This window comes from Triturus cristatus, chromosome 11 (genome assembly GCF_964204655.1).
Source record: "Triturus cristatus chromosome 11, aTriCri1.1, whole genome shotgun sequence".
In the NCBI taxonomy this organism is placed as follows: domain Eukaryota; kingdom Metazoa; phylum Chordata; class Amphibia; order Caudata; family Salamandridae; genus Triturus; species Triturus cristatus.
In genome coordinates this window covers 895034944-895107032 of record NC_140594.1, presented here as the reverse complement: position 1 = coordinate 895107032, position 72089 = coordinate 895034944, and positions in this window count along the sequence as shown.

The window sequence follows — 72089 nt, the reverse complement described above, 5'->3', positions numbered from 1 at the left end:
GACTCTAAACACACTTGTTTTAGTCCCAAGAGTTCTAATTCACATGCAATAGTCATTTACAGTCCAAAATTTAAACTTTAAAAAATTACCATTTTTGACCATCTGGAAAAAGTTTGACAGGTCACGAGTCATCGTTTTTCATCAGAAAATAGATTTTTTGGACTGTAGAAAAATTGATTCAAAATGTCATTTGGATTGAGCCTCATGTTGAATACCTATTTTTTAAAGCCTGAACGTGACCAAAATTGCCATTTTTACAGACCTTTTCTCCTACTCAGAAGCTTCTATTTCGACCTATTTCAGGCATTAAAATGACTCTAAACACACTTATTTTAGTTCCAAGAGTTCTAATTCACATGCAATAGTCATTTACTGTCCAAAAATTAAACTTAAAAAAATTACCATTTTTGACCATCTGGAAAAAGTTCGACAGGTCACGGGTCATCGTTTTTCATCAGAAAATTGTTTTTTTGGGCAGTAAAAAAATTGATTCAAAATGTCATTTGGATTGAGCCTTGTGTTGAATAACTACTTTTTGAAGCCTCAATGTGACCAAAATTTCAATTTTTACAGACTTTTTCTCCTACTCAGAAGCTTCTATTTCGACCTATTTCAGGCATTAAAATGACTCTAAACACACTTATTTTAGTTCCAAGATTTCTAATTCACATGCAATAGTCATTTACAGTCCAAAAATTTAACTTTAAAAAATTACCATTTTGACCATCTGGAAAAAGTTCGACAGGTCACGGGTCATCATTTTTCATCAGAAAATTGATTTTTTGGACTGTAGAAAAATTGATTCAAAATGTCATTTTGATTGAGCCTCGTGTTGAATAACTACTTTTTAAAGCCTCAATGTGACCAAAATTGCCAATTTTACAGACATTTTCTCCTACTCAGAAGCTTCTATTTCGACCTATTTCAGGCATTAAAAAGACTCTAAACACACCTATTTTAGTTCCAAAAGTGATAATTCATATGCAATAGTCATTTATAGTCAAAAAATGTAACTTAAAGAAATTACCATTTTTGACCATCTGGAAAAAGTTCGACAGGTCACGGGTCATCGTTTTTCATCAGAAAATTGATTTTTTGGATTGTAGAAAAATTGATTCAAAATGTCATTTGGATTGAGCCTCATGTTGAAGAACTACTTTTTAAAGCCCCAATGTGACCAAAAATGCCATTTTTACAGACATTTTCTCCTACTCAGAAGCTTCTATTTCGACCTATATCAGGCATTAAAATGACTCTAAACACACTTATTTTAGTTCCAAGAGTTCTAATTCACATGCAATAGTCATTTACAGTCCAAAAATTTAACTTTAAAAAATTACCATTTTTGACCATCTGGAAAAAGTTTGACAGGTCACGGGTCATCGTTTTTCATCAGAAAATTGATTTTTTGGACTGTAGAAAAATTGATTCAAAATGTCATTTGGATTGAGCCTCATGTTGAATAACTACTTTTTAAAGCCTCAATGTGACCAAAATTTCAATTTTTACAGACTTTTTCTCCTACTCAGAAGCTTCTATTTCGACCTATTTCAGGCATTAAAATGACTCTAAACACACTTGTTTTAGTTCCAAGAGTTCTAATTCACATGCAATAGTCATTTACAGTCCAAAATTTAAACTTTAAAAAATTACCATTTTTGACCATCTGGAAAAAGTTCGACAGGTCACGGGTCATCGATTTTCATCAGAAAATTGATTTTTTGGATTGTAGAAAAATTGATTCAAAATGTCATTTGGATTGAGCCTCATGTTGAATACCTATTTTTTAAAGCCTGAATGTGACCAAAATTGCCATTTTTACAGACCTTTTCTCCTACTCAGAAGCTTCTATTTCGACCTATTTCAGGCATTAAAATGACTCTAAACACACTTATTTTAGTTCCAAGAGTTCTAATTCACATGCAATAGTCATTTACTGTCCAAAAATTAAACTTTAAAAAATTACCATTTTTGACCATCTGGAAAAAGTTCGACAGGGTCATCGATTTTCATCAGAAAATTGAATTTTTGCACTGTAGAAAAATTGATTCAAAATGTCATTTGGATTGAGCCTCATGTTGAATAACTACTTTTTAAAGCCTCAATGTGACCAAAATTTCAATTTTTACAGACTTTTTCTCCTACTCAGAAGCTTCTATTTCGACCTATTTCAGGCATTAAAATGACTCTAAACACACTTATTTTAGTTCCAAGAGTTCTAATTCACATGCAATAGTCATTTACTGTCCAAAAATTAAACTTTAAAAAATTACCATTTTTGACCATCTGGAAAAAGTTCGACAGGTCACGGGTCATCGTTTTTCATCAGAAAATTGTTTTTTTGGGCAGTAAAAAAATTGATTCAAAATGTCATTTGGATTGAGCCTCGTGTTGAATAACTACTTTTTGAAGCCTCAATGTGACCAAAATTTCAATTTTTACAGACTTTTTCTCCTACTCAGAAGCTTCTATTTCGACCTATTTCAGGCATTAAAATGACTCTAAACACACTTATTTTAGTTCCAAGAGTTCTAATTCACATGCAATAGTCATTTACAGTCCAAAAATTTAACTTTAAAAAATTACCATTTTGACCATCTGGAAAAAGTTCGACAGGTCACGGGTCATCATTTTTCATCAGAAAATTGATTTTTTGGACTGTAGAAAAATTGATTCAAAATGTCATTTGGATTGAGCCTCATGTTGAATAACTACTTTTTAAAGCCTCAATGTGACCAAAATTTCAATTTTTACAGACTTTTTCTCCTACTCAGAAGCTTCTATTTCGACCTATTTCAGGCATTAAAATGACTCTAAACACACTTATTTTAGTTCCAAGATTTCTAATTCACATGCAATAGTCATTTACAGTCCAAAAATTTAACTTTAAAAAATTACCATTTTGACCATCTGGAAAAAGTTCGACAGGTCACGGGTCATCATTTTTCATCAGAAAATTGATTTTTTGGACTGTAGAAAAATTGATTCAAAATGTCATTTTGATTGAGCCTCGTGTTGAATAACTACTTTTTAAAGCCTCAATGTGACCAAAATTGCCAATTATACAGATATTTTCTCCTACTCAAAAGCTTCTATTTCGACCTATTTCAGGCATTAAAAGGACTCTAAACACACCTATTTTAGTTCCAAAAGTGATAATTCATATGCAATAGTCATTTATAGTCAAAAAATGTAACTTAAAGCAATTACCATTTTTACCATCTGGAAAAAGTTCGACAGGTCACGGGTCATCGTTTTTCATCAGAAAATTGATTTTTTGGACTGTAGAAAAATTGATTCAAAATGTCATTTGGATTGAGCCTCATGTTGAATAACTACTTTTTAAAGCCTCAATGTGACCAAAATTTCAATTTTTACAGACTTTTTCTCCTACTCAGAAGCTTCTATTTCGACCTATTTCAGGCATTAAAATGACTCTAAACACACTTGTTTTAGTTCCAAGAGTTCTAATTCACATGCAATAGTCATTTACAGTCCAAAATTTAAACTTTAAAAAATTACCATTTTTGACCATCTGGAAAAAGTTCGACAGGTCACGGGTCATCGATTTTCATCAGAAAATTGATTTTTTGGATTGTAGAAAAATTGATTCAAAATGTCATTTGGATTGAGCCTCATGTTGAATACCTATTTTTTAAAGCCTGAATGTGACCAAAATTGCCATTTTTACAGACCTTTTCTCCTACTCAGAAGCTTCTATTTCGACCTATTTCAGGCATTAAAATGACTCTAAACACACTTATTTTAGTTCCAAGAGTTCTAATTCACATTCAATAGTCATTTACTGTCCAAAAATGAAACTTAAAAAAATTACCATTTTTGACCATCTGGAAAAAGTTCGACAGGTCACGGGTCATCGTTTTTCATCAGAAAATTGTTTTTTTGGGCAGTAAAAAAATTGATTCAAAATATCATTTGGATTGAGCCTCGTGTTGAATAACTACTTTTTGAAGCCTCAATGTGACCAAAATTTCAATTTTTACAGACTTTTTCTCCTACTCAGAAGCTTCTATTTCGACCTATTTCAGGCATTAAAATGACTCTAAACACACTTATTTTAGTTCCAAGAGTTCTAATTCACATGCAATAGTCATTTACAGTCCAAAAATTTAACTTTAAAAAATTACCATTTTGACCATCTGGAAAAAGTTCGACAGGTCACGGGTCATCATTTTTCATCAGAAAATTGATTTGTTGGACTGTAGAAAAATTGATTCAAAATGTCATTTTGATTGAGCCTCGTGTTGAATAAATACTTTTTAAAGCCTCAATGTGACCAAAATTGCCAATTTTACAGACATTTTCTCCTACTCAGAAGCTTCTATTTCGACCTATTTCAGGCATTAAAAGGACTCTAAACACACCTATTTTAGTTCCAAAATTGATAATTCATATGCAATAGTCATTTATAGTCAAAAAATGTAACTTAAAGAAATTACCATTTTTGACCATCTGGAAAAAGTTCGACAGGTCACGGGTCATCGTTTTTCATCAGAAAATTGATTTTTTGGATTGTAGAAAAATTGATTCAAAATGTCATTTGGATTGAGCCTCATGTTGAATAACTACTTTTTAAAGCCTCAATGTGACCAAAAATGCCATTTTTACAGACATTTTCTCCTACTCAGAAGCTTCTATTTCGACCTATATCAGGCATTAAAATGACTCTAAACACACTTATTTTAGTTCCAAGAGTTCTAATTCACATGCAATAGTCATTTACAGTCCAAAAATTTAACTTTAAAAAATTACCATTTTTGACCATCTGGAAAAAGTTTGACAGGTCACGGGTCATCGTTTTTCATCAGAAAATTGATTTTTTGGACTGTAGAAAAATTGATTCAAAATGTCATTTGGATTGAGCCTCATGTTGAATAACTACTTTTTAAAGCCTCAATGTGACCAAAATTTCAATTTTTACAGACTTTTTCTCCTACTCAGAAGCTTCTATTTCGACCTATTTCAGGCATTAAAATGACTCTAAACACACTTGTTTTAGTTCCAAGAGTTCTAATTCACATGCAATAGTCATTTACAGTCCAAAATTTAAACTTTAAAAAATTACCATTTTTGACCATCTGGAAAAAGTTCGACAGGTCACGGGTCATCGATTTTCATCAGAAAATTGATTTTTTGGATTGTAGAAAAATTGATTCAAAATGTCATTTGGATTGAGCCTCATGTTGAATACCTATTTTTTAAAGCCTCAATGTGACCAAAAATGCCATTTTTACAGACATTTTCTCCTACTCAGAAGCTTCTATTTCGACCTATATCAGGCATTAAAATGACTCTAAACACACTTGTTTTAGTTCCAAGAGTTCTAATTCACATGCAATAGTCATTTACAGTCCAAAATTTAAACTTTAAAAAATTACCATTTTTGACCATCTGGAAAAAGTTCGACAGGTCACGGGTCATCGATTTTCATCAGAAAATTGATTTTTTGGATTGTAGAAAAATTGATTCAAAATGTCATTTGGATTGAGCCTCATGTTGAATACCTATTTTTTAAAGCCTGAATGTGACCAAAATTGCCATTTTTACAGACCTTTTCTCCTACTCAGAAGCTTCTATTTCGACCTATTTCAGGCATTAAAATGACTCTAAACACACTTATTTTAGTTCCAAGAGTTCTAATTCACATGCAATAGTCATTTACGGTCCAAAAATTAAACTTTAAAAAATTACCATTTTTGACCATCTGGAAAAAGTTCGACAGGGTCATCGATTTTCATCAGAAAATTGAATTTTTGCACTGTAGAAAAATTGATTCAAAATGTCATTTGGATTGAGCCTCATGTTGAATAACTACTTTTTAAAGCCTCAATGTGACCAAAATTTCAATTTTTACAGACTTTTTCTCCTACTCAGAAGCTTCTATTTCGACCTATTTCAGGCATTAAAATGACTCTAAACACACTTATTTTAGTTCCAAGAGTTCTAATTCACATGCAATAGTCATTTACTGTCCAAAAATTAAACTTTAAAAAATTACCATTTTTGACCATCTGGAAAAAGTTCGACAGGTCACGGGTCATCGTTTTTCATCAGAAAATTGTTTTTTTGGGCAGTAAAAAAATTGATTCAAAATGTCATTTGGATTGAGCCTCGTGTTGAATAACTACTTTTTGAAGCCTCAATGTGACCAAAATTTCAATTTTTACAGACTTTTTCTCCTACTCAGAAGCTTCTATTTCGACCTATTTCAGGCATTAAAATGACTCTAAACACACTTATATTAGTTCCAAGATTTCTAATTCACATGCAATAGTCATTTACAGTCCAAAAATTTAACTTTAAAAAATTACCATTTTGACCATCTGGAAAAAGTTCGACAGGTCACGGGTCATCATTTTTCATCAGAAAATTGATTTTTTGGACTGTAGAAAAATTGATTCAAAATGTCATTTTGATTGAGCCTCGTGTTGAATACCTACTTTTTAAAGCCTCAATGTGACCAAAATTGCCAATTTTACAGATATTTTCTCCTACTCAGAAGCTTCTATTTCGACCTATTTCAGGCATTAAAAGGACTCTAAACACACCTATTTTAGTTCCAAAAGTGATAATTCATATGCAATAGTCATTTATAGTCAAAAAATGTAACTTAAAGAAATTACCATTTTTGACCATCTGGAAAAAGTTCGACAGGTCACGGGTCATCGTTTTTCATCAGAAAATTGATTTTTTGGATTGTAGAAAAATTGATTCAAAATGTCATTTGGATTGAGCCTCATGTTGAAGAACTACTTTTTAAAGCCTCAATGTGACCAAAAATGCCATTTTTACAGACATTTTCTCCTACTCAGAAGCTTCTATTTCGACCTATATCAGGCATTAAAATGACTCTAAACACACTTATTTTAGTTCCAAGAGTTCTAATTCACATGCAATAGTCATTTACAGTCCAAAAATTTAACTTTAAAAAATTACCATTTTTGACCATCTGGAAAAAGTTTGACAGGTCACGGGTCATCGTTTTTCATCAGAAAATTGATTTTTAGGACTGTAGAAAAATTGATTCAAAATGTCATTTGGATTGAGCCTCATGTTGAATAACTACTTTTTAAAGCCTCAATGTGACCAAAATTTCAATTTTTACAGACTTTTTCTCCTACTCAGAAGCTTCTATTTCGACCTATTTCAGGCATTAAAATGACTCTAAACACACTTGTTTTAGTTCCAAGAGTTCTAATTCACATGCAATAATCATTTACAGTCCAAAATTTAAACTTAAAAAAATTACCATTTTTGACCATCTGGAAAAAGTTCGACAGGTCACGGGTCATCGATTTTCATCAGAAAATTGATTTTTTGGATTGTAGAAAAATTGATTCAAAATGTCATTTGGATTGAGCCTCATGTTGAATACCTATTTTTTAAAGCCTAAATGTGACCAAAATTGCCATTTTTACAGACCTTTTCTCCTACTCAGAAGCTTCTATTTCGACCTATTTCAGGCATTAAAATGACTCTAAACACACTTATTTTAGTTCCAAGAGTTCTAATTCACATGCAATAGTCATTTACTGTCCAAAAATTAAACTTTAAAAAATTACCATTTTTGACCATCTGGAAAAAGTTCGACAGGGTCATCGATTTTCATCAGAAAATTGAATTTTTGCACTGTAGAAAAATTGATTCAAAATGTCATTTGGATTGAGCCTCATGTTGAATAACTACTTTTTAAAGCCTCAATGTGACCAAAATTTCAATTTTTACAGACTTTTTCTCCTACTCAGAAGCTTCTATTTCGACCTATTTCAGGCATTAAAATGACTCTAAACACACCTATTTTAGTTCCAAAAGTGATAATTCACATGCAATAGTCATTTACAGACAAAAAATTAAACTTCAAGAAATTTCCAATTTTGACCATCTGGAGAAAGTTCGACAGGTCACGGGTCATCGTTTTTCATCAGAAAATTGATTTATTGGGCAGTAAAAAAATTGATTCAAAATGTCATTTGGATTGAGCCTCATGTTGAATACCTATTTTTTAAAGCCTGAATGTGACCAAAATTGCCATTTTTACAGACCTTTTCTCCTACTCAGAAGCTTCTATTTCGACCTATTTCAGGCATTAAAATGACTCTAAACACACTTATTTTAGTTCCAAGAGTTCAAATTCACATGCAATAGTCATTTACAGTCCAACAATTACACTTTAAAAAATTACCATTTTTGACCTTCTGGAGAAAGTTCGACAGGTCATCGTTTTTCATCAGAAAATTGAATTTTTGCACTGTAGAAAAATTGATTCAAAATGTCATTTGGATTGAGCCTCATGTTGAATAACTACTTTTTAAAGCCTCAATGTGACCAAAATTTCAATTTTTACAGACTTTTTCTCCTACTCAGAAGCTTCCATTTCGACCTATTTCAGGCATTAAAATGACTCTAAACACACTTATCTTAGTTCCAAGATTTCAAATTCACATGCAATAGTCATTTACAGTCCAAAAAATTAAACTTTAAAAAATTACCATTTTTGACCATCTGGAAAAAGTTCGACAGGTCACGGGTCATCGTTTTTCATCAGAAAATTGATTTTTTGGACTGTAGAAAAATTGATTCAAAATGTCATTTGGATTGAGCCTCATGTTGAATAACTACTTTTTAAAGCCTCAATAAGACCAAAATTTCAATTTTTACAGACTTTTTCTCCTACTCAGAAGCTTCTATTTCAACCTATTTCAGGCATTAAAATGACTCTAAACACACCTAATTTAGTTCCAAGAGTTCTTATTCACATGCAATAGTCATTTACAGTCCAAAAATTAAACTTTAAAAAATTACCCTTTTTGACCATCTGGAAAAAGTTCGACAGGTCACGGGTCATCGATTTTCATCAGAAAATTTAGTTTTTTGGATTGTAGAAAAATTGATTCAAAATGTCATTTGGATTGAGCCTCATGTTGAATAACTACTTTTGAAAGCCTCAATGTGACCAAAATTTCAATTTTTACAGACTTTTTCTCCTACTCAGAAGCTTCTATTTCGACATATTTCAGGCATTAAAATGACTCTAAACACACTTATTTTAGTTCCAAGAGTTCTAATTCACATGCAATAGTCATTTACAGTCCAAAAATTAAACTTTAAAAAATTACCATTTTTGACCATCTGGAAAAAGTTTGACAGGTCACGGGTCATCGTTATTCATCAGAAAATTGATTTTTTGGACTGTAGAAAAATTGATTCAAAATGTCATTTGGATTGAGCCTCATGTTGAATAACTACTTTTTAAAGCCTCAATGTGACCAAAATTTCAATTTTTACAGACTTTTTCTCCTACTCAGAAGCTTCTATTTCGACCTATTTCAGGCATTAAAATGACTCTAAACACAATTATTTTAGTTCCAAGAGTTCTAATTCACATGCAATAGTCATTTACAGTCCAAAAATTAAACTTTAAAAAATTACCATTTTTGACCATCTGGAAAAAGTTCGACAGGTCACGGGTCATCGTTTTTCATCAGAAAATTGATTTTTTGGATTGTAGAAAAATTGATTCAAAATGTCATTTGGATTGAGCCTCATGTTGAAGAACTACTTTTTAAAGCCTCAATGTGACCAAAAATGCCATTTTTACAGACATTTTCTCCTACTCAGAAGCTTCTATTTCGACCTATATCAGGCATTAAAATGACTCTAAACACACTTATTTTAGTTCCAAGAGTTCTAATTCACATGCAATAGTCATTTACAGTCCAAAAATTTAACTTTAAAAAATTACCATTTTTGACCATCTGGAAAAAGTTTGACAGGTCACGGGTCATCGTTTTTCATCAGAAAATTGATTCTTTGGACTGTAGAAAAATTGATTCAAAATGTCATTTGGATTGAGCCTCATGTTGAATAACTACTTTTTAAAGCCTCAATGTGACCAAAATTTCAATTTTTACAGACTTTTTCTCCTACTCAGAAGCTTCTATTTCGACCTATTTCAGGCATTAAAATGACTCTAAACACACTTGTTTTAGTTCCAAGAGTTCTAATTCACATGCAATAGTCATTTACAGTCCAAAATTTAAACTTTAAAAAATTACCATTTTTGACCATCTGGAAAAAGTTCGACAGGTCACGGGTCATCGATTTTCATCAGAAAATTGATTTTTTGGATTGTAGAAAAATTGATTCAAAATGTCATTTGGATTGAGCCTCATGTTGAATACCTATTTTTTAAAGCCTGAATGTGACCAAAATTGCCATTTTTACAGACCTTTTCTCCTACTCAGAAGCTTCTATTTCGACCTATTTCAGGCATTAAAATGACTCTAAACACACTTATTTTAGTTCCAAGAGTTCTAATTCACATGCAATAGTCATTTACTGTCCAAAAATTAAACTTTAAAAAATTACCATTTTTGACCATCTGGAAAAAGTTCGACAGGGTCATCGATTTTCATCAGAAAATTGAATTTTTGCACTGTTGAAAAATTGATTCAAAATGTCATTTGGATTGAGCCTCATGTTGAATAACTACTTTTTAAAGCCTCAATGTGACCAAAATTTCAATTTTTACAGACTTTTTCTCCTACTCAGAAGCTTCTATTTCGACCTATTTCAGGCATTAAAATGACTCTAAACACACTTATTTTAGTTCCAAGAGTTCTAATTCACATGCAATAGTCATTTACTGTCCAAAAATTAAACTTTAAAAAATTACCATTTTTGACCATCTGGAAAAAGTTCGACAGGTCACGGGTCATCGTTTTTCATCAGAAAATTGTTTTTTTGGGCAGTAAAAAAATTGATTCAAAATGTCATTTGGATTGAGCCTCATGTTGAATAACTACTTTTTAAAGCCTCAATGTGACCAAAATTTCAATTTTTACAGACTTTTTCTCCTACTCAGAAGCTTCTATTTCGACCTATATCAGGCATTAAAATGACTCTAAACACACTTATTTTAGTTCCAAGAGTTCTAATTCACATGCAATAGTCATTTACAGTCCAAAAATTTAACTTTAAAAAATTACCATTTTTGACCATCTGGAAAAAGTTTGACAGGTCACGGGTCATCGTTTTTCATCAGAAAATTGATTCTTTGGACTGTAGAAAAATTGATTCAAAATGTCATTTGGATTGAGCCTCATGTTGAATAACTACTTTTTAAAGCCTCAATGTGACCAAAATTTCAATTTTTACAGACTTTTTCTCCTACTCAGAAGCTTCTATTTCGACCTATTTCAGGCATTAAAATGACTCTAAACACACTTGTTTTAGTTCCAAGAGTTCTAATTCACATGCAATAGTCATTTACAGTCCAAAATTTAAACTTTAAAAAATTACCATTTTTGACCATCTGGAAAAAGTTCGACAGGTCACGGGTCATCGATTTTCATCAGAAAATTGATTTTTTGGATTGTAGAAAAATTGATTCAAAATGTCATTTGGATTGAGCCTCATGTTGAATACCTATTTTTTAAAGCCTGAATGTGACCAAAATTGCCATTTTTACAGACCTTTTCTCCTACTCAGAAGCTTCTATTTCGACCTATTTCAGGCATTAAAATGACTCTAAACACACTTATTTTAGTTCCAAGAGTTCTAATTCACATGCAATAGTCATTTACTGTCCAAAAATTAAACTTTAAAAAATTACCATTTTTGACCATCTGGAAAAAGTTCGACAGGGTCATCGATTTTCATCAGAAAATTGAATTTTTGCACTGTTGAAAAATTGATTCAAAATGTCATTTGGATTGAGCCTCATGTTGAATAACTACTTTTTAAAGCCTCAATGTGACCAAAATTTCAATTTTTACAGACTTTTTCTCCTACTCAGAAGCTTCTATTTCGACCTATTTCAGGCATTAAAATGACTCTAAACACACTTATTTTAGTTCCAAGAGTTCTAATTCACATGCAATAGTCATTTACTGTCCAAAAATTAAACTTTAAAAAATTACCATTTTTGACCATCTGGAAAAAGTTCGACAGGTCACGGGTCATCGTTTTTCATCAGAAAATTGTTTTTTTGGGCAGTAAAAAAATTGATTCAAAATGTCATTTGGATTGAGCCTCGTGTTGAATAACTACTTTTTGAAGCCTCAATGTGACCAAAATTTCAATTTTTACAGACTTTTTCTCCTACTTAGAAGCTTCTATTTCGACCTATTTCAGGCATTAAAATGACTCTAAACACACTTATTTTAGTTCCAAGAGTTCTAATTCACATGCAATAGTCATTTACAGTCCAAAAATTTAACTTTAAAAAATTACCATTTTGACCATCTGGAAAAACTTCGACAGGTCACGGGTCATCATTTTTCATCAGAAAATTGATTTTTTGGACTGTAGAAAAATTGATTCAAAATGTCATTTTGATTGAGCCTCGTGTTGAATAACTACTTTTTAAAGCCTCAATGTGACCAAAATTGCCAATTTTACAGACATTTTCTCCTACTCAGAAGCTTCTATTTCGACCTATTTCAGGCATTAAAAGGACTCTAAACACACCTATTTTAGTTCCAAAAGTGATAATTCATATGCAATAGTCATTTATAGTCAAAAAATGTAACTTAAAGAAATTACCATTTTTGACCATCTGGAAAAAGTTCGACAGGTCACGGGTCATCGTTTTTCATCAGAAAATTGATTTTTTGGATTGTAGAAAAATTGATTCAAAATGTCATTTGGATTGAGCCTCATGTTGAATAACTACTTTTTAAAGCCTCAATGTGACCAAAAATGCCATTTTTACAGACATTTTCTCCTACTCAGAAGCTTCTATTTCGACCTATATCAGGCATTAAAATGACTCTAAACACACTTATTTTAGTTCCAAGAGTTCTAATTCACATGCAATAGTCATTTACAGTCCAAAAATTTAACTTTAAAAAATTACCATTTTTGACCATCTGGAAAAAGTTTGACAGGTCACGGGTCATCGTTTTTCATCAGAAAATTGATTTTTTGGACTGTAGAAAAATTGATTCAAAATGTCATTTGGATTGAGCCTCATGTTGAATAACTACTTTTTAAAGCCTCAATGTGACCAAAATTTCAATTTTTACAGACTTTTTCTCCTACTCAGAAGCTTCTATTTCGACCTATTTCAGGCATTAAAATGACTCTAAACACACCTATTTTAGTTCCAAAAGTGATAATTCACATGCAATAGTCATTTACAGACAAAAAATTAAACTTCAAGAAATTTCCAATTTTGACCATCTGGAGAAAGTTCGACAGGTCACGGGTCATCGTTTTTCATCAGAAAATTGATTTTTTGGACTGTAGAAAAATTGATTCAAAATGTCATTTGGATTGAGCCTCATGTTGAATACCTATTTTTTAAAGCCTGAATGTGACCAAAATTGCCATTTTTACAGACCTTTTCTCCTACTCAGAAGCTTCTATTTCGACCTATTTCAGGCATTAAAATGACTCTAAACACACTTATTTTAGTTCCAAGAGTTCAAATTCACATGCAATAGTCATTTACAGTCCAACAATTACACTTTAAAAAATTACCATTTTTGACCTTCTGGAGAAAGTTCGACAGGTCATCGTTTTTCATCAGAAAATTGAATTTTTGCACTGTAGAAAAATTGATTCAAAATGTCATTTGGATTGAGCCTCATGTTGAATAACTACTTTTTAAAGCCTCAATGTGACCAAAATTTCAATTTTTACAGACTTTTTCTCCTACTCAGAAGCTTCTATTTCGACCTATTTCAGGCATTAAAATGACTCTAAACACACTTATCTTAGTTCCAAGATTTCAAATTCACATGCAATAGTCATTTACAGTCCAAAAAATTAAACTTTAAAAAATTACCATTTTTGACCATCTGGAAAAAGTTCGACAGGTCACGGGTCATCGTTTTTCATCAGAAAATTTAGTTTTTTGGATTGTAGAAAAATTGATTCAAAATGTCATTTGGATTGAGCCTCATGTTGAATAACTACTTTTGAAAGCCTCAATGTGACCAAAATTTCAATTTTTACAGACTTTTTCTCCTACTCAGAAGCTTCTATTTCGACATATTTCAGGCATTAAAATGACTCTAAACACACTTATTTTAGTTCCAAGAGTTCTAATTCACATGCAATAGTCATTTACAGTCCAAAAATTAAACTTTAAAAAATTACCATTTTTGACCATCTGGAAAAAGTTTGACAGGTCACGGGTCATCGTTATTCATCAGAAAATTGATTTTTTGGACTGTAGAAAAATTGATTCAAAATGTCATTTGGATTGAGCCTCATGTTGAATAACTACTTTTTAAAGCCTCAATGTGACCAAAATTTCAATTTTTACAGACTTTTTCTCCTACTCAGAAGCTTCTATTTCGACCTATTTCAGGCATTAAAATGACTCTAAACACAATTATTTTAGTTCCAAGAGTTCTAATTCACATGCAATAGTCATTTACAGTCCAAAAATTAAACTTTAAAAAATTACCATTTTTGACCATCTGGAAAAAGTTCGACAGGTCACGGGTCATCGTTTTTCATGAGAAAATTGATTTTTTGGACTGTAGAAAAATTGATTCAAAATGTCATTTTGATTGAGCCTCATGTTGAATAACTACTTTTTAAAGCCTCAATGTGACCAAAATTGCCATTTTTACATACATTTTCTCCTACTCAAAAGCTTCTATTTCAACCTATTCCAGGCATTAAAATGACTCTAAACACACTTATTTTAGTTCCAAGAGTTCTAATTCACATGCAATAGTCATTTACAGTCCAAAAATGTAACTTTAAAAAATTACCATTTTTGACCATCTGGAAAAAGTTCGACAGGTCACGGGTCATCGTTTTTCATCAGAAAATTGTTTTTTTGGGCAGTAAATAAATTGATTCAAAATGTCATTTGGATTGAGACTCATGTTGAATACCTACTTTTTAAAGCCTCAATGTGACCAAAATTTCAATTTTTACAGACTTTTTCTCCTACTCAGAAGCTTCTATTTTGACCTATTTCAGGCATTAAAATGACTCTAAACACACTTATTTTAGTTCCAAGAGTTCTAATTCACATGCAATAGTCATTTACAGGCCAAAAATTAAACTTTAAAAAATTACCATTTTTGACCATCTGGAAAAAGTTCGACAGGTCATCGTTTTTCACCAGAAAATTGATTTTTTGGACTGTAGAAAAATTCATTCAAAATGTCATTTTGATTGAGCCTCATGTTGAATAACTACTTTTTAAAGCCTCAATGTGACCAAAATTGCCATTTTTACAGACATTTTCTCCTACTCAAAAGCTTCTATTTCAACCTATTCCAGGCATTAAAATGACTCTAAACACACTTATTTTAGTTCCAAGAGTTCTAATTCACATGCAATAGTCATTTACAGTCCAAAAATGTAACTTTAAAAAATTACCATTTTTGACCATCTGGAAAAAGGTCGACAGGTCACAGGTCATCGTTTTTTATCAGAAAATTGTTTTTTTGGGCAGTAAAAAAATTGATTCAAAATGTCATTTGGATTGAGACTCATGTTGAATAACTACTTTTGAGTGCCTCAATGTGACCAAAATTTCAATTTTCACAGACTTTTTCTCCTACTCAGAAGCTTCTATTTCGACCTATTTCAGGCATTAAAATGACTCTAAACACACTTATCTTAGTTCCAAGAGTTCTAATTCACATGCAATAGTCATTTACAGTCCAAAAAATTAAACTTTAAAAAATTACAATTTTTGACCATCTGGAAAAAGTTCGACAGGTCACGGGTCATCGATTTTCATCAGAAAATTGATTTTTTGGATTGTAGAAAAATTGATTCAAAATGTCATTTGGATTGAGCCTCATGTTGAATACCTATTTTTTAAAGCCTGAATGTGACCAAAATTGCCATTTTTACAGACCTTTTCTCCTACTCAGAAGCTTCTATTTCGACCTATTTCAGGCATTAAAATGACTCTAAACACACTTATTTTAGTTCCAAGAGTTCAAATTCACATGCAATAGTCATTTACAGTCCAACAATTAAACTTTAAAAAATTACCATTTTTGACCATCTGGAGAAAGTTCGACAGGTCATCGTTTTTCATCAGAAAATTGAATTTTTGCACTGTAGAAAAATTGATTCAAAATGTCATTTGGATTGAGCCTCATGTTGAATAACTACTTTTTAAAGCCTCAATGTGACCAAAATTTCAATTTTTACAGACTTTTTCTCCTACTCAGAAGCTTCTATTTCGACCTATTTCAGGCATTAAAATGACTCTAAAAACACTTATCTTAGTTCCAAGATTTCAAATTCACATGCAATAGTCATTTACAGTCCAAAAAATTAAACTTTAAAAAATTACCATTTTTGACCATCTGGAAAAAGTTCGACAGGTCACGGGTCATCGTTTTTCATCAGAAAATTGATTTTTTGGACTGTAGAAAAATTGATTCAAAATGTCATTTGGATTGAGCCTCATGTTGAATAACTACTTTTTAAAGCCTCAATAAGACCAAAATTTCAATTTTTACAGACTTTTTCTCCTACTCAGAAGCTTCTATTTCGACTTATTTCAGGCATTAAAATGACTCTAAACACACTTAATTTAGTCCCAAGAGTTCTTATTCACATTCAATAGTCATTTACAGTCCAAAAATTAAACTTTAAAAAATTACCCTTTTTGACCATCTGGAAAAAGTTCGACAGGTCACGGGTCATCGATTTTCATCAGAAAATTTATTTTTTGGATTGTAGAAAAATTGATTCAAAATGTCATTTGGATTGAGCCTCATGTTGAATAACTACTTTTGAAAGCCTCAATGTGACCAAAATTTCAATTTTTACAGACTTTTTCTCCTACTCAGAAGCTTCTATTTCGACATATTTCAGGCATTAAAATGACTCTAAACACACTTATTTTAGTTCCAAGAGTTCTAATTCACATGCAATAGTCATTTACAGTCCAAAAATTAAACTTAAAAAAATTACCATTTTTGACCATCTGGAAAAAGTTTGACAGGTCACGGGTCATCGTTATTCATCAGAAAATTGATTTTTTGGACTGTAGAAAAATTGATTCAAAATGTCATTTGGATTGAGCCTCATGTTGAATAACTACTTTTTAAATCCTCAATGTGACCAAAATTTAAATTTTTATAGACTTTTTCTCCTACTCAGAAGCTTCTATTCGACCTATTTCAGGCATTAAAATGACTCTAAACACACTTATTTTAGTTCCAAGAGTTCTAATTCACATGCAATAGTCATTTACAGTCCAAAAAATTAAACTTTAAAAAATTACAATTTTTGACCATCTGGAAAAAGTTCGACAGGTCACGGGTCATCGTTTTTCATCAGAAAATTGTTTTTTTGGGCAGTAAAAAAATTGATTCAAAATGTCATTTGGTTAGAGACTCATGTTGAATAACTACTTTTGAATGCCTCAATGTGACCAAAATTTCAATTTTTACAGACTTTTTCTCCTACTCAGAAGCTTCTATTTCGACCTATTTCAGGCATTAAAATGACTCTAAACACACTTATTTTAGTTCCAAGAGTTCGAATTCACATGTAATAGTCATTTATATGGCGACCGTGCGACGCAGGTGAGTGTGACCCACTTGTGGGACACCCCCGCGCCACACGGCCACCAGCTGCTGTGTGTGCCCCCTCGCCTTGCCCTCTGCCTCGCTGCCTGCCTCGCTGCCGGCTGACGCCGCTGGCGTCTGTTTTTGCTTGTTTTGTCTAGCATTTGTGCTTGTTTGAACTGCATTTTCCTCCCGTGTTAGCAGCTTTTGTCTGACCTTTGTGCCTGTATTTTTTCTAGTCAGTTTCTGCATTTTCCTCCCGTGTTAGCAGCTTTTGTCTGACCTTTGTGCCTGTATTTTTTCTAGTCAGTTTCTGCATTTTCCTCCCGTGTTAGCAGCTTTTGTCTGACTTTTGTGCCTGTATTTTTTTTCTAGTCAGTTTCAGCCCTTTGCGTTCTCCTGCCTGTCTGCCCGCCTACCTCGCCGCCCTCCGCCCTCCCTCCCCGCTCCCCGCTTCCCGCCACCACCGCTGACCACGCCCCTTTTTCCTTTCTGTTCCCTTCCCGCCTCCCAGCTGCCCCGCCCACCCGCGCACTTCGCCTTATATGGCGACCGTGCGAACGCGCAGCGGTCACGCGCAGCGGGCGTGCCGATTGTGCGCCGAAGGCGCGCCAAAGGTAAGCCCGTCTGCGCCTGTCCGCGACCGGACCGCGCCCAGCGCCAGGACCCCTGGCCAACGAAGATCCCGACCGACCCGCCTGACGTACTCCGCCGCCACCCTCACTGCACTCAACACCGGCCGACTCCCAGAATGCCATCAAGCCACTCCACGACGTACCCACGGACCTTTCAGCTGCCACGCCTGCAAGTTCACCTGCATCCGGACCAGCCTCGCACCAGCACCCACCAAGTCGAACACCAGCAGCAACCACCTCAAGTGCATCCTGCTCAACACCCGCTCCGTCCACAGACACGCCATCGAACTCTGGAACCTTCTAGACGCCACAGCCCCTGACGTCGCCTTCCTCACGGAGACCTGGATGAACGCCTCTTCAGCTCCCGACATCGCCATCGCTATCCCAGAGGGCTACAAGGTCGTCCGGAGGGACCGAAACGCCAACCAGATGGGAGGAGGCATCGCCATCATCCACAGGAACACCATCCGTCTCGCGACCAGCACCGACAACACCCTGACCAGCGCCGAACACCTGCATTTCCAGATCCACACCAACCCGAACACCACCCTCAGAGGCACCCTGATCTACCGACCCCCTGGACCACGCACACAATTCAGCGAGGACATCGCCGACTTCGTCAGCCCGCATGCCCTCCCCTCCGCCGACTACATCCTCCTGGGAGACCTCAACTTCCATCTGGAGAACAACAACGATCGCAACACCAGCACCCTGCTCGACAACCTCGCCAACCTGGGACTCAAGCAACTGGTGTCCACCCCCACCCACCTCGCCGGACACACACTCGACGCAGTCTTCTCATCCAGCACAGACATAGACTTCAGCCACGCCACAGAGCTTCAATGGACGGACCACAGCTGTGTCCACTTCACCTTCAAGAGAACGACGACCCACCAACACCAGCAACAGGCAGCCCGCAGAAGCTGGAACAAGATCACAGCAGACCAGCTCGCCACCTCCCTGAACCAGCACCCTCCTGCCAGCTCAGCGAACCCCAGCCAAGCCGCCGACAACCTCACGAAGTGGATCAGCAACTGCGCGGACGAACTCGCCCCACTGAGGACCCCGCCTAGCAGACCCGGCAGCAAGAAGGCCCCATGGTTCACCGACGAACTCAAGAGCTCCAAGAAGAACTGCCGAGCCCTCGAGAAAGTCTGGAGAAGGGAACCGACACCAGACAACAGGACCTCCTTCAAACTTGCCACCCGGAAACACCACCAGCTGATCCGCGCCGCCAAGAAAACAGCATTCAAAGACCGGTTGGACAACAACGCACACAACTGCAAGGAACTCTTCAACATCGTGAAAGAGCTTTCCAACCCCAGCGCAGGAAACAACGACATCACCCCATCGCAAGACCTCTGCAACTCCCTCGCTTCATACTTCCACAACAAGATCGCGGACATACATAACAGCTTCAACAACCAACCAACGCACACCATGACCGAACAACCACCCCCCACCACCACCCTCCACGCCTGGACCCCGATCAGCACCGAAGACACCATCCGCACGATGAACTCCATCCACTCCGGATCACCGACCGACCCCTGCCCTCACCACGTCTTCAACAAGGCCGACGCTGTCATCGCACCCCACCTGCGAGACATCATCAACACTTCCTTCGACACCACCATCTTCCCTGAGAGCTGGAAGCACGCCGAACTCAGCGCCCTACTTAAGAAACCTACAGCGGACCCCACCGACCTCAAGAATTACCGCCCCATCTCGCTCCTCCCGTTTCCAGCCAAAGTCATCGAGAAGACCGTCAACAAGCAGATGGCCGCCTTCCTCGAGACAAACGGATCCCTCGACCCCTCACAGTCCGGCTTCCGAGCCAATCACAGCACCGAGACCACCCTCATCGCCGCCACCGATGACATCCGAGCCCTGATGGACAATGGAGAAACAGCGGCCCTCATCCTCCTAGACCTCTCTGCGGCATTCGACACGGTCTGCCACCGCACCCTAGTACGGCGCCTCAGCAACATCGGAATCCAGGACAAGGCGCTGGACTGGATCATCTCCTTCCTCGACGGAAGAACACAGAGAGTCCGCCTACCACCGTACAAGTCAGAGGCCTCCGAAGTCACCTGCGGCATCCCTCAAGGATCATCTCTGAGCCCCACCCTCTTCAATGTCTACATGAGCCCCCTCGCGGCCATCGTACGCAAACACAACCTCAGCATAATCTCCTACGCCGACGACACCCAACTGATCCTCTCCCTGACCAACGACCCCGCCGCCGCCAGATCCAACCTGCACGAAGGGATGAAAGAGGTAGCCGAGTGGATGACGACCAGCCGCCTGAAACTGAACTCAGACAAGACGGAGGTCCTCATCCTGGGCTCCTCACCCTCCGCCTGGGACGACTCCTGGTGGCCTCCCGCCCTGGGCACCGCACCCAAACCGACAGACCATGCACGCAACCTGGGCTTCCTCCTGGACTCCTCCCTCTCCATGACCAGGCAAGTCAACAACGTCTCCTCGGCGTGCTTCAACATCCTACGCATGCTACGGAAGATCTTCTGGTGGATCCCCACCGAGACCAGGAAGACCGTCACCCAGGCCCTCGTCACCAGCCGACTGGTCTACGGCAACGCCCTCTACGCCGGTACCACCGCCAAGCTCCAGAAGAGACTCCAGCGGATCCAGAACGCCTCAGCCAGACTCATCCTCGACATCCCACGAACCAGCCACATCTCCGGACATCTGAGAGACCTTCACTGGCTCCCCGTCAACAAAAGAATCACCTTCCGCCTCCTCACCCACGCACACAAAGCCCTACACGACCAAGGCCCGAGCTACCTCAACAGCCGAGTCAACTTCCACGCTCCCAAACGCCACCTCCGATCAGCCAACCACGCCCTCGCCGCCGTCCCCCGCATCCAAAGAGCGACTACAGGAGGAAGGTCCTTCTCCTACCTGGCCGCCAAGACCTGGAACTCCCTCCCTACCGACCTGCGCCTGACCCAAGACCACCTCTCCTTCAGGAAGAAGCTGAAGACCTGGCTGTTCGAGCAGTAGCGGCACCCCCCCTCCCCCCCCCCCCCAGCGCCTTGAGACCCTACGGGTATGTAGCGCGCTTTACAAATGTCACTGATTGATTGATTGATAGTCCAAAAATTAAACTTTGAAAAATAACCATTTTTGACCATCTGGAAAAAGTTCGACAGGTCACGGGTCATCGATTTTCATCAGAAAATTGATTTTTTGGATTGTAGAAAAATTGATTCAAAATGTCATTTGGATTGAGCCTCATGTTGAATACCTATTTTTTAAAGCCTGAATGTGACCAAAATTGCCATTTTTACAGACCTTTTCTCCTACTCAGAAGCTTCTATTTCGACCTATTTCAGGCATTAAAATGACTCTAAACACACTTATTTTAGTTCCAAGAGTTCAAATTCACATGCAATAGTCATTTACAGTCCAACAATTAAACTTTAAAAAATTACCATTTTTGACCATCTGGAGAAAGTTCGACAGGTCATCGTTTTTCATCACAAAATTGAATTTTTGCACTGTAGAAAAATTGATTCAAAATGTCATTTGGATTGAGCCTCATGTTGAATAACTACTTTTTAAAGCCTCAATGTGACCAAAATTTCAATTTTTACAGACTTTTTCTCCTACTCAGAAGCTTCTATTTCGACCTATTTCAGGCATTAAAATGACTCTAAACACACTTATCTTAGTTCCAAGATTTCAAATTCACATGCAATAGTCATTTACAGTCCAAAAAATTAAACTTTAAAAAATTACCATTTTTGACCATCTGGAAAAAGTTCGACAGGTCACGGGTCATCGTTTTTCATCAGAAAATTGATTTTTTGGACTGTAGAAAAATTGATTCAAAATGTCATTTGGATTGAGCCTCATGTTGAATAACTACTTTTTAAAGCCTCAATAAGACCAAAATTTCAATTTTTACAGACTTTTTCTCCTACTCAGAAGCTTCTATTTCGACTTATTTCAGGCATTAAAATGACTCTAAACACACTTAATTTAGTTCCAAGAGTTCTTATTCACATGCAATAGTCATTTACAGTCCAAAAATTAAACTTTAAAAAATTACCCTTTTTGACCATCTGGAAAAAGTTCGACAGGTCACGGGTCATCGATTTTCATCAGAAAATTTATTTTTTGGATTGTAGAAAAATTGATTCAAAATGTCATTTGGATTGAGCCTCATGTTGAATAACTACTTTTGAAAGCCTCAATGTGACCAAAATTTCAATTTTTACAGACTTTTTCTCCTACTCAGAAGCTTCTATTTCGACATATTTCAGGCATTAAAATGACTCTAAACACACTTATTTTAGTTCCAAGAGTTCTAATTCACATGCAATAGTCATTTACAGTCCAAAAATTAAACTTTAAAAAATTACCATTTTTGACCATCTGGAAAAAGTTTGACAGGTCACGGGTCATCGTTATTCATCAGAAAATTGATTTTTTGGACTGTAGAAAAATTGATTCAAAATGTCATTTGGATTGAGCATCATGTTGAATAACTACTTTTTAAAGCCTCAATGTGACCAAAATTTCAATTTTTACAGACATTTTCTCCTACTCAGAAGCTTCTATTTCGACCTTTTTTCAGGCATTAAAATGACTCTAAACACACTTATTTTAGTTCCAAGAGTTCTAATTCACATGCAATAGTCATTTACTGGCCAAAAATTAAACTTTAAAAAATTACCATTTTTGACCATCTGGAAAAAGTTCGACAGGTCATCGTTTTTCATCAGAAAATTGATTTTTTGGACTGTAGAAAAATTAATTCAAAATGTCATTTTGATTGAGCTTCATGTTGAATAACTACTTTTTAAAGCCTCAATGTGACCAAAATTGCCATTTTTACAGACATTTTCCCCTACTCAAAAGCTTCTATTTCAACCTATTTCAGGCATTAAAATGACTCTAAACACACTTATTTTAGTTCCAAGAGTTCTAATTCACATGCAATAGTCATTTACTGTCCAAAAATTTAACTTTAAAAAATTACCATTTTTGACCATCTGGAAAAAGTTCGACAGGTCACGGGTCATCGTTTTTCATCAGAAAATTGTTTTTTTGGGCAGTAAAAAAATTGATTCAAAATGTCATTTGGATTGAGCCTCGTGTTGAATAACATTCTTTTTGAAGCCTCAATGTGACCAAAATTTCAATTTTTACAGACTTTTTCTCCTACTCAGAAGCTTCTATTTCGACCTATTTCAGGCATTAAAATGACTCTAAACACACTTATTTTAGTTCCAAGAGTTCTAATTCACATGCAATAGTCATTTACAGTCCAAAAATTTAACTTTAAAAAATTACCATTTTGACCATCTGGAAAAAGTTCGACAGGTCACGGGTCATCATTTTTCATCAGAAAATTGATTTTTTGGACTGTAGAAAAATTGATTCAAAATGTCATTTTGATTGAGCCTCGTGTTGAATAACTACTTTTTAAAGCCTCAATGTGACCAAAATTGCCAATTTTACAGACATTTTCTCCTACTCAGAAGCTTCTATTTCGACCTATTTCAGGCATTAAAAGGACTCTAAACAGACTTATTTTAGTTCCAAGAGTTCTAATTCACATGCAATAGTCATTTACAGTCCAAAAATTTAACTTTAAAAAATTACCATTTTTGACCATCTGGAAAAAGTTTGACAGGTCACGGGTCATCGTTTTTCATCAGAAAATTGATTTTTTGGACTGTAGAAAAATTGATTCAAAATGTCATTTGGATTGAGCCTCATGTTGAATACCTACTTTTTAATGCCTCAATGTGACCAAAATTTCAATTTTTACAGACTTTTTCTCCTACTCAGAAGCTTCTATTTCGACCTATTTCAGGCATTAAAATGACTCTAAACACACTTATTTTAGTTCCAAGTGTTCTAATTCACATGCAATAGTCATTTACAGTCCAAAAATTAAACTTTAAAAAATTACCATTTTTGACCATCTGGAAAAAGTTCGACAGCTCACGGGTCATCGTTTTTCATCAGAAAATTGATTTTTTGGGCAGTAAAAAAACTTGATTCAAAATGTCATTTGGATTGAGACTCATGTTGAATAACTACTTTTAAAGCCTCAATGTGATCAAAATTTCAATTTATACAGACTATTTCTCCTACTCAGAAGCTTCTATTTCGACCTATTTCAGGCATTAAAATGACTCTAAACACACTTATTTTAGTTCCAAGAGTTCTAATTCACATGCAATAGTCATTTACAGTCCAAAAATTAAACTTTAAAAAATTACCATTTTTGACCATCTGGAAAAAGTTCGACAGGTCACGGGTCATCGTTTTTCATCAGAAAATTGATTTTTTTGGACTGTAGAAAAATTGATTCAAAATGTCATTTTGATTGAGCCTCATGTTGAATAACTACTTTTTAAAGCCTCAATGTGACCAAAATTGCCATTTTTACAGACTTTTTCTCCTACTCAGAAGCTTCTATTTCGACCTATTTCAGGCATTAAAATGACTCTAAACACACTTATTTTAGTTCCAAGACTTCTAATTCACATGCAATAGTCATTTACAGTCCAAAAATTTAACTTTAAAAAATTACCATTTTTGACCATCTGGAAAAAGTTCGACAGGTCACGGGTCATCGTTTTTCATCAGAAAATAGATTTTTTGGATTGTAGAAAAATTGATTCAAAATGTCATTTGGATTAAGCCTCATGTTGAATAACTACTTTTTAAAGCCTCAATGTGACCAAAATTTCAATTTTTACAGACTTTTTCTCCTACTCAGAAGCTTCTATTTCGACCTATTTCAGGCATTAAAATGACTCTAAACACACTTATCTTAGTTCCAAGATTTCAAATTCACATGCAATAGTCATTTACAGTCCAAAAAATTAAACTTTAAAAAATTACCATTTTTGACCATCTGGAAAAAGTTCGACAGGTCACGGGTCATCGTTTTTCATCAGAAAATTGATTTTTTGGACTGTAGAAAAATTGATTCAAAATGTCATTTGGATTGAGCCTCATGTTGAATAACTACTTTTTAAAGCCTCAATAAGACCAAAATTTCAATTTTTACAGACTTTTTCTCCTACTCAGAAGCTTCTATTTCGACTTATTTCAGGCATTAAAATGACTCTAAACACACTTAATTTAGTTCCAAGAGTTCTTATTCACATGCAATAGTCATTTACAGTCCAAAAATTAAACTTTAAAAAATTACCCTTTTTGACCATCTGGAAAAAGTTCGACAGGTCACGGGTCATCGATTTTCATCAGAAAATTTATTTTTGGGATTGTAGAAAAATTGATTCAAAATGTCATTTGGATTGAGCCTCATGTTGAATAACTACTTTTGAAAGCCTCAATGTGACCAAAATTTCAATTTTTACAGACTTTTTCTCCTACTCAGAAGCTTCTATTTCGACATTTTTCAGGCATTAAAATGACTCTAAACACACTTATTTTAGTTCCAAGAGTTCTAATTCACATGCAATAGTCATTTACAGTCCAAAAATTAAACTTTAAAAAATTACCATTTTTGACCATCTGGAAAAAGTTTGACAGGTCACGGGTCATCGTTATTCATCAGAAAATTGATTTTTTGGACTGTAGAAAAATTGATTCAAAATGTCATTTGGATTGAGCCTCATGTTGAATAACTACTTTTTAAAGCCTCAATGTGACCAAAATTTCAATTTTTACAGACTTTTTCTCCCACTCAGAAGCTTCTATTTCGACCTATTTCAGGCATTAAAATGACTCTAAACACAATTATTTTAGTTCCAAGAGTTCTAATTCACATGCAATAGTCATTTACAGTCCAAAAATTAAACTTTAAAAAATTACAATTTTTGACCATCTGGAAAAAGTTCGACAGGTCACGGGTCATCGTTTTTCATCAGAAAATTGATTTTTTGGACTGTAGAAAAATTGATTCAAAATGTCATTTTGATTGAGCCTCATGTTGAATAACTACTTTTTAAAGCCTCAATGCGACCAAAATTGCCATTTTTACATACATTTTCTCCTACTCAAAAGCTTCTATTTCAACCTATTCCAGGCATTAAAATGACTCTAAACACACTTATTTTAGTTCCAAGAGTTCTAATTCACATGCAATAGTCATTTACAGTCCAAAAATGTAACTTTAAAAAATTACCATTTTTGACCATCTGGAAAAAGTTCGACAGGTCACGGGTCATCGTTTTTCATCAGAAAATTGTTTTTTTGGGCAGTAAAAAAATTGATTCAAAATGTCATTTGGATTGAGACTCATGTTGAATACCTACTTTTTAAAGCCTCAATGTGACCAAAATTTCAATTTTTACAGACTTTTTCTCCTACTCAGAAGCTTCTATTTCGACCTATTTCAGGCATTAAAATGACTCTAAACACACTTATTTTAGTTCCAAGAGTTCTAATTCACATGCAATAGTCATTTACAGGCCAAAAATTAAACTTTAAAAAATTACCATTTTTGACCATCTGGAAAAAGTTCGACAGGTCATCGTTTTTCATCAGAAAATTGATTTTTTGGACTGTAGAAAAATTAATTCAAAATGTCATTTTGATTGAGCCTCATGTTGAATAACTACTTTTTAAAGCCTCAATGTGACCAAAATTGCCATTTTTACAGACATTTTCTCCTACTCAAAAGCTTCTATTTCAACCTATTCCAGGCATTAAAATGACTCTAAACACACTTATTTTAGTTCCAAGAGTTCTAATTCACATGCAATAGTCATTTACAGTCCAAAAATGTAACTTTAAAAAATTACCATTTTTGACCATCTGGAAAAAGGTCGACAGGTCACGGGTCATCGTTTTTTATCAGAAAATTGTTTTTTTGGGCAGTAAAAAAATTGATTCAAAATGTCATTTGGATTGAGACTCATGTTGAATAACTACTTTTGAGTGCCTCAATGTGACCAAAATTTCAATTTTTACAGACTTTTTCTCCTACTCAGAAGCTTCTATTTCGACCTATTTCAGGCATTAAAATGACTCTAAACACACTTATTTTAGTTCCAAGAGTTCTAATTCACATGCAATAGTCATTTACAGTCCAAAAATTAAACTTAAAAAAATTACCATTTTTGACCATCTGGAAAAAGTTTGACAGGTCACGGGTCATCGTTTTTCATCAGAAAATTGATTTTTTGGACTGTAGAAAAATTGATTCAAAATGTCATTTGGATTGAGCCTCATGTTGAATAACTACTTTTTAAATCCTCAATGTGACCAAAATTTAAATTTTTATAGACTTTTTCTCCTACTCAGAAGCTTCTATTTCGACCTATTTCAGGCATTAAAATGACTCTAAACACACTTATCTTAGTTCCAAGAGTTCTAATTCACATGCAATAGTCATTTACAGTCCAAAAAATTAAACTTTAAAAAATTACAATTTTTGACCATCTGGAAAAAGTTCGACAGGTCACGGGTCATCGTTTTTCATCAGAAAATTGTTTTTTTGGGCAGTAAAAAAATTGATTCAAAATGTCATTTGGTTAGAGACTCATGTTGAATAACTACTTTTGAATGCCTCAATGTGACCAAAATTTCAATTTTTACAGACTTTTTCTCCTACTCAGAAGCTTCTATTTCGACCTATTTCAGGCATTAAAATGACTCTAAACACACTTATTTTAGTTCCAAGAGTTCGAATTCACATGTAATAGTCATTTATAGTCCAAAAATTAAACTTTAAAAAATTACCATTTTTGACCATCTGGAAAAAGTTCGACAGGTCACGGGTCATCGATTTTCATCAGAAAATTGATTTTTTGGATTGTAGAAAAATTGATTCAAAATGTCATTTGGATTGAGCCACATGTTGAATACCTATTTTTTAAAGCCTGAATGTGACCAAAATTGCCATTTTTACAGACCTTTTCTCCTACTCAGAAGCTTCTATTTCGACCTATTTCAGGCATTAAAATGACTCTAAACACACTTATTTTAGTTCCAAGAGTTCAAATTCACATGCAATAGTCATTTACAGTCCAACAATTACACTTTAAAAAATTACCATTTTTGACCTTCTGGAGAAAGTTCGACAGGTCATCGTTTTTCATCAGAAAATTGAATTTTTGCACTGTAGAAAAATTGATTCAAAATGTCATTTGGATTGAGCCTCATGTTGAATAACTACTTTTTAAAGCCTCAATGTGACCAAAATTTCAATTTTTACAGACTTTTTCTCCTACTCAGAAGCTTCTATTTCGACCTATTTCAGGCATTAAAATGACTCTAAACACACTTATCTTAGTTCCAAGATTTCAAATTCACATGCAATAGTCATTTACAGTCCAAAAAATTAAACTTTAAAAAATTACCATTTTTGACCATCTGGAAAAAGTTCGACAGGTCACGGGTCATCGTTTTTCATCAGAAAATTGATTTTTTGGACTGTAGAAAAATTGATTCAAAATGTCATTTGGATTGAGCCTCATGTTGAATAACTACTTTTTAAAGCCTCAATAAGACCAAAATTTCAATTTTTACAGACTTTTCTCCTACTCAGAAGCTTCTATTTCGACCTATTTCAGGCATTAAAATGACTCTAAACACACTTATTTTAGTTCCAAGAGTTCTTATTCACATGCAATAGTCATTTACAGTCCAAAAATTAAACTTTAAAAAATTACCCTTTTTGACCATCTGGAAAAAGTTCGACAGGTCACGGGTCATCGATTTTCATCAGAAAATTTAGTTTTTTGGATTGTAGAAAAATTGATTCAAAATGTCATTTGGATTGAGCCTCATGTTGAATAACTACTTTTGAAAGCCTCAATGTGACCAAAATTTCAATTTTTACAGACTTTTTCTCCTACTCAGAAGCTTCTATTTCGACATATTTCAGGCATTAAAATGACTCTAAACACACTTATTTTAGTTCCAAGAGTTCTAATTCACATGCAATAGTCATTTACAGTCCAAAAATTAAACTTTAAAAAATTACCATTTTTGACCATCTGGAAAAAGTTTGACAGGTCACGGGTCATCGTTATTCATCAGAAAATTGATTTTTTGGACTGTAGAAAAATTGATTCAAAATGTCATTTGGATTGAGCCTCATGTTGAATAACTACTTTTTAAAGCCTCAATGTGACCAAAATTTCAATTTTTACAGACTTTTTCTCCTACTCAGAAGCTTCTATTTCGACCTATTTCAGGCATTAAAATGACTCTAAACACAATTATTTTAGTTCCAAGAGTTCTAATTCACATGCAATAGTCATTTACAGTCCAAAAATTAAACTTTAAAAAATTACCATTTTTGACCATCTGGAAAAAGTTCGACAGGTCACGGGTCATCGTTTTTCATGAGAAAATTGATTTTTTGGACTGTAGAAAAATTGATTCAAAATGTCATTTTGATTGAGCCTCATGTTGAATAACTACTTTTTAAAGCCTCAATGTGACCAAAATTGCCATTTTTACATACATTTTCTCCTACTCAAAAGCTTCTATTTCAACCTATTCCAGGCATTAAAATGACTCTAAACACACTTATTTTAGTTCCAAGAGTTCTAATTCACATGCAATAGTCATTTACAGTCCAAAAATGTAACTTTAAAAAATTACCATTTTTGACCATCTGGAAAAAGTTCGACAGGTCACGGGTCATCGTTTTTCATCAGAAAATTGTTTTTTTGGGCAGTAAATAAATTGATTCAAAATGTCATTTGGATTGAGACTCATGTTGAATACCTACTTTTTAAAGCCTCAATGTGACCAAAATTTCAATTTTTACAGACTTTTTCTCCTACTCAGAAGCTTCTATTTTGACCTATTTCAGGCATTAAAATGACTCTAAACACACTTATTTTAGTTCCAAGAGTTCTAATTCACATGCAATAGTCATTTACAGGCCAAAAATTAAACTTTAAAAAATTACCATTTTTGACCATCTGGAAAAAGTTCGACAGGTCATCGTTTTTCACCAGAAAATTGATTTTTTGGACTGTAGAAAAATTCATTCAAAATGTCATTTTGATTGAGCCTCATGTTGAATAACTACTTTTTAAAGCCTCAATGTGACCAAAATTGCCATTTTTACAGACATTTTCTCCTACTCAAAAGCTTCTATTTCAACCTATTCCAGGCATTAAAATGACTCTAAACACACTTATTTTAGTTCCAAGAGTTCTAATTCACATGCAATAGTCATTTACAGTCCAAAAATGTAACTTTAAAAAATTACCATTTTTGACCATCTGGAAAAAGGTCGACAGGTCACAGGTCATCGTTTTTTATCAGAAAATTGTTTTTTTGGGCAGTAAAAAAATTGATTCAAAATGTCATTTGGATTGAGACTCATGTTGAATAACTACTTTTGAGTGCCTCAATGTGACCAAAATTTCAATTTTCACAGACTTTTTCTCCTACTCAGAAGCTTCTATTTCGACCTATTTCAGGCATTAAAATGACTCTAAACACACTTATCTTAGTTCCAAGAGTTCTAATTCACATGCAATAGTCATTTACAGTCCAAAAAATTAAACTTTAAAAAATTACAATTTTTGACCATCTGGAAAAAGTTCGACAGGTCACGGGTCATCGATTTTCATCAGAAAATTGATTTTTTGGATTGTAGAAAAATTGATTCAAAATGTCATTTGGATTGAGCCTCATGTTGAATACCTATTTTTTAAAGCCTGAATGTGACCAAAATTGCCATTTTTACAGACCTTTTCTCCTACTCAGAAGCTTCTATTTCGACCTATTTCAGGCATTAAAATGACTCTAAACACACTTATTTTAGTTCCAAGAGTTCAAATTCACATGCAATAGTCATTTACAGTCCAACAATTAAACTTTAAAAAATTACCATTTTTGACCATCTGGAGAAAGTTCGACAGGTCATCGTTTTTCATCAGAAAATTGAATTTTTGCACTGTAGAAAAATTGATTCAAAATGTCATTTGGATTGAGCCTCATGTTGAATAACTACTTTTTAAAGCCTCAATGTGACCAAAATTTCAATTTTTACAGACTTTTTCTCCTACTCAGAAGCTTCTATTTCGACCTATTTCAGGCATTAAAATGACTCTAAAAACACTTATCTTAGTTCCAAGATTTCAAATTCACATGCAATAGTCATTTACAGTCCAAAAAATTAAACTTTAAAAAATTACCATTTTTGACCATCTGGAAAAAGTTCGACAGGTCACGGGTCATCGTTTTTCATCAGAAAATTGATTTTTTGGACTGTAGAAAAATTGATTCAAAATGTCATTTGGATTGAGCCTCATGTTGAATAACTACTTTTTAAAGCCTCAATAAGACCAAAATTTCAATTTTTACAGACTTTTTCTCCTACTCAGAAGCTTCTATTTCGACTTATTTCAGGCATTAAAATGACTCTAAACACACTTAATTTAGTCCCAAGAGTTCTTATTCACATTCAATAGTCATTTACAGTCCAAAAATTAAACTTTAAAAAATTACCCTTTTTGACCATCTGGAAAAAGTTCGACAGGTCACGGGTCATCGATTTTCATCAGAAAATTTATTTTTTGGATTGTAGAAAAATTGATTCAAAATGTCATTTGGATTGAGCCTCATGTTGAATAACTACTTTTGAAAGCCTCAATGTGACCAAAATTTCAATTTTTACAGACTTTTTCTCCTACTCAGAAGCTTCTATTTCGACATATTTCAGGCATTAAAATGACTCTAAACACACTTATTTTAGTTCCAAGAGTTCTAATTCACATGCAATAGTCATTTACAGTCCAAAAATTAAACTTAAAAAAATTACCATTTTTGACCATCTGGAAAAAGTTTGACAGGTCACGGGTCATCGTTATTCATCAGAAAATTGATTTTTTGGACTGTAGAAAAATTGATTCAAAATGTCATTTGGATTGAGCCTCATGTTGAATAACTACTTTTTAAATCCTCAATGTGACCAAAATTTAAATTTTTATAGACTTTTTCTCCTACTCAGAAGCTTCTATTCGACCTATTTCAGGCATTAAAATGACTCTAAACACACTTATTTTAGTTCCAAGAGTTCTAATTCACATGCAATAGTCATTTACAGTCCAAAAAATTAAACTTTAAAAAATTACAATTTTTGACCATCTGGAAAAAGTTCGACAGGTCACGGGTCATCGTTTTTCATCAGAAAATTGTTTTTTTGGGCAGTAAAAAAATTGATTCAAAATGTCATTTGGTTAGAGACTCATGTTGAATAACTACTTTTGAATGCCTCAATGTGACCAAAATTTCAATTTTTACAGACTTTTTCTCCTACTCAGAAGCTTCTATTTCGACCTATTTCAGGCATTAAAATGACTCTAAACACACTTATTTTAGTTCCAAGAGTTCGAATTCACATGTAATAGTCATTTATATGGCGACCGTGCGACGCAGGTGAGTGTGACCCACTTGTGGGACACCCCCGCGCCACACGGCCACCAGCTGCTGTGTGTGCCCCCTCGCCTTGCCCTCTGCCTCGCTGCCTGCCTCGCTGCCGGCTGACGCCGCTGGCGTCTGTTTTTGCTTGTTTTGTCTAGCATTTGTGCTTGTTTGAACTGCATTTTCCTCCCGTGTTAGCAGCTTTTGTCTGACCTTTGTGCCTGTATTTTTTCTAGTCAGTTTCTGCATTTTCCTCCCGTGTTAGCAGCTTTTGTCTGACCTTTGTGCCTGTATTTTTTCTAGTCAGTTTCTGCATTTTCCTCCCGTGTTAGCAGCTTTTGTCTGACTTTTGTGCCTGTATTTTTTTTCTAGTCAGTTTCAGCCCTTTGCGTTCTCCTGCCTGTCTGCCCGCCTACCTCGCCGCCCTCCGCCCTCCCTCCCCGCTCCCCGCTTCCCGCCACCACCGCTGACCACGCCCCTTTTTCCTTTCTGTTCCCTTCCCGCCTCCCAGCTGCCCCGCCCACCCGCGCACTTCGCCTTATATGGCGACCGTGCGAACGCGCAGCGGTCACGCGCAGCGGGCGTGCCGATTGTGCGCCGAAGGCGCGCCAAAGGTAAGCCCGTCTGCGCCTGTCCGCGACCGGACCGCGCCCAGCGCCAGGACCCCTGGCCAACGAAGATCCCGACCGACCCGCCTGACGTACTCCGCCGCCACCCTCACTGCACTCAACACCGGCCGACTCCCAGAATGCCATCAAGCCACTCCACGACGTACCCACGGACCTTTCAGCTGCCACGCCTGCAAGTTCACCTGCATCCGGACCAGCCTCGCACCAGCACCCACCAAGTCGAACACCAGCAGCAACCACCTCAAGTGCATCCTGCTCAACACCCGCTCCGTCCACAGACACGCCATCGAACTCTGGAACCTTCTAGACGCCACAGCCCCTGACGTCGCCTTCCTCACGGAGACCTGGATGAACGCCTCTTCAGCTCCCGACATCGCCATCGCTATCCCAGAGGGCTACAAGGTCGTCCGGAGGGACCGAAACGCCAACCAGATGGGAGGAGGCATCGCCATCATCCACAGGAACACCATCCGTCTCGCGACCAGCACCGACAACACCCTGACCAGCGCCGAACACCTGCATTTCCAGATCCACACCAACCCGAACACCACCCTCAGAGGCACCCTGATCTACCGACCCCCTGGACCACGCACACAATTCAGCGAGGACATCGCCGACTTCGTCAGCCCGCATGCCCTCCCCTCCGCCGACTACATCCTCCTGGGAGACCTCAACTTCCATCTGGAGAACAACAACGATCGCAACACCAGCACCCTGCTCGACAACCTCGCCAACCTGGGACTCAAGCAACTGGTGTCCACCCCCACCCACCTCGCCGGACACACACTCGACGCAGTCTTCTCATCCAGCACAGACATAGACTTCAGCCACGCCACAGAGCTTCAATGGACGGACCACAGCTGTGTCCACTTCACCTTCAAGAGAACGACGACCCACCAACACCAGCAACAGGCAGCCCGCAGAAGCTGGAACAAGATCACAGCAGACCAGCTCGCCACCTCCCTGAACCAGCACCCTCCTGCCAGCTCAGCGAACCCCAGCCAAGCCGCCGACAACCTCACGAAGTGGATCAGCAACTGCGCGGACGAACTCGCCCCACTGAGGACCCCGCCTAGCAGACCCGGCAGCAAGAAGGCCCCATGGTTCACCGACGAACTCAAGAGCTCCAAGAAGAACTGCCGAGCCCTCGAGAAAGTCTGGAGAAGGGAACCGACACCAGACAACAGGACCTCCTTCAAACTTGCCACCCGGAAACACCACCAGCTGATCCGCGCCGCCAAGAAAACAGCATTCAAAGACCGGTTGGACAACAACGCACACAACTGCAAGGAACTCTTCAACATCGTGAAAGAGCTTTCCAACCCCAGCGCAGGAAACAACGACATCACCCCATCGCAAGACCTCTGCAACTCCCTCGCTTCATACTTCCACAACAAGATCGCGGACATACATAACAGCTTCAACAACCAACCAACGCACACCATGACCGAACAACCACCCCCCACCACCACCCTCCACGCCTGGACCCCGATCAGCACCGAAGACACCATCCGCACGATGAACTCCATCCACTCCGGATCACCGACCGACCCCTGCCCTCACCACGTCTTCAACAAGGCCGACGCTGTCATCGCACCCCACCTGCGAGACATCATCAACACTTCCTTCGACACCACCATCTTCCCTGAGAGCTGGAAGCACGCCGAACTCAGCGCCCTACTTAAGAAACCTACAGCGGACCCCACCGACCTCAAGAATTACCGCCCCATCTCGCTCCTCCCGTTTCCAGCCAAAGTCATCGAGAAGACCGTCAACAAGCAGATGGCCGCCTTCCTCGAGACAAACGGATCCCTCGACCCCTCACAGTCCGGCTTCCGAGCCAATCACAGCACCGAGACCACCCTCATCGCCGCCACCGATGACATCCGAGCCCTGATGGACAATGGAGAAACAGCGGCCCTCATCCTCCTAGACCTCTCTGCGGCATTCGACACGGTCTGCCACCGCACCCTAGTACGGCGCCTCAGCAACATCGGAATCCAGGACAAGGCGCTGGACTGGATCATCTCCTTCCTCGACGGAAGAACACAGAGAGTCCGCCTACCACCGTACAAGTCAGAGGCCTCCGAAGTCACCTGCGGCATCCCTCAAGGATCATCTCTGAGCCCCACCCTCTTCAATGTCTACATGAGCCCCCTCGCGGCCATCGTACGCAAACACAACCTCAGCATAATCTCCTACGCCGACGACACCCAACTGATCCTCTCCCTGACCAACGACCCCGCCGCCGCCAGATCCAACCTGCACGAAGGGATGAAAGAGGTAGCCGAGTGGATGACGACCAGCCGCCTGAAACTGAACTCAGACAAGACGGAGGTCCTCATCCTGGGCTCCTCACCCTCCGCCTGGGACGACTCCTGGTGGCCTCCCGCCCTGGGCACCGCACCCAAACCGACAGACCATGCACGCAACCTGGGCTTCCTCCTGGACTCCTCCCTCTCCATGACCAGGCAAGTCAACAACGTCTCCTCGGCGTGCTTCAACATCCTACGCATGCTACGGAAGATCTTCTGGTGGATCCCCACCGAGACCAGGAAGACCGTCACCCAGGCCCTCGTCACCAGCCGACTGGTCTACGGCAACGCCCTCTACGCCGGTACCACCGCCAAGCTCCAGAAGAGACTCCAGCGGATCCAGAACGCCTCAGCCAGACTCATCCTCGACATCCCACGAACCAGCCACATCTCCGGACATCTGAGAGACCTTCACTGGCTCCCCGTCAACAAAAGAATCACCTTCCGCCTCCTCACCCACGCACACAAAGCCCTACACGACCAAGGCCCGAGCTACCTCAACAGCCGAGTCAACTTCCACGCTCCCAAACGCCACCTCCGATCAGCCAACCACGCCCTCGCCGCCGTCCCCCGCATCCAAAGAGCGACTACAGGAGGAAGGTCCTTCTCCTACCTGGCCGCCAAGACCTGGAACTCCCTCCCTACCGACCTGCGCCTGACCCAAGACCACCTCTCCTTCAGGAAGAAGCTGAAGACCTGGCTGTTCGAGCAGTAGCGGCACCCCCCCTCCCCCCCCCCCCAGCGCCTTGAGACCCTACGGGTATGTAGCGCGCTTTACAAATGTCACTGATTGATTGATTGATAGTCCAAAAATTAAACTTTGAAAAATAACCATTTTTGACCATCTGGAAAAAGTTCGACAGGTCACGGGTCATCGATTTTCATCAGAAAATTGATTTTTTGGATTGTAGAAAAATTGATTCAAAATGTCATTTGGATTGAGCCTCATGTTGAATACCTATTTTTTAAAGCCTGAATGTGACCAAAATTGCCATTTTTACAGACCTTTTCTCCTACTCAGAAGCTTCTATTTCGACCTATTTCAGGCATTAAAATGACTCTAAACACACTTATTTTAGTTCCAAGAGTTCAAATTCACATGCAATAGTCATTTACAGTCCAACAATTAAACTTTAAAAAATTACCATTTTTGACCATCTGGAGAAAGTTCGACAGGTCATCGTTTTTCATCACAAAATTGAATTTTTGCACTGTAGAAAAATTGATTCAAAATGTCATTTGGATTGAGCCTCATGTTGAATAACTACTTTTTAAAGCCTCAATGTGACTAAAATTTCAATTTTTACAGACTTTTTCTCCTACTCAGAAGCTTCTATTTCGACCTATTTCAGGCATTAAAATGACTCTAAACACACTTATCTTAGTTCCAAGATTTCAAATTCACATGCAATAGTCATTTACAGTCCAAAAAATTAAACTTTAAAAAATTACCATTTTTGACCATCTGGAAAAAGTTCGACAGGTCACGGGTCATCGTTTTTCATCAGAAAATTGATTTTTTGGACTGTAGAAAAATTGATTCAAAATGTCATTTGGATTGAGCCTCATGTTGAATAACTACTTTTTAAAGCCTCAATAAGACCAAAATTTCAATTTTTACAGACTTTTTCTCCTACTCAGAAGCTTCTATTTCGACTTATTTCAGGCATTAAAATGACTCTAAACACACTTAATTTAGTTCCAAGAGTTCTTATTCACATGCAATAGTCATTTACAGTCCAAAAATTAAACTTTAAAAAATTACCCTTTTTGACCATCTGGAAAAAGTTCGACAGGTCACGGGTCATCGATTTTCATCAGAAAATTTATTTTTTGGATTGTAGAAAAATTGATTCAAAATGTCATTTGGATTGAGCCTCATGTTGAATAACTACTTTTGAAAGCCTCAATGTGACCAAAATTTCAATTTTTACAGACTTTTTCTCCTACTCAGAAGCTTCTATTTCGACATATTTCAGGCATTAAAATGACTCTAAACACACTTATTTTAGTTCCAAGAGTTCTAATTCACATGCAATAGTCATTTACAGTCCAAAAATTAAACTTTAAAAAATTACCATTTTTGACCATCTGGAAAAAGTTTGACAGGTCACGGGTCATCGTTATTCATCAGAAAATTGATTTTTTGGACTGTAGAAAAATTGATTCAAAATGTCATTTGGATTGAGCATCATGTTGAATAACTACTTTTTAAAGCCTCAATGTGACCAAAATTTCAATTTTTACAGACATTTTCTCCTACTCAGAAGCTTCTATTTCGACCTTTTTTCAGGCATTAAAATGACTCTAAACACACTTATTTTAGTTCCAAGAGTTCTAATTCACATGCAATAGTCATTTACTGGCCAAAAATTAAACTTTAAAAAATTACCATTTTTGACCATCTGGAAAAAGTTCGACAGGTCATCGTTTTTCATCAGAAAATTGATTTTTTGGACTGTAGAAAAATTAATTCAAAATGTCATTTTGATTGAGCTTCATGTTGAATAACTACTTTTTAAAGCCTCAATGTGACCAAAATTGCCATTTTTACAGACATTTTCCCCTACTCAAAAGCTTCTATTTCAACCTATTTCAGGCATTAAAATGACTCTAAACACACTTATTTTAGTTCCAAGAGTTCTAATTCACATGCAATAGTCATTTACTGTCCAAAAATTTAACTTTAAAAAATTACCATTTTTGACCATCTGGAAAAAGTTCGACAGGTCACGGGTCATCGTTTTTCATCAGAAAATTGTTTTTTTGGGCAGTAAAAAAATTGATTCAAAATGTCATTTGGATTGAGCCTCGTGTTGAATAACATTCTTTTTGAAGCCTCAATGTGACCAAAATTTCAATTTTTACAGACTTTTTCTCCTACTCAGAAGCTTCTATTTCGACCTATTTCAGGCATTAAAATGACTCTAAACACACTTATTTTAGTTCCAAGAGTTCTAATTCACATGCAATAGTCATTTACAGTCCAAAAATTTAACTTTAAAAAATTACCATTTTGACCATCTGGAAAAAGTTCGACAGGTCACGGGTCATCATTTTTCATCAGAAAATTGATTTTTTGGACTGTAGAAAAATTGATTCAAAATGTCATTTTGATTGAGCCTCGTGTTGAATAACTACTTTTTAAAGCCTCAATGTGACCAAAATTGCCAATTTTACAGACATTTTCTCCTACTCAGAAGCTTCTATTTCGACCTATTTCAGGCATTAAAAGGACTCTAAACAGACTTATTTTAGTTCCAAGAGTTCTAATTCACATGCAATAGTCATTTACAGTCCAAAAATTTAACTTTAAAAAATTACCATTTTTGACCATCTGGAAAAAGTTTGACAGGTCACGGGTCATCGTTTTTCATCAGAAAATTGATTTTTTGGACTGTAGAAAAATTGATTCAAAATGTCATTTGGATTGAGCCTCATGTTGAATACCTACTTTTTAATGCCTCAATGTGACCAAAATTTCAATTTTTACAGACTTTTTCTCCTACTCAGAAGCTTCTATTTCGACCTATTTCAGGCATTAAAATGACTCTAAACACACTTATTTTAGTTCCAAGTGTTCTAATTCACATGCAATAGTCATTTACAGTCCAAAAATTAAACTTTAAAAAATTACCATTTTTGACCATCTGGAAAAAGTTCGACAGCTCACGGGTCATCGTTTTTCATCAGAAAATTGATTTTTTGGGCAGTAAAAAAACTTGATTCAAAATGTCATTTGGATTGAGACTCATGTTGAATAACTACTTTTAAAGCCTCAATGTGATCAAAATTTCAATTTATACAGACTATTTCTCCTACTCAGAAGCTTCTATTTCGACCTATTTCAGGCATTAAAATGACTCTAAACACACTTATTTTAGTTCCAAGAGTTCTAATTCACATGCAATAGTCATTTACAGTCCAAAAATTAAACTTTAAAAAATTACCATTTTTGACCATCTGGAAAAAGTTCGACAGGTCACGGGTCATCGTTTTTCATCAGAAAATTGATTTTTTTGGACTGTAGAAAAATTGATTCAAAATGTCATTTTGATTGAGCCTCATGTTGAATAACTACTTTTTAAAGCCTCAATGTGACCAAAATTGCCATTTTTACAGACTTTTTCTCCTACTCAGAAGCTTCTATTTCGACCTATTTCAGGCATTAAAATGACTCTAAACACACTTATTTTAGTTCCAAGACTTCTAATTCACATGCAATAGTCATTTACAGTCCAAAAATTTAACTTTAAAAAATTACCATTTTTGACCATCTGGAAAAAGTTCGACAGGTCACGGGTCATCGTTTTTCATCAGAAAATAGATTTTTTGGATTGTAGAAAAATTGATTCAAAATGTCATTTGGATTAAGCCTCATGTTGAATAACTACTTTTTAAAGCCTCAATGTGACCAAAATTTCAATTTTTACAGACTTTTTCTCCTACTCAGAAGCTTCTATTTCGACCTATTTCAGGCATTAAAATGACTCTAAACACACTTATCTTAGTTCCAAGATTTCAAATTCACATGCAATAGTCATTTACAGTCCAAAAAATTAAACTTTAAAAAATTACCATTTTTGACCATCTGGAAAAAGTTCGACAGGTCACGGGTCATCGTTTTTCATCAGAAAATTGATTTTTTGGACTGTAGAAAAATTGATTCAAAATGTCATTTGGATTGAGCCTCATGTTGAATAACTACTTTTTAAAGCCTCAATAAGACCAAAATTTCAATTTTTACAGACTTTTTCTCCTACTCAGAAGCTTCTATTTCGACTTATTTCAGGCATTAAAATGACTCTAAACACACTTAATTTAGTTCCAAGAGTTCTTATTCACATGCAATAGTCATTTACAGTCCAAAAATTAAACTTTAAAAAATTACCCTTTTTGACCATCTGGAAAAAGTTCGACAGGTCACGGGTCATCGATTTTCATCAGAAAATTTATTTTTGGGATTGTAGAAAAATTGATTCAAAATGTCATTTGGATTGAGCCTCATGTTGAATAACTACTTTTGAAAGCCTCAATGTGACCAAAATTTCAATTTTTACAGACTTTTTCTCCTACTCAGAAGCTTCTATTTCGACATTTTTCAGGCATTAAAATGACTCTAAACACACTTATTTTAGTTCCAAGAGTTCTAATTCACATGCAATAGTCATTTACAGTCCAAAAATTAAACTTTAAAAAATTACCATTTTTGACCATCTGGAAAAAGTTTGACAGGTCACGGGTCATCGTTATTCATCAGAAAATTGATTTTTTGGACTGTAGAAAAATTGATTCAAAATGTCATTTGGATTGAGCCTCATGTTGAATAACTACTTTTTAAAGCCTCAATGTGACCAAAATTTCAATTTTTACAGACTTTTTCTCCCACTCAGAAGCTTCTATTTCGACCTATTTCAGGCATTAAAATGACTCTAAACACAATTATTTTAGTTCCAAGAGTTCTAATTCACATGCAATAGTCATTTACAGTCCAAAAATTAAACTTTAAAAAATTACAATTTTTGACCATCTGGAAAAAGTTCGACAGGTCACGGGTCATCGTTTTTCATCAGAAAATTGATTTTTTGGACTGTAGAAAAATTGATTCAAAATGTCATTTTGATTGAGCCTCATGTTGAATAACTACTTTTTAAAGCCTCAATGCGACCAAAATTGCCATTTTTACATACATTTTCTCCTACTCAAAAGCTTCTATTTCAACCTATTCCAGGCATTAAAATGACTCTAAACACACTTATTTTAGTTCCAAGAGTTCTAATTCACATGCAATAGTCATTTACAGTCCAAAAATGTAACTTTAAAAAATTACCATTTTTGACCATCTGGAAAAAGTTCGACAGGTCACGGGTCATCGTTTTTCATCAGAAAATTGTTTTTTTGGGCAGTAAAAAAATTGATTCAAAATGTCATTTGGATTGAGACTCATGTTGAATACCTACTTTTTAAAGCCTCAATGTGACCAAAATTTCAATTTTTACAGACTTTTTCTCCTACTCAGAAGCTTCTATTTCGACCTATTTCAGGCATTAAAATGACTCTAAACACACTTATTTTAGTTCCAAGAGTTCTAATTCACATGCAATAGTCATTTACAGGCCAAAAATTAAACTTTAAAAAATTACCATTTTTGACCATCTGGAAAAAGTTCGACAGGTCATCGTTTTTCATCAGAAAATTGATTTTTTGGACTGTAGAAAAATTAATTCAAAATGTCATTTTGATTGAGCCTCATGTTGAATAACTACTTTTTAAAGCCTCAATGTGACCAAAATTGCCATTTTTACAGACATTTTCTCCTACTCAAAAGCTTCTATTTCAACCTATTCCAGGCATTAAAATGACTCTAAACACACTTATTTTAGTTCCAAGAGTTCTAATTCACATGCAATAGTCATTTACAGTCCAAAAATGTAACTTTAAAAAATTACCATTTTTGACCATCTGGAAAAAGGTCGACAGGTCACGGGTCATCGTTTTTTATCAGAAAATTGTTTTTTTGGGCAGTAAAAAAATTGATTCAAAATGTCATTTGGATTGAGACTCATGTTGAATAACTACTTTTGAGTGCCTCAATGTGACCAAAATTTCAATTTTTACAGACTTTTTCTCCTACTCAGAAGCTTCTATTTCGACCTATTTCAGGCATTAAAATGACTCTAAACACACTTATTTTAGTTCCAAGAGTTCTAATTCACATGCAATAGTCATTTACAGTCCAAAAATTAAACTTAAAAAAATTACCATTTTTGACCATCTGGAAAAAGTTTGACAGGTCACGGGTCATCGTTTTTCATCAGAAAATTGATTTTTTGGACTGTAGAAAAATTGATTCAAAATGTCATTTGGATTGAGCCTCATGTTGAATAACTACTTTTTAAATCCTCAATGTGACCAAAATTTAAATTTTTATAGACTTTTTCTCCTACTCAGAAGCTTCTATTTCGACCTATTTCAGGCATTAAAATGACTCTAAACACACTTATCTTAGTTCCAAGAGTTCTAATTCACATGCAATAGTCATTTACAGTCCAAAAAATTAAACTTTAAAAAATTACAATTTTTGACCATCTGGAAAAAGTTCGACAGGTCACGGGTCATCGTTTTTCATCAGAAAATTGTTTTTTTGGGCAGTAAAAAAATTGATTCAAAATGTCATTTGGTTAGAGACTCATGTTGAATAACTACTTTTGAATGCCTCAATGTGACCAAAATTTCAATTTTTACAGACTTTTTCTCCTACTCAGAAGCTTCTATTTCGACCTATTTCAGGCATTAAAATGACTCTAAACACACTTATTTTAGTTCCAAGAGTTCGAATTCACATGTAATAGTCATTTATAGTCCAAAAATTAAACTTTAAAAAATTACCATTTTTGACCATCTGGAAAAAGTTCGACAGGTCACGGGTCATCGATTTTCATCAGAAAATTGATTTTTTGGATTGTAGAAAAATTGATTCAAAATGTCATTTGGATTGAGCCACATGTTGAATACCTATTTTTTAAAGCCTGAATGTGACCAAAATTGCCATTTTTACAGACCTTTTCTCCTACTCAGAAGCTTCTATTTCGACCTATTTCAGGCATTAAAATGACTCTAAACACACTTATTTTAGTTCCAAGAGTTCAAATTCACATGCAATAGTCATTTACAGTCCAACAATTACACTTTAAAAAATTACCATTTTTGACCTTCTGGAGAAAGTTCGACAGGTCATCGTTTTTCATCAGAAAATTGAATTTTTGCACTGTAGAAAAATTGATTCAAAATGTCATTTGGATTGAGCCTCATGTTGAATAACTACTTTTTAAAGCCTCAATGTGACCAAAATTTCAATTTTTACAGACTTTTTCTCCTACTCAGAAGCTTCTATTTCGACCTATTTCAGGCATTAAAATGACTCTAAACACACTTATCTTAGTTCCAAGATTTCAAATTCACATGCAATAGTCATTTACAGTCCAAAAAATTAAACTTTAAAAAATTACCATTTTTGACCATCTGGAAAAAGTTCGACAGGTCACGGGTCATCGTTTTTCATCAGAAAATTGATTTTTTGGACTGTAGAAAAATTGATTCAAAATGTCATTTGGATTGAGCCTCATGTTGAATAACTACTTTTTAAAGCCTCAATAAGACCAAAATTTCAATTTTTACAGACTTTTCTCCTACTCAGAAGCTTCTATTTCGACCTATTTCAGGCATTAAAATGACTCTAAACACACTTATTTTAGTTCCAAGAGTTCTTATTCACATGCAATAGTCATTTACAGTCCAAAAATTAAACTTTAAAAAATTACCCTTTTTGACCATCTGGAAAAAGTTCGACAGGTCACGGGTCATCGATTTTCATCAGAAAATTTAGTTTTTTGGATTGTAGAAAAATTGATTCAAAATGTCATTTGGATTGAGCCTCATGTTGAATAACTACTTTTGAAAGCCTCAATGTGACCAAAATTTCAATTTTTACAGACTTTTTCTCCTACTCAGAAGCTTCTATTTCGACATATTTCAGGCATTAAAATGACTCTAAACACACTTATTTTAGTTCCAAGAGTTCTAATTCACATGCAATAGTCATTTACAGTCCAAAAATTAAACTTAAAAAAATTACCATTTTTGACCATCTGGAAAAAGTTTGACAGGTCACGGGTCATCGTTTTTCATCAGAAAATTGATTTTTTGGACTGTAGAAAAATTGATTCAAAATGTCATTTGGATTGAGCCTCATGTTGAATAACTACTTTTTAAATCCTCAATGTGACCAAAATTTAAATTTTTATAGACTTTTTCTCCTACTCAGAAGCTTCTATTTCGACCTATTTCAGGCATTAAAATGACTCTAAACACACTTATCTTAGTTCCAAGACTTCTAATTCACATGCAATAGTCATTTACAGTCCAAAAAATTAAACTTTAAAAAATTACAATTTTTGACCATCTGGAAAAAGTTCGACAGGTCACGGGTCATCGTTTTTCATCAGAAAATTGTTTTTTTGGGCAGTAAAAAAAATGATTCAAAATGTCATTTGGTTAGAGACTCATGTTGAATAACTACTTTTGAATGCCTCAATGTGACCAAAATTTCAATTTTTACAGACTTTTTCTCCTACTCAGAAGCTTCTATTTCGACCTATTTCAGGCATTAAAATGACTCTAAACACACTTATTTTAGTTCCAAGAGTTCGAATTCACGTGTAATAGTCATTTATAGTCCAAAAATTAAACTTTAAAAAATTACCATTTTTGACCATCTGGAAAAAGTTCGACAGGTCACGGGTCATCGATTTTCATCAGAAAATTGATTTTTTGGATTGTAGAAAAATTGATTCAAAATGTCATTTGGATTGAGCCTCATGTTGAATACCTATTTTTTAAAGCCTGAATGTGACCAAAATTGCCATTTTTACAGACCTTTTCTCCTACTCAGAAGCTTCTATTTCGACCTATTTCAGGCATTAAAATGACTCTAAACACACTTATTTTAGTTCCAAGAGTTCAAATTCACATGCAATAGTCATTTACAGTCCAACAATTACACTTTAAAAAATTACCATTTTTGACCTTCTGGAGAAAGTTCGACAGGTCATCGTTTTTCATCAGAAAATTGAATTTTTGCACTGTAGAAAAATTGATTCAAAATGTCATTTGGATTGAGCCTCATGTTGAATAACTACTTTTTAAAGCCTCAATGTGACCAAAATTTCAATTTTTACAGACTTTTTCTCCTACTCAGAAGCTTCTATTTCGACCTATTTCAGGCATTAAAATGACTCTAAACACACTTATCTTAGTTCCAAGATTTCAAATTCACATGCAATAGTCATTTACAGTCCAAAAAATTAAACTTTAAAAAATTACCATTTTTGACCATCTGGAAAAAGTTCGACAGGTCACGGGTCATCGTTTTTCATCAGAAAATTGATTTTTTGGACTGTAGAAAAATTGATTCAAAATGTCATTTGGATTGAGCCTCATGTTGAATAACTACTTTTTAAAGCCTCAATAAGACCAAAATTTCAATTTTTACAGACTTTTTCTCCTACTCAGAAGCTTCTATTTCGACCTATTTCAGGCATTAAAATGACTCTAAACACACTTAATTTAGTTCCAAGAGTTCTTATTCACATACAATAGTCATTTACAGTCCAAAAATTAAACTTTAAAAAATTACCCTTTTTGACCATCTGGAAAAAGTTCGACAGGTCACGGGTCATCGATTTTCATCAGAAAATTTAGTTTTTTGGATTGTAGAAAAATTGATTCAAAATGTCATTTGGATTGAGCCTCATGTTGAATAACTACTTTTGAAAGCCTCAATGTGACCAAAATTTCAATTTTTACAGACTTTTTCTCCTACTCAGAAGCTTCTATTTCGACATATTTCAGGCATTAAAATGACTCTAAACACACTTATTTTAGTTCCAAGAGTTCTAATTCACATGCAATAGTCATTTACAGTCCAAAAATTAAACTTTAAAAAATTACCATTTTTGACCATCTGGAAAAAGTTTGACAGGTCACGGGTCATCGTTATTCATCAGAAAATTGATTTTTTGGACTGTAGAAAAATTGATTCAAAATGTCATTTGGATTGAGCCTCATGTTGAATAACTACTTTTTAAAGCCTCAATGTGACCAAAATTTCAATTTTTACAGACTTTTTCTCCTACTCAGAAGCTTCTATTTCGACCTATTTCAGGCATTAAAATGACTCTAAACACAATTATTTTAGTTCCAAGAGTTCTAATTCACATGCAATAGTCATTTACAGTCCAAAAATTAAACTTTAAAAAATTACCATTTTTGACCATCTGGAAAAAGTTCGACAGGTCACGGGTCATCGTTTTTCATCAGAAAATTGATTTTTTGGACTGTAGAAAAATTGATTCAAAATGTCATTTTGATTGAGCCTCATGTTGAATAACTACTTTTTAAAGCCTCAATGTGACCAAAATTGCCATTTTTACATACATTTTCTCCTACTCAAAAACTTCTATTTCAACCTATTCCAGGCATTAAAATGACTCTAAACACACTTATTTAGTTCCAAGAGTTCTAATTCACATGCAATAGTCATTTACAGTCCAAAAATGTAACTTTAAAAAATTACTATTTTTGACCATCTGGAAAAAGTTCAACAGGTCACGGGTCATCGTTTTTTATCAGAAAATTGTTTTTTTGGACAGTAAAAAAATTGATTCAAAATGTCATTTGGATTGAGACTCATGTTGAATACCTACTTTTTAAAGCCTCAATGTGACCAAAATTTCAATTTTTACAGACTTTTTCTCCTACTCAGAAGCTTCTATTTCGACCTATTTCAGGCATTAAAATGACTCTAAACACACTTATTTTAGTTCCAAGAGTTCTAATTCACATGCAATAGTCATTTACAGGCCAAAAATTAAACTTTAAAAAATTACCATTTTTGACCATCTGGAAAAAGTTCGACAGGTCATCGTTTTTCATCAGAAAATTGATTTTTTGGACTGTAGAAAAATTAATTCAAAATGTCATTTTGATTGAGCCTCATGTTGAATAACTACTTTTTAAAGCCTCAATGTGACCAAAATTGCCATTTTTACAGATATTTTCTCCTACTCAAAAGCTTCTATTTCAACCTATTCCAGGCATTAAAATGACTCTAAGCACACTTATTTTAGTTCCAAGAGTTCTAATTCACATGCAATAGTCATTTACAGTCCAAAAATGTAACTTTAAAAAATTACCATTTTTGACCATCTGGAAAAAGGTCGACAGGTCACGGGTCATCGGTTTTTATCAGAAAATTGTTTTTTTGGGCAGTAAAAAAATTGATTCAAAATGTCATTTGGATTGAGACTCATGTTGAATAACTACTTTTGAGTGCCTCAATGTGACCAAAATTTCAATTTTTACAGACTTTTTCTCCTACTCAGAAGCTTCTATTTCGACCTATTTCAGGCATTAAAATGACTCTAAACACACTTATTTTAGTTCCAAGAGTTCTAATTCACATGCAATAGTCATTTACAGTCCAAAAATTAAACTTAAAGAAATTACCATTTTTGACCATCTGGAAAAAGTTTGACAGGTCACGGGTCATCGTTTTTCATCAGAAAATTGATTTTTTGGACTGTAGAAAAATTGATTCAAAAAGTCATTTGGATTGAGCCTCATGTTGAATAACTACTTTTTAAATCCTCAATGTGACCAAAATTTAAATTTTTATAGACTTTTTCTCCTACTCAGAAGCTTCTATTTCGACCTATTTCAGGCATTAAAATGACTCTAAACACACTTATCTTAGTTCCAAGAGTTCTAATTCACATGCAATAGTCATTTACAGTCCAAAAAATTAAACTTTAAAAAATTACAATTTTTGACCATCTGGAAAAAGTTCGACAGGTCACGGGTCATCGTTTTTCATCAGAAAATTGATTTTTTGGATTGTAGAAAAATTGATTCAAAATGTCATTTGGATTGAGCCTCATGTTGAATACCTATTTTTTAAAGCCTGAATGTGACCAAAATTGCCATTTTTACAGACCTTTTCTCCTACTCAGAAGCTTCTATTTCGACCTATTTCAGGCATTAAAATGACTCTAAACACACTTATTTTAGTTCCAAGAGTTCAAATTCACATGCAATAGTCATTTACAGTCCAACAATTACACTTTAAAAAATTACCATTTTTGACCATCTGGAAAAAGTTCGACAGGTCACGGGTCATCGTTTTTCATCAGAAAATTGATTTTTTGGACTGTAGAAAAATTGATTCAAAATGTCATTTGGATTGAGCCTCATGTTGAATAAATACTTTTTAAATCCTCAATGTGACCAAAATTTCAATTTTTACAGACTTTTTCTCCTACTCAGAAGCTTCTATTTCAACCTATTTCAGGCATTAAAATGACTCTAAACACACTTATTTTAGTTCCAAGAGTTCGAATTCACATGTAATAGTCATTTACAGTCCAAAAATTAAACTTTAAAAAATTACCATTTTTGACCATCTGGAAAAAGTTCGACAGGTCACGGGTCATCGATTTTCATCAGAAAATTGATTTTTTGGATTGTAGAAAAATTGATTCAAAATGTCATTTGGATTGAGCCTCATGTTGAATACCTATTTTTTAAATCCTGAATGTGACCAAAATTGCCATTTTTACAGACCATTTCTCCTACTCAGAAGCTTCTATTTCGACCTATTTCAGGCATTAAAATGACTCTAAACACACTTATTTTAGTTCCAAGAGTTCTAATTCACATGCAATAGTCATTTACTGTCCAAAAATTAAACTTTAAAAAATTACCATTTTTGACCATCTGGAAAAAGTTCGACAGGGTCATCGATTTTCATCAGAAAATTGAATTTTTGCACTGTAGAAAAATTGATTCAAAATGTCATTTGGATTGAGCCTCATGTTTAATAACTACTTTTTAAAGCCTCAATGTGACCAAAATTTCAATTTTTACAGACTTTTTCTCCTACTCAGAAGCTTCTATTTCGACCTATTTCAGGCATTAAAATGACTCTAAACACACTTATTTTAGTTCCAAGAGTTCTAATTCACATGCAATAGTCATTTACTGTCCAAAAATTAAACTTTAAAAAATTACCATTTTTGACCATCTGGAAAAAGTTCGACAGGTCACGGGTCATCGTTTTTCATCAGAAAATTGTTTTTTTGGGCAGTAAAAAAATTGATTCAAAATGTCATTTGGATTGAGCCTCGTGTTGAATAACTACTTTTTGAAGCCTCAATGTGACCAAAATTTCAATTTTTACAGACTTTTTCTCCTACTCAGAAGCTTCTATTTCGACCTATTTCAGGCATTAAAATGACTCTAAACACACTTATTTTAGTTCCAAGATTTCTAATTCACATGCAATAGTCATTTATAGTCAAAAAATGTAACTTTAAAAAATTACCATTTTGACCATCTGGAAAAAGTTCGACAGGTCACGGGTCATCGTTTTTCATCAGAAAATTGATTTTTTGGACTGTAGAAAAATTGATTCAAAATGTCATTTGGATTGAGCCTCATGTTGAATACCTATTTTTTAAAGCCTGAATGTGACCAAAATTGCCATTTTTACAGACCTTTTCTCCTACTCAGAAGCTTCTATTTCGACCTATTTCAGGCATTAAAATGACTCTAAACACACTTATTTTAGTTCCAAGAGTTCTAATTCACATGCAATAGTCATTTACTGTCCAAAAATTAAACTTTAAAAAATTACCATTTTTGACCATCTGGAAAAAGTTCGACAGGGTCATCGATTTTCATCAGAAAATTGAATTTTTGCACTGTAGAAAAATTGATTCAAAATGTCATTTGGATTGAGACTCATGTTGAATAACTACTTTTTAAAGCCTCAATGTGACCAAAATTTCAATTTTTACAGACTTTTTCTCCTACTCAGAAGCTTCTATTTCGACCTATTTCAGGCATTAAAATGACTCTAAACACACTTATTTTAGTTCCAAGTGTTCTAATTCACATGCAATAGTCATTTACAGTCCAAAAATTTAACTTTAAAAAATTACCATTTTTGACCATCTGGAAAAAGTTCGACAGCTCACGGGTCATCGTTTTTCATCAGAAAATTGATTTTTTGGGCAGTAAAAAAACTTGATTCAAAATGTCATTTGGATTGAGACTCATGTTGAATAACTACTTTTAAAGCCTCAATGTGATCAAAATTTCAATTTATACAGACTATTTCTCCTACTCAGAAGCTTCTATTTCGACCTATTTCAGGCATTAAAATGACTCTAAACACACTTATTTTAGTTCCAAGAGTTCTAATTCACATGCAATAGTCATTTACAGTCCAAAAATTAAACTTTAAAATATTACCATTTTTGACCATCTGGAAAAAGTTCGACAGGTCACGGGTCATCGTTTTTCATCAGACAATTGATTTTTTTGGACTGTAGAAAAATTGATTCAAAATGTCATTTTGATTGAGCCTCATGTTGAATAACTACTTTTTAAAGCCTCAATGTGACCAAAATTGCCATTTTTACAGACTTTTTCTCCTACTCAGAAGCTTCTATTTCGACCTATTTCAGGCATTAAAATGACTCTAAACACACTTATTTTAGTTCCAAGACTTCTAATTCACATGCAATAGTCATTTACAGTCCAAAAATTTAACTTTAAAAAATTACCATTTTTGACCATCTGGAAAAAGTTCGACAGGTCACGGGTCATCGTTTTTCATCAGAAAATAGATTTTTTGGATTGTAGAAAAATTGATTCAAAATGTCATTTGGATTGAGCCTCATGTTGAATAACTACTTTTTAAAGCCTCAATGTGACCAAAATTTCAATTTTTACAGACTTTTTCTCCTACTCAGAAGCTTCTATTTCGACCTATTTCAGGCATTAAAATGACTCTAAACACACTTATCTTAGTTCCAAGATTTCAAATTCACATGCAATAGTCATTTACAGTCCAAAAAATTAAACTTTAAAAAATTACCATTTTTGACCATCTGGAAAAAGTTCGACAGGTCACGGGTCATCGTTTTTCATCAGAAAATTGATTTTTTGGACTGTAGAAAAATTGATTCAAAATGTCATTTGGATTGAGCCTCATGTTGAATAACTACTTTTTAAAGCCTCAATAAGACCAAAATTTCAATTTTTACAGACTTTTTCTCCTACTCAGAAGCTTCTATTTCGACTTATTTCAGGCATTAAAATGACTCTAAACACACTTAATTTAGTTCCAAGAGTTCTTATTCACATGCAATAGTCATTTACAGTCCAAAAATTAAACTTTAAAAAATTACCCTTTTTGACCATCTGGAAAAAGTTCGACAGGTCACGGGTCATCGATTTTCATCAGAAAATTTATTTTTGGGATTGTAGAAAAATTGATTCAAAATGTCATTTGGATTGAGCCTCATGTTGAATAACTACTTTTGAAAGCCTCAATGTGACCAAAATTTCAATTTTTACAGACTTTTTCTCCTACTCAGAAGCTTCTATTTCGACATTTTTCAGGCATTAAAATGACTCTAAACACACTTATTTTAGTTCCAAGAGTTCTAATTCACATGCAATAGTCATTTACAGTCCAAAAATTAAACTTTAAAAAATTACCATTTTTGACCATCTGGAAAAAGTTTGACAGGTCACGGGTCATCGTTATTCATCAGAAAATTGATTTTTTGGACTGTAGAAAAATTGATTCAAAATGTCATTTGGATTGAGCCTCATGTTGAATAACTACTTTTTAAAGCCTCAATGTGACCAAAATTTCAATTTTTACAGACTTTTTCTCCCACTCAGAAGCTTCTATTTCGACCTATTTCAGGCATTAAAATGACTCTAAACACAATTATTTTAGTTCCAAGAGTTCTAATTCCCATGCAATAGTCATTTACAGTCCAAAAATTAAACTTTAAAAAATTACAATTTTTGACCATCTGGAAAAAGTTCGACAGGTCACGGGTCATCGTTTTTCATCAGAAAATTGATTTTTTGGACTGTAGAAAAATTGATTCAAAATGTCATTTTGATTGAGCCTCATGTTGAATAACTACTTTTTAAAGCCTCAATGCGACCAAAATTGCCATTTTTACATACATTTTCTCCTACTCAAAAGCTTCTATTTCAACCTATTCCAGGCATTAAAATGACTCTAAACACACTTATTTTAGTTCCAAGAGTTCTAATTCACATGCAATAGTCATTTACAGTCCAAAAATGTAACTTTAAAAAATTACCATTTTTGACCATCTGGAAAAAGTTCGACAGGTCACGGGTCATCGTTTTTCATCAGAAAATTGTTTTTTTGGGCAGTAAAAAAATTGATTCAAAATGTCATTTGGATTGAGACTCATGTTGAATACCTACTTTTTAAAGCCTCAATGTGACCAAAATTTCAATTTTTACAGACTTTTTCTCCTACTCAGAAGCTTCTATTTCGACCTATTTCAGGCATTAAAATGACTCTAAACACACTTATTTTAGTTCCAAGAGTTCTAATTCACATGCAATAGTCATTTACAGGCCAAAAATTAAACTTTAAAAAATTACCATTTTTGACCATCTGGAAAAAGTTCGACAGGTCATCGTTTTTCATCAGAAAATTGATTTTTTGGACTGTAGAAAAATTAATTCAAAATGTCATTTTGATTGAGCCTCATGTTGAATAACTACTTTTTAAAGCCTCAATGTGACCAAAATTGCCATTTTTACAGACATTTTCTCCTACTCAAAAGCTTCTATTTCAACCTATTCCAGGCATTAAAATGACTCTAAACACACTTATTTTAGTTCCAAGAGTTCTAATTCACATGCAATAGTCATTTACAGTCCAAAAATGTAACTTTAAAAAATTACCATTTTTGACCATCTGGAAAAAGTTCGACAGGTCATCGTTTTTTATCAGAAAATTGTTTTTTTGGGCAGTAAAAAAATTGATTCAAAATGTCATTTGGATTGAGACTCATGTTGAATAACTACTTTTGAGTGCCTCAATGTGACCAAAATTTCAATTTTTACAGACTTTTTCTCCTACTCAGAAGCTTCTATTTCGACCTATTTCAGGCATTAAAATGACTCTAAACACACTTATTTTAGTTCCAAGAGTTCTAATTCACATGCAATAGTCATTTACTGTCCAAAAATTAAACTTTAAAAAATTACCATTTTTGACCATCTGGAAAAAGTTCGACAGGTCACGGGTCATCGTTTTTCATCAGAAAATTGTTTTTTTGGGCAGTAAAAAAATTGATTCAAAATGTCATTTGGATTGAGCCTCGTGTTGAATAACTACTTTTTGAAGCCTCAATGTGACCAAAATTTCAATTTTTACAGACTTTTTCTCCTACTCAGAAGCTTCTATTTCGACCTATTTCAGGCATTAAAATGACTCTAAACACACTTATTTTAGTTCCAAGAGTTCTAATTCACATGCAATAGTCATTTACAGTCCAAAAATGTAACTTTAAAAAATTACCATTTTGACCATCTGGAAAAAGTTCGACAGGTCACTGGTCATCATTTTTCATCAGAAAATTGATTTTTTGGACTGTAGAAAAATTGATTCAAAATGTCATTTTGATTGAGCCTCGTGTTGAATAACTACTTTTTAAAGCCTCAATGTGACCAAAATTGCCAATTTTACAGACATTTTCTCCTACTCAGAAGCTTCTATTTCGACCTATTTCAGGCATTAAAAGGACTCTAAACACACCTATTTTAGTTCCAAAAGTGATAATTCATATGCAATAGTCATTTATAGTCAAAAAATGTAACTTAAAGAAATTACCATTTTTGACCATCTGGAAAAAGTTCGACAGGTCACGGGTCATCGTTTTTCATCAGAAAATTGATTTTTGGGATTGTAGAAAAATTGATTCAAAATGTCATTTGGATTGAGCCTCATGTTGAATAACTACTTTTTAAAGCCTCAATGTGACCAAAAATGCCATTTTTACAGACATTTTCTCCTACTCAGAAGCTTCTATTTCGACCTATATCAGGCATTAAAATGACTCTAAACACACTTATTTTAGTTCCAAGAGTTCTAATTCACATGCAATAGTCATTTACAGTCCAAAATTTAAACTTTAAAAAATTACCATTTTTGACCATCTGGAAAAAGTTCGACAGGTCACGGGTCATCGATTTTCATCAGAAAATTGATTTTTTGGATTGTAGAAAAATTGATTCAAAATGTCATTTGGATTGAGCCTCATGTTGAATACCTATTTTTTAAAGCCTGAATGTGACCAAAATTGCCATTTTTACAGACCTTTTCTCCTACTCAGAAGCTTCTATTTCGACCTATTTCAGGCATTAAAATGACTCTAAACACACTTATTTTAGTTCCAAGAGTTCTAATTCACATGCAATAGTCATTTACTGTCCAAAAATTAAACTTTAAAAAATTACCATTTTTGACCATCTGGAAAAAGTTCGACAGGGTCATCGATTTTCATCAGAAAATTGAATTTTTGCACTGTAGAAAAATTGATTCAAAATGTCATTTGGATTGAGCCTCATGTTGAATAACTACTTTTTAAAGCCTCAATGTGACCAAAATTTCAATTTTTACAGACTTTTTCTCCTACTCAGAAGCTTCTATTTCGACCTATTTCAGGCATTAAAATGACTCTAAACACACTTATTTTAGTTCCAAGAGTTCTAATTCACATGCAATAGTCATTTACTGTCCAAAAATTAAACTTTAAAAAATTACCATTTTTGACCATCTGGAAAAAGTTCGACAGGTCACGGGTCATCGTTTTTCATCAGAAAATTGTTTTTTTGGGCAGTAAAAAAATTGATTCAAAATGTCATTTGGATTGAGCCTCGTGTTGAATAACTACTTTTTGAAGCCTCAATGTGACCAAAATTTCAATTTTTACTGACTTTTTCTCCTACTCAGAAGCTTCTATTTCGACCTATTTCAGGCATTAAAATGACTCTAAACACACTTATTTTAGTTCCAAGAGTTCTAATTCACATGCAACAGTCATTTACAGTCCAAAAATGTAACTTTAAAAAATTACCATTTTTGACCATCTGGAAAAAGTTCGACAGGTCACGGGTCATCGATTTTCATCAGAAAATTGATTTTTTGGATTGTAGAAAAATTGATTCAAAATGTCATTTGGATTGAGCCTCATGTTGAATACCTATTTTTTAAAGCCTGAATGTGACCAAAATTGCCATTTTTACAGACCTTTTCTCCTACTCAGAAGCTTCTATTTCGACCTATTTCAGGCATTAAAATGACTCTAAACACACTTATTTTAGTTCCAAGAGTTCTAATTCACATGCAATAGTCATTTACTGTCCAAAAATTAAACTTTAAAAAATTACCATTTTTGACCATCTGGAAAAAGTTCGACAGGGTCATCGATTTTCATCAGAAAATTGAATTTTTGCACTGTAGAAAAATTGATTCAAAATGTCATTTGGATTGAGCCTCATGTTGAATAACTACTTTTTAAAGCCTCAATGTGACCAAAATTTCAATTTTTACAGACTTTTTCTCCTACTCAGAAGCTTCTATTTCGACCTATTTCAGGCATTAAAATGACTCTAAACACACTTATTTTAGTTCCAAGAGTTCTAATTCACATGCAATAGTCATTTACTGTCCAAAAATTAAACTTTAAAAAATTACCATTTTTGACCATCTGGAAAAAGTTCGACAGGTCACGGGTCATCGTTTTTCATCAGAAAATTGTTTTTTTGGGCAGTAAAAAAATTGATTCAAAATGTCATTTGGATTGAGCCTCGTGTTGAATAACTACTTTTTGAAGCCTCAATGTGACCAAAATTTCAATTTTTACAGACTTTTTCTCCTACTCAGAAGCTTCTATTTCGACCTATTTCAGGCATTAAAATGACTCTAAACACACTTATTTTAGTTCCAAGAGTTCTAATTCACATGCAATAGTCATTTACAGTCCAAAAATGTAACTTTAAAAAATTACCATTTTGACCATCTGGAAAAAGTTCAACAGGTCACTGGTCATCATTTTTCATCAGAAAATTGATTTTTTGGACTGTAGAAAAATTGATTCAAAATGTCATTTTGATTGAGCCTCGTGTTGAATAACTACTTTTTAAAGCCTCAATGTGACCAAAATTGCCAATTTTACAGACATTTTCTCCTACTCAGAAGCTTCTATTTCGACCTATTTCAGGCATTAAAAGGACTCTAAACACACCTATTTTAGTTCCAAAAGTGATAATTCATATGCAATAGTCATTTATAGTCAAAAAATGTAACTTAAAGAAATTACCATTTTTGACCATCTGGAAAAAGTTCGACAGGTCACGGGTCATCGTTTTTCATCAGAAAATTGATTTTTGGGATTGTAGAAAAATTGATTCAAAATGTCATTTGGATTGAGCCTCATGTTGAATAACTACTTTTTAAAGCCTCAATGTGACCAAAAATGCCATTTTTACAGACATTTTCTCCTACTCAGAAGCTTCTATTTCGACCTATATCAGGCATTAAAATGACTCTAAACACACTTATTTTAGTTCCAAGAGTTCTAATTCACATGCAATAGTCATTTACAGTCCAAAATTTAAACTTTAAAAAATTACCATTTTTGACCATCTGGAAAAAGTTCGACAGGTCACGGGTCATCGATTTTCATCAGAAAATTGATTTTTTGGATTGTAGAAAAATTGATTCAAAATGTCATTTGGATTGAGCCTCATGTTGAATACCTATTTTTTAAAGCCTGAATGTGACCAAAATTGCCATTTTTACAGACCTTTTCTCCTACTCAGAAGCTTCTATTTCGACCTATTTCAGGCATTAAAATGACTCTAAACACACTTATTTTAGTTCCAAGAGTTCTAATTCACATGCAATAGTCATTTACTGTCCAAAAATTAAACTTTAAAAAATTACCATTTTTGACCATCTGGAAAAAGTTCGACAGGGTCATCGATTTTCATCAGAAAATTGAATTTTTGCACTGTAGAAAAATTGATTCAAAATGTCATTTGGATTGAGCCTCATGTTGAATAACTACTTTTTAAAGCCTCAATGTGACCAAAATTTCAATTTTTACAGACTTTTTCTCCTACTCAGAAGCTTCTATTTCGACCTATTTCAGGCATTAAAATGACTCTAAACACACTTATTTTAGTTCCAAGAGTTCTAATTCACATGCAATAGTCATTTACTGTCCAAAAATTAAACTTTAAAAAATTACCATTTTTGACCATCTGGAAAAAGTTCGACAGGTCACGGGTCATCGTTTTTCATCAGAAAATTGTTTTTTTGGGCAGTAAAAAAATTGATTCAAAATGTCATTTGGATTGAGCCTCGTGTTGAATAACTACTTTTTGAAGCCTCAATGTGACCAAAATTTCAATTTTTACAGACTTTTTCTCCTACTCAGAAGCTTCTATTTCGACCTATTTCAGGCATTAAAATGACTCTAAACACACTTATTTTAGTTCCAAGAGTTCTAATTCACATGCAATAGTCATTTACAGTCCAAAAATGTAACTTTAAAAAATTACCATTTTGACCATCTGGAAAAAGTTCAACAGGTCACGGGTCATCATTTTTCATCAGAAAATTGATTTTTTGGACTGTAGAAAAATTGATTCAAAATGTCATTTTGATTGAGCCTCGTGTTGAATAACTACTTTTTAAAGCCTCAATGTGACCAAAATTGCCAATTTTACAGACATTTTCTCCTACTCAGAAGCTTCTATTTCGACCTATTTCAGGCATTAAAAGGACTCTAAACACACCTATTTTAGTTCCAAAAGTGATAATTCATATGCAATAGTCATTTATAGTCAAAAAATGTAACTTAAAGAAATTACCATTTTTGACCATCTGGAAAAAGTTCGACAGGTCACGGGTCATCGTTTTTCATCAGAAAATTGATTTTTTGGATTGTAGAAAAATTGATTCAAAATGTCATTTGGATTGAGCCTCATGTTGAATAACTACTTTTTAAAGCCTCAATGTGACCAAAAAAGCCATTTTTACAGACATTTTCTCCTACTCAGAAGCTTCTATTTCGACCTATATCAGGCATTAAAATGACTCTAAACACACTTATTTTAGTTCCAAGAGTTCTAATTCACATGCAATAGTCATTTACAGTCCAAAAATTTAACTTTAAAAAATTACCATTTTTGACCATCTGGAAAAAGTTTGACAGGTCACGGGTCATCGTTTTTCATCAGAAAATTGATTTTTTGGACTGTAGAAAAATTGATTCAAAATGTCATTTGGATTGAGCCTCATGTTGAATAACTACTTTTTAAAGCCTCAATGTGACCAAAATTTCAATTTTTACAGACTTTTTCTCCTACTCAGAAGCTTCTATTTCGACCTATTTCAGGCATTAAAATGACTCTAAACACACTTGTTTTAGTTCCAAGAGTTCTAATTCACATGCAATAGTCATTTACAGTCCAAAATTTAAACTTTAAAAAATTACCATTTTTGACCATCTGGAAAAAGTTCGACAGGTCACGGGTCATCGTTTTTCATCAGAAAATTGATTTTTTGGACTGTAGAAAAATTGATTCAAAATGTCATTTGGATTGAGCCTCATGTTGAATACCTACTTTTTAATGCCTCAATGTGACCAAAATTTCAATTTTTACAGACCTTTTCTCCTACTCAGAAGCTTCTATTTCGACCTATTTCAGGCATTAAAATGACTCTAAACACACTTATTTTAGTTCCAAGAGTTCAAATTCACATGCAATAGTCATTTACAGTCCAACAATTACACTTTAAAAAATTACCATTTTTGACCATCTGGAGAAAGTTCGACAGGTCATCGTTTTTCATCAGAAAATTGAATTTTTGCACTGTAGAAAAATTGATTCAAAATGTCATTTGGATTGAGCCTCATGTTGAATAACTACTTTTTAAAGCCTCAATGTGACCAAAATTTCAATTTTTACAGACTTTTTCTCCTACTCAGAAGCTTTTATTTCGACCTATTTCAGGCATTAAAATGACTCTAAACACACTTATCTTAGTTCCAAGATTTCAAATTCACATGCAATAGTCATTTACAGTCCAAAAAATTAAACTTTAAAAAATTACCATTTTTGACCATCTGGAAAAAGTTCGACAGGTCACGGGTCATCGTTTTTCATCAGAAAATTGATTTTTTGGACTGTAGAAAAATTGATTCAAAATGTCATTTGGATTGAGCCTCATGTTGAATAACTACTTTTTAAAGCCTCAATAAGACCAAAATTTCAATTTTTACAGACTTTTTCTCCTACTCAGAAGCTTCTATTTCGACTTATTTCAGGCATTAAAATGACTCTAAACACACTTAATTTAGTTCCAAGAGTTCTTATTCACATGCAATAGTCATTTACAGTCCAAAAATTAAACTTTAAAAAATTACCCTTTTTGACCATCTGGAAAAAGTTCGACAGGTCACGGGTCATCGATTTTCATCAGAAAATTGATTTTTTGGATTGTAGAAAAATTGATTCAAAATGTCATTTGGATTGAGCCTCATGTTGAATACCTATTTTTTAAAGCCTGAATGTGACCAAAATTGCCATTTTTACAGACCTTTTCTCCTACTCAGAAGCTTCTATTTCGACCTATTTCAGGCATTAAAATGACTCTAAACACACTTATTTTAGTTCCAAGAGTTCTAATTCACATGCAATAGTCATTTACTGTCCAAAAATTAAACTTTAAAAAATTACCATTTTTGACCATCTGGAAAAAGTTCAACAGGGTCATCGATTTTCATAAGAAAATTGAATTTTTGCACTGTAGAAAAATTGATTCAAAATGTCATTTGGATTGAGCCTCATGTTGAATAACTACTTTTTAAAGCCTCAATGTGACCAAAATTTCAATTTTTACAGACTTTTTCTCCTACTCAGAAGCTTCTATTTCGACCTATTTCAGGCATTAAAATGACTCTAAACACACTTATTTTAGTTCCAAGAGTTCTAATTCACATGCAATAGTCATTTACTGTCCAAAAATTAAACTTTAAAAAATTACCATTTTTGACCATCTGGAAAAAGTTCGACAGGTCACGGGTCATCGTTTTTCATCAGAAAATTGATTTTTTGGATTGTAGAAAAATTGATTCAAAATGTCATTTGGATTGAGCCTCATGTTGAAGAACTACTTTTTAAAGCCTCAATGTGACCAAAAATGCCATTTTTACAGACATTTTCTCCTACTCAGAAGCTTCTATTTCGACCTATATCAGGCATTAAAATGACTCTAAACACACTTATTTTAGTTCAAAGAGTTCTAATTCACATGCAATAGTCATTTACAGTCCAAAAATTAAACTTAAAAAAATTACCATTTTTGACCATCTGGAAAAAGTTTGACAGGTCACGGGTCATCGTTTTTCATCAGAAAATTGATTTTTTGGACTGTAGAAAAATTGATTCAAAATGTCATTTGGATTGAGCCTCATGTTGAATAACTACTTTTTAAAGCCTCAATGTGACCAAAATTTCAATTTTTACAGACTTTTTCTCCTACTCAGAAGCTTCTATTTCGACCTATTTCAGGCATTAAAATGACTCTAAACACACTTGTTTTAGTTCCAAGAGTTCTAATTCACATGCAATAGTCATTTACAGTCCAAAATTTAAACTTTAAAAAATTACCATTTTTGACCATCTGGAAAAAGTTCGACAGGTCACGGGTCATCGATTTTCATCAGAAAATTGATTTTTTGGATTGTAGAAAAATTGATTCAAAATGTCATTTGGATTGAGCCTCATGTTGAATACCTATTTTTTAAAGCCTGAATGTGACCAAAATTGCCATTTTTACAGACCTTTTCTCCTACTCAGAAGCTTCTATTTCGACCTATTTCAGGCATTAAAATGACTCTAAACACACTTATTTTAGTTCCAAGAGTTCTAATTCACATGCAATAGTCATTTACTGTCCAAAAATGAAACTTTAAAAAATTACCATTTTTGACCATCTGGAAAAAGTTCGACAGGGTCATCGATTTTCATCAGAAAATTGAATTTTTGCACTGTAGAAAAATTGATTCAAAATGTCATTTGGATTGAGCCTCATGTTGAATAACTACTTTTTAAAGCCTCAATGTGACCAAAATTTCAATTTTTACAGACTTTTTCTCCTACTCAGAAGCTTCTATTTCGACCTATTTCAGGCATTAAAATGACTCTAAACACACTTATTTTAGTTCCAAGAGTTCTAATTCACATGCAATAGTCATTTACTGTCCAAAAATTAAACTTTAAAAAATTACCATTTTTGACCATCTGGAAAAAGTTCGACAGGTCACGGGTCATCGTTTTTCATCAGAAAATTGATTTTTTGGACTGTAGAAAAATTGATTCAAAATGTCATTTGGATTGAGCCTCATGTTGAATAACTACTTTTTAAAGCCTCAATAAGACCAAAATTTCAATTTTTACAGACTTTTTCTCCTATTCAGAAGCTTCTATTTCGACTTATTTCAGGCATTAAAATGACTCTAAACACACCTATTTTAGTTCCAAAAGTGATAATTCATATGCAATAGTTATTTATAGTCAAAAAATGTAACTTAAAGAAATTACCATTTTTGACCATCTGGAAAAAGTTCGACAGGTCACGGGTCATCGTTTTTCATCAGAAAATTGATTTTTTGGATTGTAGAAAAATTGATTCAAAATGTCATTTGGATTGAGCCTCATGTTGAATAACTACTTTTTAAAGCCTCAATGTGACCAAAAATGCCATTTTTACAGACATTTTCTCCTACTCAGAAGCTTCTATTTCGACCTATATCAGGCATTAAAATGACTCTAAACACACTTATTTTAGTTCCAAGAGTTCTAATTCACATGCAATAGTCATTTACAGTCCAAAAATTTAACTTTAAAAAATTACCATTTTTGACCATCTGGAAAAAGTTTGACAGGTCACGGGTCATCGTTTTTCATCAGAAAATTGATTTTTTGGACTGTAGAAAAATTGATTCAAAATGTCATTTGGATTGAGCCTCATGTTGAATAACTACTTTTTAAAGCCTCAATGTGACCAAAATTTCAATTTTTACAGACTTTTTCTCTTACTCAGAAGCTTCTATTTCAACCTATTTCAGGCATTAAAATGACTCTAAACACACTTGTTTTAGTTCCAAGAGTTCTAATTCACATGCAATAGTCATTTACAGTCCAAAATTTAAACTTTAAAAAATTACCATTTTTGACCATCTGGAAAAAGTTCGACAGGTCACGGGTCATCGATTTTCATCAGAAAATTGATTTTTTGGATTGTAGAAAAATTGATTCAAAATGTCATTTGGATTGAGCCTCATGTTGAATACCTATTTTTTAAAGCCTGAATGTGACCAAAATTGCCATTTTTACAGACCTTTTCTCCTACTCAGAAGCTTCTATTTCGACCTATTTCAGGCATTAAAATGACTCTAAACACACTTATTTTAGTTCCAAGAGTTCTAATTCACATGCAATAGTCATTTACAGTCCAAAAAATTAAACTTTAAAAAATTACCATTTTTGACCATCTGGAAAAAGTTCGACAGGTCACGGGTCATCGTTTTTCATCAGAAAATTGATTTTTTGGACTGTAGAAAAATTGATTCAAAATGTCATTTGGATTGAGCCTCATGTTGAATAACTACTTTTTAAAGCCTCAATAAGACCAAAATTTCAATTTTTACAGACTTTTTCTCCTACTCAGAAGCTTCTATTTCGACCTATTTCAGGCATTAAAATGACTCTAAACACACTTAATTTAGTTCCAAGAGTTCTTATTCACATGCAATAGTCATTTACAGTCCAAAAATTAAACTTTAAAAAATTACCCTTTTTGACCATCTGGAAAAAGTTCGACAGGTCACGAGTCATCGATTTTCATCAGAAAATTTAGTTTTTTGGATTGTAGAAAAATTGATTCAAAATGTCATTTGGATTGAGCCTCATGTTGAATAACTACTTTTGAAAGCCTCAATGTGACCAAAATTTCAATTTTTACAGACTTTTTCTCCTACTCAGAAGCTTCTATTTCGACATATTTCAGGCATTAAAATGACTCTAAACACACTTATTTTAGTTCCAAGAGTTCTAATTCACATGCAATAGTCATTTACAGTCCAAAAATTAAACTTAAAAAAATTACCATTTTTGACCATCTGGAAAAAGTTTGACAGGTCACGGGTCATCGTTTTTCATCAGAAAATTGATTTTTTGGACTGTAGAAAAATTGATTCAAAATGTCATTTGGATTGAGCCTCATGTTGAATAACTACTTTTTAAATCCTCAATGTGACCAAAATTTAAATTTTTATAGACTTTTTCTCCTACTCAGAAGCTTCTATTTCGACCTATTTCAGGCATTAAAATGACTCTAAACACACTTATCTTAGTTCCAAGAGTTCTAATTCACATGCAATAGTCATTTACAGTCCAAAAAATTAAACTTTAAAAAATTACAATTTTTGACCATCTGGAAAAAGTTCGACAGGTCACGGGTCATCGATTTTCATCAGAAAATTGATTTTTTGGATTGTAGAAAAATTGATTCAAAATGTCATTTGGATTGAGCCTCATGTTGAATACCTATTTTTTAAAGCCTGAATGTGACCAAAATTGCCATTTTTACAGACCTTTTCTCCTACTCAGAAGCTTCTATTTCGACCTATTTCAGGCATTAAAATGACTCTAAACACACTTATTTTAGTTCCAAGAGTTCAAATTCACATGCAATAGTCATTTACAGTCCAACAATTACACTTTAAAAAATTACCATTTTTGACCTTCTGGAGAAAGTTCGACAGGTCATCGTTTTTCATCAGAAAATTGAATTTTTGCACTGTAGAAAAATTGATTCAAAATGTCATTTGGATTGAGCCTCATGTTGAATAACTACTTTTTAAAGCCTCAATGTGACCAAAATTTCAATTTTTACAGACTTTTTCTCCTACTCAGAAGCTTCTATTTCGACCTATTTCAGGCATTAAAATGACTCTAAACACAATTATTTTAGTTCCAAGAGTTCTAATTCACATGCAATAGTCATTTACAGTCCAAAAATTAAACTTTAAAAAATTACCATTTTTGACCATCTGGAAAAAGTTCGACAGGTCACGGGTCATCGTTTTTCATCAGAAAATTGATTTTTTGGACTGTAGAAAAATTGATTCAAAATGTCATTTTGATTGAGCCTCATGTTGAATAACTACTTTTTAAAGCCTTAATGTGACCAAAATTGCCATTTTTACATACATTTTCTCCTACTCAAAAGCTTCTATTCCAACCTATTCCAGGCATTAAAATGACTCTAAACACACTTATTTTAGTTCCAAGAGTTCTAATTCACATGCAATAGTCATTTACAGTCCAAAAATGTAACTTTAAAAAATTACCATTTTTGACCATCTGGAAAAAGTTCGACAGGTCACGGGTCATCGTTTTTCATCAGAAAATTGTTTTTTTGGGCAGTAAAAAAATTGATTCAAAATGTCATTTGGATTGAGACTCATGTTGAATACCTACTTTTTAAAGCCTCAATGTGACCAAAATTTCAATTTTTACAGACTTTTTCTCCTACTCAGAAGCTTCTATTTCGACCTATTTCAGGCATTAAAATGACTCTAAACACACGTATTTTAGTTCCAAGAGTTCTAATTCACATGCAATAGTCATTTACAGGCCAAAAATTAAACTTTAAAAAATTACCATTTTTGACCATCTGGAAAAAGTTCGACAGGTCATCGTTTTTCATCAGAAAATTGATTTTTTGGACTGTAGAAAAATTAATTCAAAATGTCATTTTGATTGAGCCTCATGTTGAATAACTACTTTTTAAAGCCTCAATGTGACCAAAATTGCCATTTTTACAGACATTTTCTCCTACTCAAAAGCTTCTATTTCAACCTATTCCAGGCATTAAAATGACTCTAAACACACTTATTTTAGTTCCAAGAGTTCTAATTCACATGCAATAGTCATTTACAGTCCAAAAATGTAACTTTAAAAAATTACCATTTTTGACCATCTGGAAAAAGGTCGACAGGTCACGGGTCATCGGTTTTTATCAGAAAATTGTTTTTTTGGGCAGTAAAAAAATTGATTCAAAATGTCATTTGGATTGAGACTCATGTTGAAAAACTACTTTTGAGTGCCTCAATGTGACCAAAATTTCAATTTTTACAGACTTTTTCTCCTACTCAGAAGCTTCTATTTCGACCTATTTCAGGCATTAAAATGACTCTAAACACACTTATTTTAGTTCCAAGAGTTCTAATTCACATGCAATAGTCACTTACAGTCCAAAAAATTAAACTTTAAAAAATTACCATTTTTGACCATCTGGAAAAAGTTCGACAGGTCACGGGTCATCGTTTTTCATCAGAAAATTGATTTTTTGGACTGTAGAAAAATTGATTCAAAATGTCATTTGGATTGAGCCTCATGTTGAATAACTACTTTTTGAAGCCTCAATGTGACCAAAATTTCAATTTTTACAGACTTTTTCTCCTACTCAGAAGCTTCTATTTCGACATATTTCAGGCATTAAAATGACTCTAAACACACTTATTTTAGTTCCAAGAGTTCTAATTCACATGCAATAGTCATTTACAGTCCAAAAATTAAACTTAAAAAAATTACCATTTTTGACCTTCTGGAGAAAGTTCGACAGGTCATCGTTTTTCATCAGAAAATTGATTTTTTGGACTGTAGAAAAATTGATTCAAAATGTCATTTGGATTGAGCCTCATGTTGAATAACTACTTTTTAAATCCTCAATGTGACCAAAATTTAAATTTTTATAGACTTTTTCTCCTACTCAGAAGCTTCTATTTCGACCTATTTCAGGCATTAAAATGACTCTAAACACACTTATCTTAGTTCCAAGAGTTCTAATTCACATGCAATAGTCATTTACAGTCCAAAAAATTAAACTTTAAAAAATTACAATTTTTGACCATCTGGAAAAAGTTCGACAGGTCACGGGTCATCGTTTTTCATCAGAAAATTGTTTTTTTGGGCAGTAAAAAAATTGATTCAAAATGTCATTTGGTTAGAGACTCATGTTGAATAACTACTTTTGAATGCCTCAATGTGACCAAAATTTCAATTTTTACAGACTTTTTCTCCTACTCAGAAGCTTCTATTTCGACCTATTTCAGGCATTAAAATGACTCTAAACACACTTATTTTAGTTCCAAGAGTTCGAATTCACATGTAATAGTCATTTATAGTCCAAAAATTAAACTTTAAAAAATTACCATTTTTGACCATCTGGAAAAAGTTCGACAGGTCACGGGTCATCGATTTTCATCAGAAAATTGATTTTTTGGATTGTAGAAAAATTGATTCAAAATGTCATTTGGATTTAGCCTCATGTTGAATACCTATTTTTTAAAGCCTGAATGTGACCAAAATTGCCATTTTTACAGACCTTTTCTCCTACTCAGAAGCTTCTATTTCGACCTATTTCAGGCATTAAAATGACTCTAAACACACTTATTTTAGTTCCAAGAGTTCAAATTCACATGCAATAGTCATTTACAGTCCAACAATTACACTTTAAAAAATTACCATTTTTGACCTTCTGGAGAAAGTTCGACAGGTCATCGTTTTTCATCAGAAAATTGAATTTTTGCACTGTAGAAAAATTGATTCAAAATGTCATTTGGATTGAGCCTCATGTTGAATAACTACTTTTTAAAGCCTCAATGTGACCAAAATTTCAATTTTTACAGACTTTTTCTCCTACTCAGAAGCTTCTATTTCGACCTATTTCAGGCATTAAAATGACTCTAAACACACTTATCTTAGTTCCAAGATTTCAAATTCACATGCAATAGTCATTTACAGTCCAAAAAATTAAACTTTCAAAAATTACCATTTTTGACCATCTGGAAAAAGTTCGACAGGTCACGGGTCATCGATTTTCATCAGAAAATTTAGTTTTTTGGATTGTAGAAAAATTGATTCAAAATGTCATTTGGATTGAGCCTCATGTTGAATAACTACTTTTGAAAGCCTCAATAAGACCAAAATTTCAATTTTTACAGACTTTTTCTCCTACTCAGAAGCTTCTATTTCGACATATTTCAGGCATTAAAATGACTCTAAACACACTTATTTTAGTTCCAAGAGTTCTAATTCACATGCAATAGTCATTTACAGTCCAAAAATTAAACTTTAAAAAATTACCATTTTTGACCATCTGGAAAAAGTTTGACAGGTCACGGGTCATCGTTATTCATCAGGAAATTGATTTTTTGGACTGTAGAAAAATTGATTCAAAATGTCATTTGGATTGAGCCTCATGTTGAATAACTACTTTTTAAAGCCTCAATGTGACCAAAATTTCAATTTTTACAGACTTTTTCTCCTACTCAGAAGCTTCTATTTCGACCTATTTCAGGCATTAAAATGACTCTAAACACAATTATTTTAGTTCCAAGAGTTCTAATTCACATGCAATAGTCATTTACAGTCCAAAAATTAAACTTTAAAAAATTACCATTTTTGACCATCTGGAAAAAGTTCGACAGGTCACGGGTCATCGTTTTTCATCAGAAAATTGATTTTTTGGACTGTAGAAAAATTGATTCAAAATGTCATTTTGATTGAGCCTCATGTTGAATAACTACTTTTTAAAGCCTCAATGTGACCAAAATTGCCATTTTTACATACATTTTCTCCTACTCAAAAGCTTCTGTTTCAACCTATTCCAGGCATTAAAATGACTCTAAACACACTTATTTTAGTTCCAAGAGTTCTAATTCACATGCAATAGTCATTTACAGTCCAAAAATGTAACTTTAAAAAATTACCATTTTTGACCATCTGGAAAAAGTTCGACAGGTCACGGGTCATCGTTTTTCATCAGAAAATTGTTTTTTTGGGCAGTAAAAAAATTGATTCAAAATGTCATTTGGATTGAGACTCATGTTGAATACCTACTTTTTAAAGCCTCAATGTGACCAAAATTTCAATTTTTACAGACTTTTTCTCCTACTCAGAAGCTTCTATTTCGACCTATTTCAGGCATTAAAATGACTCTAAACACACTTATTTTAGTTCCAAGAGTTCTAATTCACATGCAATAGTCATTTACAGGCCAAAAATTAAACTTTAAAAAATTACCATTTTTGACCATCTGGAAAAAGTTCGACAGGTCATCGTTTTTCATCAGAAAATTGATTTTTTGGACTGTAGAAAAATTAATTCAAAATGTCATTTTGATTGAGCCTCATGTTGAATAACTACTTTTTAAAGCCTCAATGTGACCAAAATTGCCATTTTTACAGACATTTTCTCCTACTCAAAAGCTTCTATTTCAACCTATTCCAGGCAATAAAATGACTCTAAACACACTTATTTTAGTTCCAAGAGTTCTAATTCACATGCAATAGTCATTTACAGTCCAAAAATCTAACTTTAAAAAATTACCATTTTTGACCATCTGGAAAAAGGTCGACAGGTCACGGGTCATCGGTTTTTATCAGAAAATTGTTTTTTTGGGCAGTAAAAAAATTGATTCAAAATGTCATTTGGATTGAGCCTCATGTTGAATAACTACTTTTTAAATCCTCAATGTGACCAAAATTTAAATTTTTATAGACTTTTTCTCCTACTCAGAAGCTTCTATTTCGACCTATTTCAGGCATTAAAATGACTCTAAACACACTTATCTTAGTTCCAAGAGTTCTAATTCACATGCAATAGTCATTTACAGTCCAAAAAATTAAACTTTAAAAAATTACAATTTTTGACCATCTGGAAAAAGTTCGACAGGTCACGGGTCATCGTTTTTCATCAGAAAATTGATTTTTTGGATTGTAGAAAAATTTATTCAAAATGTCATTTGGATTGAGCCTCATGTTGAATACCTATTTTTTAAAGCCTGACTGTGACCAAAATTGCCATTTTTACAGACCTTTTCTCCTACTCAGAAGCTTCTATTTCGACCTATTTCAGGCATTAAAATGACTCTAAACACACTTATTTTAGTTCCAAGAGTTCAAATTCACATGCAATAGTCATTTACAGTCCAACAATTACACTTTAAAAAATTACCATTTTTGACCTTCTGGAGAAAGTTCGACAGGTCATCGTTTTTCATCAGAAAATTGAATTTTTGCACTGTAGAAAAATTGATTCAAAATATCATTTGGATTGAGCCTCATGTTGAATAACTACTTTTTAAAGCCTCAATGTGACCAAAATTTCAATTTTTACAGACTTTTTCTCCTACTCAGAAGCTTCTATTTCGACATATTTCAGGCATTAAAATGACTCTAAACACACTTATTTTAGTTCCAAGAGTTCTAATTCACATGCAATAGTCATTTACAGTCCAAAAATTAAACTTTAAAAAATTACCATTTTTGACCATCTGGAAAAAGTTTGACAGGTCACGGGTCATCGTTATTCATCAGAAAATTGATTTTTTGGACTGTAGAAAAATTGATTCAAAATGTCATTTGGATTGAGCCTCATGTTGAATAACTACTTTTTAAAGCCTCAATGTGACCAAAATTGCCATTTTTACAGACATTTTCTCCTACTCAAAAGCTTCTATTTCAACCTATTCCAGGCAATAAAATGACTCTAAACACACTTATTTTAGTTCCAAGAGTTCTAATTCACATGCAATAGTCATTTACAGTCCAAAAATCTAACTTTAAAAAATTACCATTTTTGACCATCTGGAAAAAGGTCGACAGGTCACGGGTCATCGGTTTTTATCAGAAAATTGTTTTTTTGGGCAGTAAAAAAATTGATTCAAAATGTCATTTGGATTGAGCCTCATGTTGAATAACTACTTTTTAAATCCTCAATGTGACCAAAATTTAAATTTTTATAGACTTTTTCTCCTACTCAGAAGCTTCTATTTCGACCTATTTCAGGCATTAAAATGACTCTAAACACACTTATCTTAGTTCCAAGAGTTCTAATTCACATGCAATAGTCATTTACAGTCCAAAAAATTAAACTTTAAAAAATTACAATTTTTGACCATCTGGAAAAAGTTCGACAGGTCACGGGTCATCGTTTTTCATCAGAAAATTGATTTTTTGGATTGTAGAAAAATTTATTCAAAATGTCATTTGGATTGAGCCTCATGTTGAATACCTATTTTTTAAAGCCTGACTGTGACCAAAATTGCCATTTTTACAGACCTTTTCTCCTACTCAGAAGCTTCTATTTCGACCTATTTCAGGCATTAAAATGACTCTAAACACACTTATTTTAGTTCCAAGAGTTCAAATTCACATGCAATAGTCATTTACAGTCCAACAATTACACTTTAAAAAATTACCATTTTTGACCTTCTGGAGAAAGTTCGACAGGTCATCGTTTTTCATCAGAAAATTGAATTTTTGCACTGTAGAAAAATTGATTCAAAATATCATTTGGATTGAGCCTCATGTTGAATAACTACTTTTTAAAGCCTCAATGTGACCAAAATTTCAATTTTTACAGACTTTTTCTCCTACTCAGAAGCTTCTATTTCGACATATTTCAGGCATTAAAATGACTCTAAACACACTTATTTTAGTTCCAAGAGTTCTAATTCACATGCAATAGTCATTTACAGTCCAAAAATTAAACTTTAAAAAATTACCATTTTTGACCATCTGGAAAAAGTTTGACAGGTCACGGGTCATCGTTATTCATCAGAAAATTGATTTTTTGGACTGTAGAAAAATTGATTCAAAATGTCATTTGGATTGAGCCTCATGTTGAATAACTACTTTTTAAAGCCTCAATGTGACCAAAATTTCAATTTTTACAGACTTTTTCTCCTACTCAGAAGCTTCTATTTCGACCTATTTCAGGCATTAAAATGACTCTAAACACAATTATTTTAGTTCCAAGAGTTCTAATTCACATGCACTAGTCATTTACAGTCCAAAAATTAAACTTTAAAAAATTACCATTTTTGACCATCTGGAAAAAGTTCGACAGGTCACGGGTCATCGTTTTTCATCAGAAAATTGATTTTTTGGACTGTAGAAAAATTGATTCAAAATGTCATTTTGATTGAGCCTCATGTTGAATAACTACTTTTTAAAGCCTCAATGTGACCAAAATTGCCATTTTTACATACATTTTCTCCGACTCAAAAGCTTCTATTTCAACCTATTCCAGGCATTAAAATGACTCTAAACACACTTATTTTAGTTCCAAGAGTTCTAATTCACATGCAATAGTCATTTACAGTCCAAAAATGTAACTTTAAAAAATTACCATTTTTGACCATCTGGAAAAAGTTCGACAGGTCACGGGTCATCGTTTTTCATCAGAAAATTGTTTTTTTGGGCAGTAAAAAAATTGATTCAAAATGTCATTTGGATTGAGACTCATGTTGAATACCTACTTTTTAAAGCCTCAATGTGACCAAAATTTCAATTTTTACAGACTTTTTCTCCTACTCAGAAGCTTCTATTTCGACCTATTTCAGGCATTAAAATGACTCTAAACACACTTATTTTAGTTCCAAGAGTTCTAATTCACATGCAATAGTCATTTACAGGCCAAAAATTAAACTTTAAAAAATTACCATTTTTGACCATCTGGAAAAAGTTCGACAGGTCATCGTTTATCATCAGAAAATTGATTTTTTGGACTGTAGAAAAATTAATTCAAAATGTCATTTTGATTGAGCCTCATGTTGAATAACTACTTTTTAAAGCCTCAATGTGACCAAAATTGCCATTTTTACAGACATTTTCTCCTACTCAAAAGCTTCTATTTCAACCTATTCCAGGCATTAAAATGACTCTAAACACACTTATTTTAGTTCCAAGAGTTCTAATTCACATGCAATAGTCATTTACAGTCCAAAAATGTAACTTTAAAAAATTACCATTTTTGACCATCTGGAAAAAGGTCGACAGGTCACGGGTCATCGTTTTTCATCAGAAAATTGATTTTTTGGACTGTAGAAAAATTGATTCAAAATGTCATTTGGATTGAGCCTCATGTTGAATAACTACTTTTTAAAGCCTCAATAAGACCAAAATTTCAATTTTTACAGACTTTTTCTCCTACTCAGAAGCTTCTATTTCGACCTATTTCAGGCATTAAAATGACTCTAAACACACTTAATTTAGTTCCAAG